Source organism: Euleptes europaea, chromosome 17 (assembly GCF_029931775.1).
Source record: "Euleptes europaea isolate rEulEur1 chromosome 17, rEulEur1.hap1, whole genome shotgun sequence".
Taxonomy (NCBI): Eukaryota; Metazoa; Chordata; class Lepidosauria; order Squamata; family Sphaerodactylidae; genus Euleptes; species Euleptes europaea.
The window spans coordinates 10,432,994-10,505,082 of NC_079328.1; the positions used below are offsets into that span (position 1 = coordinate 10,432,994).

At 45.6% G+C, this 72,089-nt stretch overlaps 1 protein-coding gene across 1 annotated transcript; it reads right to left on the reverse strand.

Annotated features, from left to right (window-relative positions):
• Positions 1-687: 687 nt before the first annotated feature.
• SEC23B (SEC23 homolog B, COPII coat complex component) lies at positions 688-38,106 on the reverse strand. The gene is made up of 20 exons (XM_056862227.1): positions 38,077-38,106; positions 33,166-33,401; positions 28,800-28,857; positions 27,915-28,001; positions 26,600-26,836; positions 26,376-26,461; positions 25,424-25,568; positions 24,302-24,460; positions 22,346-22,461; positions 19,740-19,863; positions 19,240-19,320; positions 17,689-17,778; positions 11,369-11,475; positions 11,045-11,198; positions 6,684-6,761; positions 5,878-6,039; positions 4,785-4,871; positions 3,111-3,266; positions 1,593-1,658; positions 688-889 (listed from the first exon to the last, which is right to left on the reverse strand). Exons 2-20 carry the CDS (start codon positions 33,384-33,386, stop codon positions 800-802), a joined length of 2,304 nt encoding a protein of 767 aa, XP_056718205.1. The 5' UTR covers positions 33,387-33,401; positions 38,077-38,106; the 3' UTR covers positions 688-799.
• Between the last annotated feature and the right edge of the window lie 33,983 nt (positions 38,107-72,089).

Sequence of the window (72,089 nt, forward strand, 5' to 3'; positions counted from 1 at the left end):
GGAACCAGAGCCTTACACCAGAATGGCAGCTCCTTAGATTCTTAGCAGAGAGAAAGACCAGACAGGCCCAACACCTCTCCTCTCATAAAGTTATAATCTGCTTTCAGTTCCTATTTATGTTTGGCCATTATGTTGTTGCGATTACAAGAAGCGTTTAACAGATTCTCAAAGCACATCAAGAACATTCTCATTTTTCTGAAAAGCAGTCTCCCATCCAATATTCAGATTTATGTGCATTGCTCTAAACTTGACAGCTACACTGGACAGCTCGTAGAAATAATACATCTCGAACAATGCATTGGAAAAGTTGGGGACCACATCCCTTAATAACGTTTAAAACTTCTGCCCAGTTTGCTTTAATGTACTCGAGCTTGTAATTTCATTGTATCTATCCAAAGCAGACAATCAAGGCGGGTGACCCAAAAGCAGACCTCACATGTGTGCCCACTCAGTCATGCTGCTGATATCATTAAACATTAACACCACCTTCAATTTATTTTTCTTAAGTACAAATACAGAAGGACAAATTATTACACAGGGCAGTTTAAGTGAGATAAATCATGGTCCTGAATAATTATGCGAATGGAAAAAATAGAACTGGCAGAATACTGGCAACAGGTACATCAATAAGTTAAATCCAGAATACAAAATTCCCCTTATATCTTTGTTGTAAGTAATCATTAAAAACTTGATTTAAAAGAAGGGAAGGAATGTTATCTGCTTCATGGCAGAGTATGATTGGTGAAAAGCATGACTGAATTAGTGCGTTGATTTTAGAGGCTTCCTTGGCAAATCAAAATTAGGATGAGCTTGACACAGCCAGCTTCTTTAGGTGGTCCATGAATACCTGCAGGCTAACATCATCCGTTAGAATTGGGGCACCAGATTCCTGGAATGAGAAATTGCAGTTTAAACACCAAAACCCATACAAAAAGTGCTAGTAAGAAAAACTGGAGCCCATACTGGAGCAGGGGCTAGAAGAAAAGTTGTTTTTTATATGCCCGCTTTCTTGACCGCTTAAGGAAGAATCAAACCAGCTTGCAATCACCTTCCGTTCCCCTCCCCACAACAGACACCCTGTGAGGTAGGTGGGGCAGAGAGCTCTAAGAGAACTGTAACTAGCCCAAGGTCCCCCAGTAGGCTTCATGTGTAGGAGTGGGGAAACCAACACAGTTCACCAGACTAGCGTCTGCTGCTCATGTGGAGGAGTGGGGAATCAAACCCGGTTTCTCCAGATCAGAGCCCACGGCTCCAAACCACCGCTCTTAACCACTATACCACGCTGGCTGACACTAACAACTCTTACATAACTCTGACATAACTATTGCCACAATTTTCATTCACACTCCATATAACGCAGTGGCTGTGCTGACACCACTGGAAGACTTAGAGAAAGCTTCCTAGTAAGAGAAACCCAAACCTCCTCCTGAATGGCAAGGAGCAATGACAAGTTATCACCTGTGCTTCCTCGCTTAAGGTCACCAATTAATTCATTTTCCACGTGCACAGTGAAAGAATACAATCCTTCATCCGAGAGCCAGTGTGAAGTAAATGAGTTCATTAACTAATTAATCATAATAGAAGCCACTTACTTGTCCCCATGCATAGAGGTTGTTATGAGTCTGAGAAGGGTTCACTTTAGACAAGAGAAACCGTGCCTGTAAAAACAAAAAACGAGAAAGCATTTTAGACAGAACAGGCACTGACAAGCTTATTTTAGATGTACGTGGGATCTGCCAAGTCATGAGTAAGTATCTTTTAACACTGTTTAACCTGAACTAAAAAGGGTCCACTCAAAAAGAAATCAGGGCCTCTTTGACATGGTTGGAGGGTGGGGGGGGATGAATCTGGAAGGATGAGTTCTGTTATTCCTCTCCCAAGATGACAAACTAGCATTTATTATTTCAAGCAATGCCGAGGTCCTGTTCACCTAAGTGACCAGTCATGGGACAGGCATCCACCGCAGGAGTGAAGCATATTGTTTGATTTAATTGAAGACAGGAAATAGATGCCCTGGCAACCTCCAGGCCGGACCACCCTAAAGCAGCAGCAGACCACCTACAGGGGCTGATGAGTGAGCCAATGGGAGGATGTAGAATCTGCTAAGAGATTGGCACAGGCTCCCCATTTGTTCAAGCACAAGCCAAAGTGCCGGAGCTCATCTTTGAAAACCCTAAATGTCTTGGATGCAGCTTAATTTACAGAATGCCTCCTCCCAAGTGGCATCCCCCCGCCCAAGAGACACTAAGTTAAACTGGGAGTCCTGCTGAGAGCCCCTTTATTCCTGGAAGCTAGATGGATGCACCAAAGAGCAGAACGTTTTTGTAGTAACACATGAAGCTGCCTTATACTGAACCAGACCACTGGTCCACTAAGATCGGTATCATCTACTTAGACTGGCAGCAGCTCTCCAGGGTCTCAGACCAAGATCTCTCACATCAGCTACTACCTGGAGATGTTGGGGACTGCGCCTGGGACTTTATGCCAAGCAGATACTCTACCCCTTAGCCATACACCCCATTATGATTGCAAAAGGGTAGCCATGTTAGTCTGTCGTAGCAAAATAAAAGTCCAGCAGCACCTTAAAAACACTAACAACATTTATTTCAATGCAGGTGTTTGCGAGTTAAAGGCCACTTCATCAGTCAGATATATGATGGAAAACTGTACTGGAAAATTTTATGGGGAAGGCTGGTGAAGGAGGGGAGAGTCAAGGCTTGGCATGAATTATTATTTAATTCTCTCCCCCAAAAGGCCTGCAAACCAGACTGCTTTGCTCATTTAGCAGGCTGGCGCAAACTTTCCTGTTCTCATGCCTGGAACGGAGAGTCTTCTGGATCTGGACATGCCCAACAGAGGGAGTTCCTTGTCTGCTAGAAAGCTTTGGAAATCTTTTGCATGGCTGGCCTGCCCACACACACATTCCCCAATGTATGCCTTTACAGAAAACCACTCGATGAGCAACAGTTACAAGAAAGCGCAACCCTGTTTTAGCCACAGTGTGAGACAGGATGCTGGTCTTCTAGATGGACCACTGGCCTGATCTAGCACTGCTGCTCTTATATGGTGATGTTCCCTTAGACAAGTTCCCGTGCAAAGCGATCACTTACCTGACTTCCCCCGTGCTCCGTGTTAATGTAACGTGGCATGGGGAACCTTGTCTGCAGGATTTCCTGGGCATCATCCAGAGGAGCCTGCAGTAAGTGCTTGAAGTTTTCATATTCAGGCATCTCTTGATAGCCAGCTTTACGCCACTGGGCAATGGTCTTATTGAAAGTGGGGGGGAACAATCAATACTCAGCAGATTTTAAACTCATGAACACAGTTAGTAGAAGGTAGCTTAAACACTCAGGCCATATAACATACAAGAGGCTGGGGGGAGGGGGCAGATGTCCATGGCAAATATCCTCTGGGAGGAACCTTTCAAACTGAAAGCACAAAACTTAAAGCTTTCCATTCTTGCATACCTATGAACACCTGAAGATCACAGTGTATTTTTCATCTCTGTGTGAACTTAAATACATAGAAAGGCCACCCCTTAAAACCTTTTGGAATGGGCATGGAGCCGGGCTTTTCTGAAACTGGACGAGGGAGTAAAGATCACCTGTTTCACCTACAAACATCATAAAGACAATAAAATCAAGAGTCCTGCTAACCCAGATGTGGGAATAATAATAATAGTTGGTTTTTATGTGCCAATTTTCACTACCTTTTAAGGAGAATCAAACCAACTTACAATCACCTTCCCTTCCTGTCGCCCCAACAGACACCTTGTGAGATAGGTGAGGCTGAGAGAGCTCTAAGAGAGCTGTGACTAGGCCAAAGTCACCCAGCTGGCTTCATGTGTAGGAGTGGAGAAACCAACCCAGATTAGAGTCCGTTGCTCATGTGGAGGAGTGGGGAAATCAAACCCGGTTCTCTAGATCAGAGTCCACTGCTCTTAAACCACTACACCACACTGGCTCTCAGTTTGTGCAGAGGAAACCTAAGGGGGAGGGTACTTCTGGGGCAGCCAGGGATGACACAGCCACACTGCTTCTTGAGCGGTTTGCTGTGCCAAGCACAGCAAGCTGAAAATGAAAGTCCCCCCCCCAAGCCCCGTGAAATTGCTCTATGCTGTTTCATCGGGCTACAACACCATTTCTGCAGGCGCAAGTTCGTGCCGACAAAAATGGATGTTCCCAGGGCGAAATGGCTTAGGGAGCTGACTAAAGCTTCTTTGGCGCTGGTGTGAGCCTTTGCACTGGAAAAGATGCTGCCACCAAGGCTGCGTCGGCACTCGTGCCTCATGCTGCCACGCGGCTCCCCAACACCGGTGTGAGTGGCCCTGCGGCAGTGTAAGTACCCATTTAGATGGCGCAAGTGGCCGCCGCCAGGGTCACGCCGCCTCCAAACCCCTTTCGGCCCCCCCTTCAGGATTGCACTGTTAGATGTTTATACTTAAATATCAAATGTTAGCCTATTCTTCTAGATCAGAGATGAATGAGGGAGGGAGGGTCTTCCAGCCTGTAGCTCTCCTCACAGATCTTTCCTATGCGAAGGGCCTTTTCTCCTAGCTTATAAGCTTGTAAAATACAGACAACAACAATCCTCAGAGTAAGGGGGCAGCGACTGATAGGATTGAGTATCATTATTAATATCTCTTTCCCCTTCCAGGCCTTATACTTAGGTGCTGGGGGAGTCAGTTTAAAATAAACAGGACAGGAAAGTTTTCAAGGAGCTCCTTGCATGCTCACACAACACAGGCAGAACTCCGCCCATAGAGAAAGCCATTTGCACGTTACCTCGCCAAGGTAAATGACGAGCTGGAAGAAGGTATCCATCAGCAATATCCTGTCAGCAAGAATGCTGCTGCTATCCAAGAGGACAGGCTGGGAAAGCAGAAGGGGAGGCGTTAATGCCTAGCACAGCGGACTGCCCTGTCTAGCAAAAGGGTACACCACAGAGCAGCTCTCCTCATTCTCTGAAATAACTGCAAAACTGTGTGGAAAATTAGGCTGTTATAATCTCCCCAAAGCAACTGCTCCCTGGTTCCAAATGAGGCCCTAGCCAAGGGGAAGTAATGACCCAAAATATTTATTTTTAATGCTGCTTTGAGCAGTTATATATTCATAGCAGTTTTAGTATGCTGGATGTTCCTCTCAAGCAAAAGCAAAATGTGACATACTTATCAATTGTCTACATAAAGAGGTGCAAACCCCAGAATTTGAGGACAGGCAGCAATATCCCCCCCCCCCATTATTAAACAGACTATTTCAAGAGGCCCCCAATCTTTCTGAACCTGTGGGCACATTTGGAATTCTGACACGGCATGGTGGCCGCAGCGACAAAATGGCTGCTGCAGGAGATGGAGCCAGTCACAAAATGACTGCCACAGCTTAACTTCAGTAACAGAGTAGATGCTTGTGCTGTGGTGGCAGCTGCTACCAAACCAACATTTTAAAAAATCTGCACAGCCAATCAGATCTCCAATAGTCAATCAGAAGCCTTGCCGGACAAAAGCCCTACCTGGCCTCACCCACTTCCTAAAAACACTTGGTGAGTGCCAGAAAAGGTGTAGGCAGGTGCCATGGCACCCACAGGCACCATATTGGGGACCCCTGGACTATTTGTTAAACATCTACATCTGAATTTTTTTAATTATTGAAACAATTGAGGGTATTTATTGCTGCCCCCCATCACATTTCAGGAAACTATTGTTCAGCAAAGTTTCACCAAAATGCAGATTTGTGTGTGTGTCCCGATACCACTGACTAAGAGTCTAACACAAGACTTTAGATTTCTAGAATTTGGGTTGGCTACTCTCTATCCCAACGCCATTCCAAAGCATTCTGCAAGATTCTGCAAAACTGCACCTCTGAAAGAGAAAGGGCTCACCTCAGGAGGTCCATAGAATGAATAGGAATAGAGGATCGGCTGGATCATGATGAGGGACTGGGTCAGGTCCTGCCTGGCAAAGTTGTGGCGATAATAGGAAGACTCATCTGGGCTGTTATTGAACACTTGCAGGAACGGAGAACGTCGCAAGTGGAACATGAACTACGCACGAGACAAAACAAAGAGCAGAGAAGTCTTGCTGTAACTCCAGTCACCAACACGCCAACCAAAGCTGCCGTACCTGCCTCACATTTCCTCCTCTTCCCACGTGGGCATTTCTACTGCCCTGACTGGACAAGCACAATATAAAGATACCAACACACATCAAGCAACAACACAGAGAAGAGGAGTTGGTTATATGCTGTTATTGAACACTTGCAGGAACGGGCTTGATTCTCCATTCCTCCACATGAAGAAGAGTTGGTTTTTATATGCCAACTTTCTCTACCTTTTAAGGAGAATCAAACCGGCTTACAATCTCCTTTCCTTCCTCTCCCCACAACAGACACCCTCTGAGGCAGGTGAGGCTGAGAGTTTGGAGAGAGCTGTGACTAGCCCAAGGTCACCCAGCTGGCTTCATGTTTAGGAGTGGGGAAACAAACCCAGTTCACCAGATTAGCCTCCGCCACTCATGTGGAGGAGTGGGGAATCAAACTCAATTCTCCAGATCAGCGCCCACCGCTCCAAACCACTGCTCTTAACCACTACACCACGCCATTTGCTGTCACGAGCATCTGTCCAGGAATCACACAAGCATCTCCACTACTGGCCGCTTTCCAAAAGTTTCTGAAAAACCACTGCCTTACCTGAGGATACAGAGAGAAAGAATCAGATAGTCGGAAGGAATTTGGGTCGTCCTTGTTGTACTGTCCAAACTTCTGACACTGTTGGAGCAATGTGTAAATCTCAGTGATTCCTTATTTATAAAATACCTTTTAAAATAACAAGGCAGATAATTCAATCACATGTAGTAAAAAAAAGGTATTTATTGTAGAAGGGAAGAGAATTAAATTTGTCATACAAATAGACAAACATAATAAAGGCTTAATTTCAAAATTACTAAGGGGAAAATTGCTTCCAAGACTCCCAGAACGTTTATCACAATCGGCTGCATTACATTTGGGCCACATCATGATTTTCTGGGTAGGCTTGCAAAACACTCAGTTAGGAAAAGAACACTCAGTTCAGGTCTCAGACCACAATGCTGTTAAGAATAAGAGGAAGAGTTGGTTTTTATGCCCCACTTTTGTCTACCAAAAGGAGTCTCAAAATGGCTTACAATGCCCTTCCCTTCCTCTCCCTACAACAGACACCTTGTGAGGTAGTTGTGGCTGAGAGAGTTCAGAGAGAACTGTGACTAGCCCAAGGTCACCCAGCAAGCTTCATGTGGAGGAGTGGGGAATCAAACTTCGTTCTCCAGATTAGAGTCCGGTGCTCTTAACCACTATACCACGCTGGCACTAATGTGTTGTCTGAAATGACAACCCTTGGTTTGCAATGAGAATTAGAAACCACGGGTTTGACATGGGTTTGCAAACTTTCTCTACTCTATCAAGGACATCATTAGATGCCACATACAAATACTGATCTATTGATTCTGATTTGGCTTCCTGCCTAATATCTTCTATGTAGATTAAAGACTTCAAGAAGCCTTCAGAGTTCTTGCATGGAAATGCAGAATTCAAAATCCCTCTAATTTCCAGTCTGACTGCAAGTCTGCAACATTTGTTTTTCATGAGGAGACTCCTATGAAATATGAGATATTTGCAGGTCTATTGATTCACAGGACATGCCTAATGTCATTTGTACGTAATCAGAAATTTTAGCTTGAGATAAGTTGTGACTTGTAACGTGTAGTACATTCACACCACTGAAGATGGCAAAAGCTGAAAAACGTTTGGTGTTTTGCATTAACTGTGGATGTGACAAACACATTTTGGTTGTTCTTGATGAATCAGTTAAGTGATAATTACTTGCCATATTGCTTGATCCATATACAATTATTGCGTGTATTGGTTTGTTGGCTATTTAGTATTGGAGAAACCATTTTTATTGTGTTGCTTATTGTTGAATATATTTCATTGATATTATTAAAGTGTAATTAACTTTGGAACATCTCTCTCTCTTTATGTGTGTGTGTGTGTGTGTGTGTGTGTGTGTGTGTATGCTTGATCACCCAACCATTTTTGGTTACCAGGTGGAAAACAAAGTCAGGCAAGCAGCAGTTAACCATGGCTTGCCTGCAAATCATAATTTAGGTTCTAATCTGTGGTTAACATCAAATATTATTTGACAGCTGGAATCATTCCAAGAGCTCCCCCTTCCCTTTGGTTCTCAATCATCATAATTTGCAGGGAAGATCAAATTAGCAAACTAACTGGCACTAAAAAACAGTTTGCAAAGCCACTGAAAAGCATTATTTCAAATCATAGTTCAGAGGTCTTAACCAACCGCACAGAAAAACTATGGCTAGAAAAAAACAGGAAGTGGATGAGGGAATGAGTATGTAAGCCCTATCAACCACCAAACAATCTATTTTACAAGAAACTCGCTTTGTGGTTTAAGATATTAAGTTTTTGCGCCAACAGCCTGTAGGGAGAAGATTGTCTTCCCCTATACACTTGAAAATTATACTTTGGGATTCGTACAGCTGCATAATTATGTAACTTAATTAGATCTTAATGTTTTGTTTTTCTCCAAATTGTTCAGGTTTAGTCCACTGAGATGACCTGGGCTGTTCAAATCATGTTCTGAATTTCACTCAGATTGAATAAGAAAACCCAACAGCTTAACATTCTTGAACAAGTTAGGATAGGTTCTTTAGGTGTAGAATATACAGGGGGTAGACAATTGGGTGTCTGATCAGCTTCAAACATGCCTGAGGCAATAACAATACAAATATGGTGGTGGTGTCGCCGGCAATGGCATATAAGGTTAGATCATTGTCCCTATGAAATCCATAGCAGCAGCAACAGGTCACAAGGAGAACCCAAGGATTCTACAAGGTTTAATACAATCTGTCCCTTAAAGACATAGCCTGTGCTTCAAAGTTACTGCCTGGCACTTAGAAGGATGTCACAGTGACACAGTGCAACTCAAAAGAGATAAGATATCTACAGATATCTGATAGGTCCAGCTGGGATAAAGGACAGACAAATGAATGACTTTCAGCTGGAAGAAGGGAGATGCAACTGACTTTCAGTTCATATTGCTTTGACTTTTAGCTTTTACTTGTATAGCAATGATCTAATGACATTGAAGTAAAGTAACACTTGTATTTGTATAGTTAAGGAAGTCTTATAATGGCATGAAATATGTTGCATTACCAGTTTTCTTAGAACAATGTTAATACTGTTTAAAGTTATATTATAAGACTCATCATACTGTCATAAAATAGACTATTAAGTTGGAGACCTTCATAGGTCCTTCATGAGTTCTTCATACCTATTGAAGGCAAGTACCTCATGAGGTGATGACTGCTGGCAGCTCAAGGGTAAAGGTATAACCTTAAGTAACAGATCCTTCCAGAGGACAAGGACAGAGGTCCTTGAACAGTATTGAAGGAACAGCAACCCAACCAGCAGGCAGAGAACCTGACAGGTCACTGCATATTGGCCTACACAAGTATCTCTCCATCCCCTCCCCGGGATGTAAAAGGCAATCCTTGCATGGATTGATATTCTCATGATGACAAACACATATTGCTTTTGCAATTCTTCCTATGACTGGAGACTGGAGAATTCCCCTAAGGGGATTCATTACCAGACAGCCAGCCCTAGCAAGGACTGGATGTGTGGAGTGAATGTCTGAATGCTACTCCATCTTGAGGGATGGAGACCCTTAGAAACCATCCATCTTAGCATGGGTTCTAAGAGTATAGATCTGACCATATTTGAATATGGTAACACTGAGATCTCATTGATGCTATTAGCTAACTATGAGTTCTCACCAAATCTAACTAGCCTTATCCCAGTCTTGACAGACATGGAGATTTTAAAACCTAACAGCTCCCTTTACAGGTCTTCCTTAAAGAAGCTGGGAGCTCACTCACAGAGCATGCATCAGAGACTCTCTAACAGAGGTGACTCTGAACATTCTCTACACTTAGTTCTCATACAGAACTCTACATATAATACATGGATTAAGATCCATGGAGCTTTAAGCTCCTACAGTGAACTATAGATTCACTCACAGAACTCTGAGATTGGCACACAGAGAGAACACACAGCTCTAAGCTTACACATAGCTTACAACTGACTGACTACAGTAATGCATAACATCACATTATGCTTACACATAGATTTTCCTGATTCTAACATAGATCAGAAGCCTTCACATAAGCTAACATGATAACATATAACTTCATGATTCTATGGTTTCATGACTTCAGTCCTGATAGACTGCATTAAGAGCTTCAGACTCTAGCTCTAACATGGATACATGAAACCAGAGAGATCTGTTACTTTAGCATACAACACAGAAACAACATAATAACAATAACAATCAATGACTGCAACATTGATGCAAAGGTGGGAATATCAACATTGATGGTTCAACAGGCATTGGAAACTTGACAGACCATACCAATCCGTGAAGGGGAGGTTTGAAATGACATGACTGGGTAAAGTATGTTTAAGATTATAAGTATTCTGAAATAAGGTACTTAGAGTATTATATATGTGATCCAATGCACTAACTAACTTTTACATGATTTCTGTAACTGTATACTTTCTTAAATGAAATAATATTACTCTTATATAGAGGCATAGAGATTGTTAAATGACTGCTTGCAAACATGAATGAGTTCAAGACTTATAATGTCAGAACTAATGTAACATTTAAACCATTTACATGCATATATATATTATATACAATAAACATTATATACTTTTATGCTTCATCTTACAAATTTATTGACGCATCTTACAAGAAAGCTTACTCCGGTAAGAAGTAGTGTTTCCTGCGTAGTATGTGCCTTGCTGAATAAGATAACATATCTCTTCTGAGGAAGGGGTCCATTCTAAGAGCGTAGGTACTGAAACGCACTGAACTGCGACAGTGGAAAGTGCCGTCAAGTCACAGCTGACTTATGGCGACCCCGTAGGATTTTCAGGGGAAGAGACATTGGGTGGTGGTTTGCCATTGCCTGCCTCCACATCGTACTCACCAGTCTGATGAGCTGCCTGTCCAGCCAGCGCAAAACATCCGGCCCCTCCTCCGATTCAGCTCTGTAGACACCCAGGCGGGCCATCAAGACTGCAGCTGCTTCCTGGTCAAAGGCGGCTTCGATGTGCTGCAGCTGGCTCTGTGCATCTGCCCAGCTAATAAGAAAGGGAAAGAATTCGTATGGAAAATGGACAGCTACTTAAAAAGAGGCATAAAAAAAGCCTCTGCCCACGGCTGCACTCACACCAAGAAGTAGTAACACAAGCAATTACAGCAAAGCATGAAGCCCCCAGGGCACTGCCTAATTTTCAGAGTTTGTTCTCACTTTCTAGCAACTGTAGTCACACGGATGCGCCTCTGGGTGCTGGAATGCTGGTAGTGTGTGACAAACTGAACAGCTCCTCTACCGCCCTGAGGAATTGGAGCATTGTGCTGAAAAGACAGACAGAAGGTTCCTTGAGGACTGACATCACATCTTCAAAGGTTAAAATGATAATGCAAAGTTACGTAGTAAAATAAAGCAAAAGCAATGCATTATACTGGAGGTCAACAGTTCACAAACCAACTTCTTGGAGCAACTGAAAGACAAATACTGTTGTGCACGGCTGGAATTACCAAAACTATTTTGAACCAGGTTAGCATGTGTGTTCTTGTTCCACCAACTCACAGCTAACTTACGGCAACCCCAGAAAGAGGCTTTCAAAGCAAGTGAGAAGCAGAGGCAGTTTGCCTTTGCCTTTCTCTGCAGAGTCTTCCTTGGAGGTCTCCCTTTCAAGTACTGACCCTGCTTAGCTTCCAAGATCTGATGAGATCAGGCTAGACCATGCTGCCTTCCCGTCTCCCTACAAATTAATGGTCTCCAAAACATACTATCATTAACATCCTTGGTCAGGTCCTGCAAACTGAAGTACTTTATGAAAAATAGCCTTGGTTACTCACCGTGAAGGCTTCTTCTGCTCTGGGATACGGAGGCCATCTTAATGGTGTTTCCTCTTCCTCTTGTTCAGGAAGGCAGGACCTAAAATTTTAACTGCCTATCCCTGGAGGGAACGCCCCCGCCCTTTTCAGTCAAAGACTTTCCGAGCAAGGAGTGTTACCATTATACAGGGAGAAAGAAGGTAAAAGCACAGTAGAAAAAACCTGGCAAGAGATGCTTGAGGTAAGTTTTAACTTGTAATTCATCTGTAACAACTTCAATAAAGAACTGTATGTAAACCCAACCTGAAAACATTGTGTTGTAGAAAAGTATTGTAAGGAACCAAATTGCGCGGCATCCTCCTGAATTACTTTAGACGTCTGGGTGGGCAAGATGGCCTGCGTATCCCAGAGCAGAAGAAGCCTTCATGGTGAGTAACCAAGACTATTTCTCGCTCTGGGAGAGGAGGCCATCTTAAGAGTGGGACTTAAAAGAGCTGTCCCTGCCCGGGTGGGATCAGACGTCGTGGAGAATGCTCTGGAGAACACGCCTGCCAAAGGAGGCGTCAGTTGAGGCATAAAGATTAAGTTTATAATGCCTCACAAATGTAGAAATTGAAGACCACGTCGCGGCCTTGCAAATCTCCTCTATGGGAGCTCTGCGGTCAAAGGCTGCTGATGTGGCCGCACTCCTGACAGAGTGTGCTGTCAGTCCCAAAGGAACTGTAATTTTGGCTGCTTTGTAAGCCTGAGTGATGCAATTGGTAATTGTGCGGCTGATGGATGCACAGGACATGGGTTTGCCCTTGGTTGGAGCTGCAATATTGATAAAGAGAGCACCTGACAATCTTAGGTGTTTTGTACGGTCAATGTACGTATGAAGGGCCCTTCTGAGATCTAAGGTATGGCAGATTTTCTCCTTTGGGGTTTTAGGATTTGGGCAGAATGAGGGTAATATGATGTCCTGATCCCTATGAAAACAGGAGTTAACTTTAGGTATAAAGGAAGGGTCAGGAGCAAGGACTACCTTGTCCTTGTGAAAAGTGCAAAGACCTGACCTAATGGATAGGGCTCCTAGTTCAGAGACTCTCCTAGCTGATGTCACAGCTGTTAAAAACAGAGTTTTCATTCTCAACCAACTTAATGTGACTTTTTTAAAGGTTCGAATGGATGTTGAGTAAGGGCTGTTAGGACCGTATGCAGGCTCCAGGTAGGGAACCTGTGTTTAATTGGAGGTGTTTAATTAAGGTAAGTCCCCTTAGAAAGGCTTTAATGGGATGACTAATCAGTGGATAGCCTGATACTTTTGGGACAATGGTAGCAATGGCCGCTAACTGTCGACGCAGGGTTGCTGGAGATAGATTCTGTCGTCGTCCATCTGTAAAAAAGACAGGATGTTGGAGATAGTAGGTTTGATGGGGTTAAGTTGTTTTCTTTGGCACCATCTCACAAAGGCCTTCCATGTGGTGTTGTATATACGTTTTGTAGAAGGTCTTCGGGCAGCTAGAACGGTTTCTGCTATCTCTGGGTCGTAACCTAGCTTCAACAGGCGCCTCCTTTCAATACCCAGGCAGTCAGCCTGTACCAGCCTGGATCTGGGTGAAGGATCGGCCCTTGGAGTAGGAGATCTGGTCAAAGTGGAAGCGTCCACGGTTTGGCGATGGACATCTCTATTAGAGTGGGGAACCACGGGTGACGTGGCCAGTAAGGAGCCATAAGAATGACTGTGGCTTGAAGGAGATTGATTCGCCTGAGGACTCTGGGAAGGAGCGGAAATGGAGGGAAGGCATATAGAAGGCCCGATGGCCATGGCGCTGTGAGTGCATCTGTCTGTTCTGTTCCCGCTTGGATGTATCTGGTGTAGAACCTTGGGAGTTGATGGTTTTTGTTTGACATGAAGAGATCCACTAGGGGCATGCCACATTGGGTTGTCGGTAGATGGAAAACATCCCGATTCAGCACCCTCTCCGCCTCGTTGAGGCTCTGTCTGCTGAGCCAATCTGCGTTGACGGTGAGAACTCCCTGAATATGTTCTGCTGTGATGGAGTATAGATTGCTCTCTGCCCAGGATAGGATCTTTAGTGCCTCTTTGTGTAGAGCAGAAGACCGGGAGCCCCCCTGCTTGTTCAGGTGAGCTTTGGCTGCCACATTGTCCGTTCTCACCAGCAGGTCTGTCCCGGTCAGATGATGTCTGAAGTGCAAGAGGGCATAATAAATCGCACAGATCTCTAGAACATTGATGTTCATTCGCTTTTCTTGAGTTGACCATGTGCCCTGTGCTGGATGACCCTGCAGGGTGGCTCCCCAGCCTGTAAGAGATGCATCTGTGAATAACTGCACCGGCGTTTGTCATATGTAGTGGACCCCTTTCTGGAGATTTCCTGGAATGGTCCACCACTTGAGACTGTGTCTTGTCATGGCAGAGAGAAGTAGAGACTTGTTTCTCTTTATCAGGATATCCTTTGGGTAAATCTTTAAAAACCACTGAAGGGGCCTGCAGTGTAGTCGTGCCCACTGCACCGCCGGAATACAGGAAATCATTAGACCCTGTAATTTCATCAGGGTCATGAGGCGGACTGTGGTTGCTCGCATAGTTGACCTCGCGAGAGTGCAGATCTTTTGAATTTTGTCGTGTGGAAGGTCAAGAGAGTTGGCGACGGTGTCGATGTACACCCCTAGATGGCGCAGATGTTGAGTGTGGGTGAGGTGGCTTTTCGTTTGGTTGACTAGAAAGCTGTGGCTGTCCAATAACTTGAGCATGATGTTTGTGTGTTGGATGCTTTGCGCTCTTGACGATGAGCAGATTAGAATGTTGTCGAGGTAAGGGTGGATTCTTACGCCCTCCTGACGCGCTAGGACTACCAGGGTCACCAGGACCTTGGTGAAGACTCGTGGGGCTGACCCTAGTCCAAAGGGAAGTGCCTTGAACTGAAAGTGATAGCCGTTGTGAAGAAACCTCAGGAAGTGTCGGTGGTCTGGATGAATGGATATGTGTAGATAGGCTTCGGTTAAGTCCACGGAGGTTAAATAGTCTCCTGGTCTTAAGGCTTCTGCTATGAAGCGTAGAGTCTCCATCCTGACGCGTCGGTATGTTACATGTTTGTTCAGGTATTTCAGGTCGAGGATGGCCCACCATCCTCCATCTCTTTTTGGCACTGTAAAGAACACAGAATATATGCCCGACGATTGTTCCGAGGGGACCACATATTCTATGGCCTTGATCTCCAACAGGTGTTGGATGGCTGCTAAGGTTCTTAGTCTTTTGTCTGATTGACGAGACACTAGGGACACCACTAGACGGTCTCTGGGTATTTTACAGAACTGTATTTGATAGCCGTGAGTGACAATCTGCAATACCCAATGGTCTGGATGGGAAGTAGACCATTGGTTGTGAAAAAGGCTGAGTCTGCCCCCCACTGGTTGTTGTCTGGCGTCACTGCCTTGGTTGACGAAAGGACTTGTCACCTCTGTCACTTTGAAAATTCTGGGTCCTGGAGGAATTTCTAGAGAAGCGCCCTCCCCTACGAAAGGATCCCCTGCCGTAACTCCATTGACCTCTCCTCTGTTCTGGTCTGTATCGCGAATATGGATGGTAGGGACGAAAGGAAGTAGGGTTAGAGAACCCCTTTGACTCTTTACGAAGGCTTCTGGGTAGGAACTTCTTTTTATCTTTTGATTCCACTAATATTTCTTCCAATTTTTCCCCAAACAATTTCTTTCCTTCATAAGGATAACCCATTAGTACTGCTTTAGACCTGTGTTCAGTTTGCCACAGGCGTAACCATAGAGCCCGCCTAGCAGCTGTTGCGGTGGCTAAGGCCCTTGCTGAGAAACACATGGTATCCAGCGTAGAATCGCCAGAAAGGAGACTGCCTTTAGGATTCTAGATATTCCTTCCATAGCGCTTCTATCCTCCTCTGGGATCAGCTTGGCTAACTTCCTAGTCCAGACTATAGCTGCCCTGGACACTAAGGCAGATGTAATTGAGGAGCTAATGGTTAATGCTGAGGCTTCGTGGGCTTTCTTACAGGCCAGTTCAGTCTTTCTGTCAGGAGGATCTTTTATAGAAACCAACCCTTCCTCTGTGACTGCGTCAGAGGAATGCAATGCAGTAATGGGGCTTTCCATCAGAGGGATCTTTAATAAATCAAAAGCACTACTGGCTACGTTATACAGTCTTCTAGTAGTCTGAGGGAACGGTTTTCCCGCCATGGGTTTAGCCCATTCCCCTTTTAGCAGAGGCAAAAAAATAATCAGGTACAGGTACCACCTTATCAGTGACATTATATATGAATGAAAGAACTCCTTTGCCCCTTTCTTTTTCTCTTGAGAAGGGGTAGAATCATCAGCAAGATCCAGTGCAGCCAGGGCTTTTATTAAAAATGGCTGAAAATCCTCAGCCTCAAAGAGCCTGGTTTGTTTGGTTGGCTGGGGTAAAGGGTCCTCTCCTACTGAGGAGAACTCGCCCTCCTCTCTGTCTGAATCATCGTTATCAGAGGAGAAAGGTGACGGATCTTGCCCAGATTGCTGGGGTTGGGAGGATGAAGCCGCCTTTAGGGCTGCTTTTGTGGGCCAACCGCCGCCCCCCTGTGATGTATGCGGACCGGTCTGTTCCCCGCCGCCCGCCTGGCTGTTTCCCCGAAGACCGTGAAGGTTTTGTTCTTGAGTCAGAGCTTGCATGCCGGCTTACATGCCACTAAGAGAAGGGGCCAGGGAAGGAAGCTGAGCTGCTCTCAGTCCCTCAGTAAAAGCGTCTTTAATTAGGGACGCGAGCTCCGCTCATAACAGCGCGATTTCTCCTGCGGCCGAAGCGGCCAGTTGCGGGGGAAGGGGGGGAGGGAGATTACATTACCGGCTTCATGGACACTCCGCCCGGGATCTTCTTGAGGCGAGACGCCTATGGCCTGAACCACGGGGTTAACGACCGAAGTTGCTGTTTTTCCCCAGCCGTTCCCGGTACCAGAGGATCGATCTTTGTTCCTAGGGGGTTTAGCCGCAGCCGCAGCTGACGAGCGGGCACGAGCGGCTGTGAGGAGGCGTTTGGTGCCATGATGGGATGAGCCGCCTCTCTTGCGCTTGTTCCCCACTTTTTTAGTTTTGCCTTTCAAATCACTGGGGTGAATGTCAGAAGGCAGATCCTGGGTGAGAGGCGTAGCCTGTAATAAACCCGGATCCAAATCTCCCTCAGAAATAAAATTATCAGAACGTTTGGTCGCCATTTTGTTTTGGCAGGAGAATTACTACTCTGCCCTGCCTCAGAAGACAGAGAAGACAGATAAGAGATAGAGTAAAGAATAAAGGGGTTTTTTTTTGTTTTGTTTTTTGAATAGTTAAGATAGAATAGAATTGGATAAGAATAAGAATAGAATAGGTTGTTCTATAGCTCAAGGAAGAGAGCTGTGAGTACACTGCTCTCCCGGACGAGGCAGGAACAAGACTGAAAAGGGCGGGGGCGTTCCCTCCAGGGATAGGCAGTTAAAATTTTAGGTCCTGCCTCCCGGAACAAGAGGAAGAGGGAACACCCTTAAGATGGCCTCCTCTCCCAGAGCGAGAAACAGTAAGAACAGCACGGGGGGCGGAGTACATGCTAAAGAACATTATGATGCAGCTAGGAACAGTACCGTTTGAATTGTCTGCTTTACAAAGCAGCTATAATCTTTTGATGAGCAATCTGCGTGGCTAAGTAGAATGTTTAACAAACATTACAGGTGTATAAAGGAGGAGGCTCACCTGATTGACTACTTCAAAATAAATGGCAAGAGTCATGGTAGGATCGAGGCTGCAAATTTTCCATTGGCACGTTCCACCAATCCCAAGTTCCTATGACAAAGTCCAAAGACGTTCAGGTTTTACTCCAAAGGTTTAGTTAAATCTATTTGCATTATGGTTACAAGATACCATCCACATCTCAACTTTTGTTCTTGCAAACACAAATGCCAGTTAAAGACTGAACAGTTAAGGAACAGAAGCAAAGACTGTAACCAGCAGCCTGTAACCGTGTGGGCAGCTCAGGATGAAGTGGAAGTACAATCGGGCCTGCCCACATGGCCCTAGTTTCAACTGCTACTCTGCCTGCCATCCACACTATGGACATGACTAACTCTAATCGCATACATGGTAGAGGATATCCAAACTGACAGCTATTACAGGAAGGAGCCTGGCTCTTTGGACACCTAATTGCAAAACTAGCATTTTTCTATACACTTAAGTGTTGCACACTTGAGAAACCAAATCCTCCTTACTACCCTGTTATTCCATCACTTCAAACTCCCGTGAATTCTTATTGGAGCTCAAAGCACAAAGGACATCATTCACAAACTGCTTAGCATGCGACATGTACCGTATTGTCCGGCGTATAAGACGACTGGGCGTATAAGACGACCCCAAACTTTTCCAGTTAAAATATAGAGTTTGGGATATACTCCTCCGCCCGCCCCTTGCGCGCTCCCCTGCCGCCCCCTTCGCTCGCATTTTGCCGAGCCGGGGGGAGGCGGCGCCTGTTCCTGGAAGAGCCCCGCCTGGGGAGTTGGTCACATTCTTGGCCGCGCTGCAAGAGCGGAGCCAGACGCACCAACGCGCAGGCGGGGAGGGAGGCAGGCAGGGGGGGCCGAGGAGGAGGAGGAGTGCGCAGCCCGCCCGCATTCGCTCAGCCATGAACCACCCTCAGTCTGGGATGGAGCGCGGCGCGGCTGAGGCCGCGACGCCGGAGCGGGAGGGCAGGAGCCAGGAGGCAGAGAAGGACGCGGGGAGAGCGTCCGCCCCAGCCCCGGCCAGCCGGCCGCCTGCCTGCCTTGCGCCGCCGCCGGAGCGCGGCCGAGCGCTTCCCTCCGTGTGCCCCGGCGCGCCTGGCTCCAACTCCCAGCCGGGCAGTGAGCGCCCTCGCCGGGCTCGCCTCCCCTCCCTCCTCCGGTGGACATGGACAGAGCGGAGGCGGCTCCCCAGGCAGATTCTCCAGTCCGGCTCGGAGGTTTCAGCACCCGCCCTATAAGACGACACCCGGCGTATAAGACGACCCCCGACTTTTGAGAAGATTTTCCTGGGTTAAAAAGTCATCTTATACGCCGGACAATACGGTACACATGAAGACATTCCAGGAGTACAGGCTTCATGCCTAGGATTCCTTACTTTACTAGTGAACCTGCACATGCTCTCCCAATGGAGAATGAGCAGTTGAATTCTGAGGCTCACCAATTTTGTGTTCTTGTCCTACTGGTGGCAGGATCGAATCCATAAATCTCAACTTGCTGTACTTACAAACAAAACAAAACAAAAAACCCTTACGTTTTCCGAAACACACGGCCCTTTGGCATTCAGGGATATGCACGGTCCAATGGCTCCAGCAATCTTTAGTTCTCTAGAGGTCTAACACAAAGAAAAGTTTCTGTCAATCAGAAAACAAAAAGGCATTTTTTTACTGGATCTCTTCATGTGCTTAGCAGTAACCCTGACCACAGCTGGACAGAAATCATTCCAACACAAGATTATCTTCATTTTGGGACTGTGAACTCCCAAGATTAAATCCAGTCTATGTAAACTTGAAATAAATGAACAAAGCATAAATCTCGCTCAAAATGGAGTACTCCCAAGGAGCACTTCTTGGGTGGGTAAGGTCTAATCGATGCCATTATGAGAAAGGAAGGAAGGGATCTTGATTTAATAGCAAACTCTTCGATGTTAGCAGCTACAAACACTGGGATATCTTATTAATTTGCTTCAGGGTAAGAGGATACAGTCGTGGGTACATGACTTCTCTGAACACAGTGGACGCCCAGGATACTCACCTTCACTTCTAAAGTGGCCCCAAAAGCCATCCTGAATTCCCCACTGAGATCTTTACTAAACACTCTCTGGAATGTCTGCTTGAAGAGAGAGGTGTTGAAGGAGTCCCCCATCACCATGTGACCACTGAGAAAAAGAAGTGAAAGAGAAATGAGTTACAACATGCAAGGGACCTGTGTCCCAATTTTGTTATATGCGAACGACATGGTCCTAATTTCTTTGACCAAGATAGGTCTGAGGAGGCTATTGCACCAATTAGGTCTATTCTGCAAGGAAGAGGCTCTTAATATCAATTATGAAAAAAACAAAAATAATAGTTTTTAGGAAAAGGGCAAAAATATCTCCCTGGGTACCTCAATTAAACAATGCAACTCATTCAAATATCTTGGAGTGACATTTAGAAAGGCCTTAAACTGGAACGAGTATCTGGTTATGGTCAAATCTTCTGTGTTAAGGATAGTGGGGTCTATCCACAGTTTTTACTATACAAAAGAAGGACATTTAATTGATTCAAACTAAAACGGTTTAAAAAAGTAAGGTTATCCCTCATCTCTTATATGGAGTTGAAGTGAGGGGTTGGAATGAGGACATTCTATCTAGTTTGGAAGTAATCCAGAATCAACTCCTCAGGCGTATTTTAGCTCTTCCTAAGGGGTCTCCAGCTGCCCTGATGAGAGCAGAAACAGGTCTTCCTTCTCTCAGGGCCTGGGCACACTTTGTGGTTTAAAAATACTGGAAGAGAAACAAAGTCTTTAGATTTAATTTCCTTAACTACCAATCTTTTAATTTTTTGTTATCTAAAGACCCAAAGCGCCTTGGGTTTCTTAACAGCATTCTTTCACGTTATTCCATCCCTGATGATCTTCTAGGAATTTCAGCTGATAACCACCAGCTTAGAGACTGGGTACCGTATTTTTCACTCCATAAGACACACTTTTTTCCTCCTCAAAAGTGAGGGGAAATGTCTGTGCGTCTTATGGAGTGAATGCCGGCTGGGCGCGTGCAGTTCTGTGTGGCCCCGCCCACCTCCCAGCTGGCCGTCGCGGCTGGGAACGCCGGCTCATGCACGCGCGGCTCTGTGCGGCCCCGCCCGCCTCCCAGCTGGCCATCGGGGGCGGGGAACACCGGCTCGCGCCGTCCTGATGCGCACGCGCGGCTCTGTGCGGCCCCGCCTCCCAGTTGGCCACCGGGGCAGGGAACGTGGCTCACGCCATCCCGACGTGCATGCGCCCAGCCGGCATTCACTCCATAAGACAAGTTTTTAGAGGAGGAAAACAAGATTTTTTCTTGTTTTCCTCCTCTAAAAACTAGGTGCGTCTTATGGTCAGGTGCATCCTATGGAGCGAAAAATACGGTATTTAAAACTGATGCACTGATCGACCGATCATTAATTTTAAAATCAAAAGAAGCACCATGGTACAAATCAATTAAAAATGACCACTTTAGAACTTTAGCCAACATTGCAAATTACAATCTTAGAGCATCCTTCACATCATTACGCTTCCAATCTATGCCAACAAATATGTTGGCGGGGCGTTACTCTCACACACCAAGGGATCAACATGTTTGTATTTGTGGCTCCTCAACTCTGGAGGACTTGACTCATTACATATTATTTTGCCCATTGTATGCAGGCCCCAGGGCTAAATATTTGGCAGGAATATTATCCGGTATTAATACACATTCGGATCCAGAGGAAATTATATTTCTGTTATCAGATATTGATGCGTATGCCTCATATAGATTCTCTTTGATCTTGCAGCAAAGAAAATAAGGTCTAACGTGGTATCAGAATAAGCAGCTACTTTTCTTTTAAATTGAAATGTTTTAGTATATCTCATTATTTAATATTTTACTTGCTAATCTATTGTATTTGTATTTTACTTATTTGTTTTAGCAAATTGTGATGGCCAATGGCTATATACAATAAAATTTTCATTCACATGAAAGGGACCTGTGTATTGGGTGACAGACATTTGATCATGACCTGGGTTTGGGGTGTTTTTTTTTAATACACTACTTCCAGTTTTTGCTTCTTCCTCCCAGAAGACCAAGCGTGCAACCTGATATCACTAGCATTTTAAATTTGCATACCAGTTCAGTTTTCCCACACAGGATGTGTACCAGATGAAGACTTCAGTATTGTGGCCTTTTACTTCTCCTACTGTTTTTAACCTCCAGCCTAAGAGCTCTGGGACATGTGAAAGCTGCATAATGTACCTTTGCTCCGTCCTAATGAAATGTACTAACACAGCTTTCTTTTGGGCATTTTGCTTTGGACCAACACAGCTACCTGCAAGTTGGCAACGGACCACCTTTTCTCACTCCCCTTTTGTGGGAAGCATTAAAGAGTCTGAAAAACCTCACTGTTAAGCAGTGAATTCATGAGGCCAGCTCCTCAGAAGGGGAGAGTCTGGTGAACTTGAACATACCTTGCACTATCCCATATCAAGTGCAGGGCTTTCTTTCAAGCGGTCTTCCCCTGCACTGTTAACACTTTACTTCCTCCCATACAAGTCCTTCCTGTGCTGCACTTTAGTCAGTCAACCAACCCTTCTCTACCAAGAAAATCACAGAGGAACCATTCAGTTGAGGATGGGGGACATACCCAGTTAGATTGGCACAACATTTCATCTCCAGAAGGCCTGTCTGATCAAGAGCACAGGCATAAATATCAATGCAATGTCCATTGGCAGCTGTCCGGTTAGCCAACATTTCGTAATGCTGTAGAAACACAGGAAGAAGAAATAATCCTGAAAAATCCACAGATTGGCTACCTGAGAGCCTCCCTGTATTCAGTCAATGAGCTACGCTGCTACAAAAAATCCACAAACATTCCAGTCCTTCAGTCCTAATGTTTCTGACTCGGTATGGGCAGAGTGTAATTTCTGTGAGGAATGTAAAGATTAGTTTGCATGTCAGAATACTAAGTGGAATGCAGGGGAGCTGTGCCAGGAAAACTGGAATGGGGGGGAATTAAGGAGTTTATCAGCACTGGTACTAACCGTGGTTAAGGCAAACTAGGGTTCCTCTGAAACTTCCAGCCGCCAGGGAAGGAATATGTGCTCCTGAGTGTGGCTCTGGATTTTTCTTTAACCAAAATTAACAGAGCACCAGCATTCTGTCTACACATGCTCTTTTCAATCATTTGAGTTCAGAATGTCGACTCCTTTCATAGAATCATAGACTTGGAAGGGTCATCTAGTCCAACCCCCTGCACAATGAAGGAAATTCACAACTACCTCCCCCCCACGCCCCCAGTGACCCCTACTCCATGCCCAGAAGATGGCCAAGATGTCCTCATCATCTACTTAAGGTCATACAATCAGTATTGCTGACAGATGGCCATCTAGCCTCTGCTTAAAAACCTCCAGGGAAGGCGAGCTTACCACCTCCCGAGGAAGCCAATTCCACTGAGGAACCACTCCAACAGTTAGAAAATTCTTCCTGATGTTTAGATGGAAACTCTTGATTTAATTTCAACCCATTGGTTATGGTCCGACCTTCTGGGGCAACAGATAACAATAGAATAGCACCATCCTCTATATGACAGCCCTTCAAGTACTACTATTCACAGATCCACCTTCAATCTATCCAGCAGCCCTCTAAAGACTGAACAGGTCAAGGTCCGTGACATGATCTTCCCAAAACAGCATCTTTCACGCTGGTCCATTTCATCATTTCTGGTAGAAATGGCCAGATGATTTATTAAACCAAGAACAAAAGCCCACATGGATATAGCTTAGGGGCTTAAGACCCTGCCAAGCCAGACGACCCACATCTGCCTGGCGCACAGACTCTGATCTCCTTCACAGAAATCAGATTAGGCTGGACTCGTCTCCTCTGGTTTCTCAATGCATCAGGGGAACAAAGCAGACATGACGGCGGCAGACTGGGCCATCACCGAATCCCCACAAAGTGGGGGTGGGAGGACAAAATGAAGGGCAGCTGAGCCCCTCTCGGCCACAGTTTGCCTCCTGAAACTACTTTTTCTTAGCCGGTTTTCTCTGGGCAGGGCTTATCTGCTCTTGGAAGCCTTGCCGGAAGAAAGATTGCATTTTTAAAAAGGAACTGCTTTTTTAAAGAGCCATTTTTAAAATGACTATTCAAGGTCCGATGCAAGAGGAGAAAGTCAAACAAATTACACCCCCACACACACTCGCCTGCTCCTTCATTCCTTTGTTTGCATAGCCATTAGCAGCTGGGATTCTGCATGCTTCCTTCAGTGAATGCTTTGATGTGGGGGCAGAGCAAATACAAAAGGTCGCATTAAAGGGGCTCTTAATAAATGCGAAGCAGGCTTCGCAGTGACGTCTGGAATGACGGTTCAGTGTGAACAAATAAAAAAAAATATGCAGGGCTCTTCAGCCTGGAACGTGCTGCTAATTATCAAGCATAAGTGGCCTATGTGAATCCAAGGCCAAACGTTTCCCATCTTTAATCAGCTTTGGAAGAGTTCGGCTTACTTTTCTGCAGGAAAGTCAAATGTTCAGCGGACTGCCTAAGAGAAGCTGCTGACCTTAGCCCACAGGAGCTGACACATGGGAGACCAGAGAGCCCCTACCTTCATTGCCTTCTTCATAAACCGCGCATTGTCTTTCTCTATGTCATGCCATGAACGGATGGGAGTTTTCAGCTCGTCTCCTACCACCATGCCTGGCCCTTGAGTTGGTGGACCACCCGTAAACAACATGATTCTGGCCCCGGTATTTGGAAATGTTCCCTGATGCAGAGGAAAAGAGAAGAGGAGAAGAGAAAAAGACAAAAAGTGGAGGCATTCTGTTAAGCACTGAGGCAGATGAACATCACATCTGTGGACAAACTATCCCTGGTTTTGTACTTCATTAGGAAAAGAGGGTCTAATATCCCTCAGTCCAGTTAGGTATGTGCGCGCACACACAGTACATCTCTCACAGAAGGATGATTAAAATTGCAATCCTAAGGAGAGTTACTCCAGTCTAATCCCTGCTATCTTCCCAACACTTGCCCACCAAACCTTAGTCTATAATGGTGGGGAAAGCGTGATAAGTGGGAAAAAAGGTTTTGGAATATAACAATTGCTTTACAAGTAGTACTAAAACATCTCATCTCCCAATACCTTTACTGTACAATATTTATACACAAGATACGTTTTGATCGGTCCTGTATATTGTAGCACCTCTCTCTTTCAGCTATCGAGTACATTAGCCAAAGTAGTTAATTGCCACCACAATTCAATATTGGCTACATGCAAACATCATGACAAACAGAGGTTTGTCCCTGATAGACTTGAACCGCTTGTTGGCATGTTCACACACCCTCTCCTTTTCTCCTCCTCTCTTTCCTTGTGCACAGAGAGCAACTGAAGGGCTTTGGGCCTGGGAAGCCTTGGATTGCTCCAGTTTATCATACAAAAATACAGATGCCTGGGTGAATGGGAAGTGTTGCCCCCAAACCCCATAAATTCGGACTTCGAACAGTTTAGATCCTCAGTTGGGGAGGGGGACCCAGCTCCAATTAGCCCAGGCACCGGCTTTCAGACGCCACAGCAAATCAGCATTTGATTCAGGGCTACTCAGAAGAGGAGGCTTTCAACAGACCCTCACATGCAAGAGAAGGGAAGAGGCTTCACAAGAACAGCCATACAAGGGGTTTACGTCTGTTTGTGGTGATGTCTGAACACGGCCATGATCAGTAACAAAGTTACCTCCAATAACCCCACAGCAATCGACAAAGCCGCTCCAGTGGATCGCAGGGGTCTCTTTCCCTGAGTGACCGGCCATGGGTCCCTTTGCAGTTCTCCTAGGAGATCGGTCAGATTCATGTCAATCTTCTGAATGGGCTGAAGAAATCTACAGGAATTCAAAAGAATACAGTTTAACCTCTTTAAGGTTTAGAGAATCAGCTCGATGCATAAAATTCTCAGGTTGCTTTTCTTGCTGTCTACACACACCCACACACCTAGATAATGGACAGTTTCACTGCTCAAAGGTTCTCATATGAACACATGAAGCTGCCTTATACTGAATCAGACCCTCGGTCCATCAAAGTCAGTATTGTCTACTCAGACCAGCAGTGGCTCTCCAGGGTCTCAGGCAGGGGTCTTTCACATCACCTACTTCACATTAATAAGCAGAAGTAAAAGCAAAGAAACCTGGACAATGCAAAATACAAAGAGCATGCACCACCCAGAGACACACTGCACATTGGCTGAAGAAGGCTTTAGCCTATAGCTCATACTACAATCAGTTAGTTACTGGAAGACCCCAAGAGGATTCTATTGTTTCAGTACATACCATGAGAACACAGCACATAATTGTGGGTAGGAAGAGATGAACGAGGTTGTTAAAATTCACACATTATATAAATTTGCAGCAAATTCACAACTGTTCAATTCTTACTTCTGCCTTAATAACATTACAGCCTGCTAGACGTCTACTATTCTGAACTGACAAACTAGAGAACTCATGGGAAAGCTATTTTGATCACAAATGTAACTCCTAAATATATATCATAGAATCATAGAGTTGGAAGGGGCCGTTCAGGCCATCTAAAAAAACAAATTAAAATTTCCCTTTTGTGAAATCCATACAGCAACTTGGAGGTTCAGACGTGGCATGCAAGCCGGGCAATGGTGGCCTCGCAGGCACAGCACGTACCTGCTGGAGACAACCGGCTGCTCGTGAGGCTGAAAAGGTCTTCCTTGCTGAGCAGGTGCAGTGGGCCTCGTAAGACCCAGCATATCCTGAAAATCAAGGCAGACATCCATGTTGAAAAAGCCCAGAAAAAGACCCTTTTAAAATAATTCTGGAGGGGGGAGCGAGACAGCTGGAAGGGCCAGGCTAGCTCTTTACAAAAGGCCATGCAAAGAGAGAGAAAATACCTGTATTTGCTTTGCCGTGAGATCCTTCGTGCCTCTGAACACGTAGCTTTTGGAGATGCCTTCACAGCTCAGTTCATGAACCTGGACCATCCGGCCAAATGTGATCAATCCTACCAGGGCATCTGGAGGCAGCAGACTCAAGGACATCTGCAATGACTCCTTCAAGGCTTGCAAGTCCTCCTCTTCCAAACACGTGTCCACAACATAAAGAAAGATCAGTGGGGTCTGAGGTCCGCGCTTGGAAGGAGAGGAAAAAAATATTTACCATATGACAGAAAGTACAATAAAACCCTCACCTTCCCTACAGCTTGGACTGCTGGACTTGATGGGCCTCAGTCTGATCCAGCAGGGCTTGTCTTATGTTCTTATGTTTGTTTGTGGCAACTATGAATACAGCTCGTTCTGCTCACTTGCTCCCTGTCTCTCCCCACCTCCTCAATGCACAAAGCACATCTTGAAGGCCTCCTGATTCGGGAAGCCTTGATTCAAATTCCAAATCGCTACATCGGCATGGAAGCATCTGGACAAGTTGGGGGTTGTTTCCTCCAGACAAACAGGAATGACAAAGGAATGAAATGACTGCTTAAGGAAGGTGGGGAGATGGCAGAGAAACTGAATGGATTATTTGTGTATTCACTGGGGAAAATGTGTGGCACACATAATTAAATTGTAGAATCCACTGCCAGTGGGCACAGCCATGGCTATAAGCATAGATAGCTTTAAAAGGGGATCTGACAAATTCAAGGAGGGCAGGTCCATCAATGGCAACTAGCCATGGTGACTAAAGGGAGACTCCATGGTCAGAGGCAGCAAACCTCTGAATAAGAGTACTAGGCAAAAAAAAAATTGGGGAAAGCTTTGGCCTCTATGATCTGTTTGTTGACCCTCCAGGGCAGCTGATTGTGAAACAGGATGCTGGACTAGTTGAACTACTGGCCTCATCCAGCAACTTCTTCTTATGTTCTTATCCTAAACTGAAATTCTGAGGTTTAAAATCCTGGCTTGTGGGAAGGAAACAAACTCCCAACTTGCCCAGACAGCACTCAGATGTCATAGTGAACTGGAGTTTGATTCAGCGCTTCACAAACTAGGAAGCATTTTAGACATGAGGGGAGGAGAAAGGGGGAGAGAAGAGGCAGGAAAGAGGTACATTAATATGACAACAAGCTATGTTCATGCCTCTGAAGAACTGAGATTCTTTGTGATACCTGACTTTGATCTAGATCATCAAGAAAATCATGTTAAGAACCATAGCACAGGGATTCTACATTTTTTTATCTATAGTGAATTTCATATATGGTATAGAAAAGCTTACCTGGACTATGTACTCGATTGTGGAAAACTGTGGCATAAGTTCTGCTGGTTGATTTGTTTCAGATATGCCGGCATATGCTGGAGGAAACTGTAGAAACATATCAAGGATTAGGACACACAGGATGAAAAAAATGTCAATGGCTCTCTATAAATACAATGTTGGCAAATGGCGCTATTTTAATAAAATGTAGGAATAACTTTCACTCCATTAAAATGGTGCGTAGCTACAATTGAACAAATGTATATATTTTTGATTGAAATGGGAGTCATAACATGGGGTCTGTGAGCCCACATCTCAGGTGTTGCATCCTGTCACATGTGGGCACAGTTTGGACAGTACAGGAACCCATGAATAAGGAAACTCCACTCTGGTCCAGCACAATGAATGAATGATGGTCAACTAGCAAACCAGACTTACAAAGCATGGTTTGAAGCAGGCTTGAGTAGTTCATGCCAACTCCAGTTTGGCATATCTGAATTGACACAACACAGTTGCTACTATTACCCTGCATCCAGAGGCCGCAGAGTTTAAAGCACTAAGCAGATGGAAAACAAAAACCCACTAGCAACTTTGAACTACTGTTTGCTTGTTGTGCATTTGGAAGCTGATGCTACAGGCAACCCATAGTGTGGCATGAGGCTTGACCTGAGCCACTGCGTTCTGAGCAGGAAGGCTGGCATTTAATGACATACCGGCTCCATAATGACAATGAAGGCATGGCAAATGCCAATGGAAACTCAAACACCTTTGTATTACCAGATGTCAAGCAAATTTATGGCACGGCAGACAGTGGCAGCACATCAAAGGGCACCAGCACAATCATTTCAGCACCAAAAAAGAAAAAAACAAAGGTAGTTTTACATTGCAAATGTTTTTCACACCCACCTGGTTTCTCTGAAAGCAGAAGTTACAGGCCCAAAGCTTGGCTCGATAATCAACTTGACTGTAAGAAAGGGATATAGATAAAAGCAGCTAAGATCAAATTTGGAAATGTCAAAGCCTGCATTTTTAAGAAAGAAGTCATAGTGCTCCGTTATCCTCCCAAAATAATTAGCATTAAAGGTTAGAGAGAGAGTTTCAAGGGAATTTTATGGCATGAACAGGCTGCTTAACATTATAACAGAAACTTACCACTCCTGCTATTGCTTCAGAAAGTCCCACTTTAATTGTTTTAATAGCAGCAAGACACAATTGCTCCTGGTTCGGCTAGGGCAGTGGTCTTTCAAACCACGGGCTGTGGAAGCCCAGCTGTTAGGTCGCGCAAGCCCCTGTACAGATGCTGTATTTTCCCCCTGCTTGTTGGAAGGCCCTGCTGCTGGTGTACATGTGCAGAGTGCAAGATTGCTCCACTTCCCACCTTTCTTTGCCTGCACACTAAGAGATACAGCGGCGAGATCACTCAACGGTGCAAAGGGTTTCTTTTCCTTGCACAGGCAGGTGCAGAGACCTCCCTGCAAAAGATTTCCCTCACCCTGTCTCTTCCTCCATCACTCTCAATCCAGCCGGCTGGTTCTCCTGTGTTCTACATGCAGATGCAGTACAGAGAGCCCCTGCCCTACACCTCTGGCTCCTCTTCTTGATACTCCACTCTGATGTTACACCACTTTCTGTCACATGTTTGCAGCTGAAAGGATCTTATATTACTGACTGACGCCAGAATAAGAAGAATTGGTTTTTATATGCCAACTTTCTCTACCACTTAAGGAAGAATCAGACTGGCTTACAATTACCTTCCTTTCCCTCCCCACAACAGACACCCTGTGAGGTAGTGGGGCTGAGAAAACTGTGACTAACCCAAGGTCACCCAGCTGGCTTCGTGTGTAGGAGTGGGGAAACAAATCCAGTTCACCAGATTAGCCTCCGCCGCTCAAGTGGAGGAGTGGGGAATCAAACCCAGTTCTCCAGAACAGAATCCACCACTCCAAACCACTGCTCTTAACCACTACACCACAATGGCTCTCCAGTACTTTACCAGTCCTTTTATGCTGTTACTAACCTAAACTGGGGACCCTGGCAGTTTCTCCAGGCCCACCGTGGCCCTGTCCTTTAAAGAAGGGCGCTACTCGCTTAGTGGTATAAATCTGATCAATAACTGGAAACTGGTTTTTAAATGTTTAAGGCTTATTTATTGTATACTATGGTTTTATTATATTGTTTTAATGATGTTAGCTGCCCTGAGCCCAGCCTTGGTCAGGAAAGAGGGCAGGTTACAAATCGAAATAGATAATAATAAACGTGGGTCACAGATTTAGGCAGGATGAAAACCCCTGGGGTTGGGCACATTTCTTGCCCAAGTGGTATGTCAACAAGGACTGCCATTTTTATTGGATTCTGGGAAATCAAAGAAGAAGGCTTCCCTGGGATCAGGTACTCTTTTCGGCTCTGCTTCCTGCATTTTCTTACATCTCCTGGCCCATAGGCAACACTAGCTAATGCCCAGGTGAGTTCACTTATAGGTGTTTCACCTTAAGAGACAAACAGTATTTCTGTGACCCTGAGAGCAATCCTAAGCAGTTCTACTCAGGTCTATTTAATGGGGCTTGCTCCCAGGAAAGTGTTCATAGCATTGCACTGTCAAAGACTCAGTGCAGATACACAATACCTGGAAATGGACCACATATAAGACATCTTCCCCTCTCATGCATGAATTCTCTCCCAGCCTCCTATATGACGGGATCAAAATGTGTTTAAGAGAGGCCTGGGTTGCTTACAAGTAATGCCAAAAAACTGAGTTGGCGGAGTGGGTGCCAACACTTGCTTGCGCACACACAACGGAAAGGCAAGGAGAGGAGACAGGCGGTCTTGCAGCATGATGGATTCTTATATCCAATTAATTAGACTTGTATACTAGACCAAGGAGACCCAAGAAAAATGTGAAGTTCTGACCTCGCCTATTTGGATTAAGGCAAAGCCTTTCATACAATTACCAACTAATGCAGTTACCACATAAACTGAAAAATACAGGGTACAGGAACTGCATGATAAATAACAAATTAGCGACAATCATACTAAAAAGTCGATCACTCTCCTAGTCTTCAAGGGTTACTAATCCCCATATGCACAGCCATCTGCTTTCGACCTTAAAAACTACAAGCCCTCTGGGAGGAGGGCCTTTTGAACACAACCCGACATGGTGGGCTCGATTTAAAGGTAAAGTTTATGAGCTTGGTGTCCTTCTCAGAGCATAACTCCAATCTGTCATAACATCCGAAGTGTCTTTTTCTTGTGGTTAAGAATCCCAGTTACTAGAAACAAATCTCAGTTTGTTATGGTGCTCATGTCTAAAAAAGGAAAAGGTAGTTCCCTGTGCAAGCACCAGGTCATTACTGACCCATGGGGTGACGTCACTTCACAATGTTTACTAAGCAGACTATGTTTACTGGGTGGTTTGCCATTGCCTTCCCCAGTCCATCTACGCTTTACCCCCAGCAAGCTGGGTCCTCATTATACCGACCTCGGAAGGATGGAAGGCTGGGTCAACCTTGAGCCGGCTACCTAAACCCGACTTCCATCAGGATCGAACTCCGTTCGTGAGCAGAGCTTTGACTGCAGTACTGCAGTTTACCACTCTGTACCACAAGGCCTAAATGCCATTTATTTATTTATTCATTTATTTATATATTTGTGCTCTGCTTTTTTCTCCAGTGCGGACCCAAAGCAGCAAACTCAATCCCCCCTCTTACATGTTATCCTCACAACAACCTTGTGAGGTAGGTTCGGATGAAAGAGTGACAGTGACCAGCCCAAGGTCACCAGCAAGCTTCCATGACAGACTGGGGATTCGAAACCAGATCTCCCTGATCCTGGCCCCACCCTAACCACTACACCACTCTGCTTCATGACAAACTGGAGTTAGACTGAAGGTAATCTTGGGTGCACCACATGCGAGGGCGCCAAGGGAGCCTGTGAGCCCAACTATAAACTAGATTTGTAACCACCACAAAGAAACCCCAACACTGGTTCTTGAAGGTTATCCGTGCTGTGTAACCGTGGTCTTGGTATTTACTTTCCTGACGTTTCGCCAGCAGCTGTGGCAGGCATCTTCAGAGGAGTAACACTGAAGGACGGTTACACAGCCCGGATAACCTACAAGAACCAATGAACTCTGACCGTGAAAGCCTTAAACCCTAACACGTTTGTGACATTTGAATGCAGGCAGCAACAGCACAGCAACCTCTGCCACCATTTCTCTTTGGCTTTTCAGTCAACCAGAGCACTTTTCCCAAGATTCATAAAGCCAAATACTTGATGCTAATAAGAGTTCATTTGGAATATTGTATTTAGTTCTAGACCAAGAGCCCAAAGGAACCCCTGCATATCTGAAAGTCACGAAAAGTGGCAAGACACCCACCCTCCCTATTGCCCTGATGTTATATTTTCAAAGTTACCTTTGCAGCAATTAAGACTGGAGTTCTCCAAAATTTAGTAAGAGCCTTGAAAGCCACAAAATCAAATTTCCCACATGCCTGATCCAACCCCTCATCTATAATTTCTATATTACTTCCAGCATACAAAATGCTTTTTAATTCTGATCTCATTTATCCTCTGTGTGATATTGTGAATTGTCCAACACCAACCACTCCATTACATGGCTCAGCTCACTTTGCAATGTGGAGTGTCAAGTGTAACACAACTGCATAACTAATGTTAAAAACAGATAGTCTCGTTTTTAGATTTTGGCCCATTGCATGCCTTACTGGCTTGAACTAAACAAGAGTCTAATGGCACCTTAATGACTAACAATATTTTACTCCAGTTTACTTCATGAACTAGAGCTCCCTTCTTCAGATGGGCCCTAGTCCACAAATGTTAATGCTGGAATAGAACTGTATTCGTCCTTAAGGTGCCACTGCACCACTGCTCAGTTTGTTGCAAGAGACTAACTCATCCATTCCTCTGGAACTGCAACAACATCCCCAAACGTTTCCTCGCCCTCTAGCTTTGGTCACTGTAGCTTTACAAGCAGGGCATTTTTCATCATCCACATAGTATAGGCCTATCCTGGAATACTTGAGCAATTTATTTCATTTACAACATTTATATCCCACCTTCATGCCCAATTGGGGCACAGAGGATGAGGATATATGTTTTAATCAGCAAAGCCTAATTGAGGATCTTCTTTGTCTGCCAATAAATTCTGCAGAGCTCAAGACCATACCATGGTCACCAACAAAACGAACCCCAGCTAAAAATAAACCCTGCATAGCTCTCCCTTCTCTTCTACAAAACAGGAAATTAAGGAGACTCATACCAAAGTGGATTAAGCACAGTTTTGCAAGTGGGCCTGCTGCAGAGGACCGGCTCATACTGGACGGGCGGCAGGTCTAGGCGTTCCTTCAAAGGAGTCAGCAGACAGGCCAACGGGACAACCATTCTTGTGGCTTCCAGTCTGCTGGAGGGCCAGACGTTCCAGCTGAAACGCACTCCGTCCCGCTCTTCATTTTGCTGAATGAACTCCAGGTAAGTCGCCATAGAAGCTCAAAGTTTCTACAGGAGAAGACGACAAATGTGCTGGTGAGCAGGAATATTGAGAGCATCAAGACACAGACCCACAACAGCCACTCTAGTTCATTTCCCACCTGTTGCATTGGGAACCAGCTAATGCACAGAATTCATGCAGAGGCATCCGGAGGCTTTGACATAAAATGGTTCCAGATAACGATCTATACAGTTCACCTGTAAGCTAAGAGGGTCTGCCCCAAACACCACCACGATAGAAGCCACCTACAAACCACATGTAAGCTACTCCGGATGTTCTCAAATGCAGTAAAAATGAGAACAGGTTTTTCTAAATGCTAAATAGCAGGTTTACACCACATAAAAATAAGCACAGTGATGAAGGGAAGGGAATAAAAAATGGAAATCAAAGGAAGACTGGCAAGCTCTGAGCTAATGCTTGACAGGTTAACAGAATAGGAAGGTTAACTCAGTGTAGAGTATTATCTGATTTAGAAGTCCTCTATAGGGGCAACAGGATACGATAGCCTTTATTTACAACGACAATTCCCGTAGGCAGCTTATTCTGCAAATATATCCCACAAAGAAGAAGAGTTGGTTTTTATATGCCGACTTTCTCTTCCGAAGAATCAAACCGGCTTATAATCACCTTCCCTTCTCCTCCCCTCAACAGACACCCTGTGAGGTAGGTGAGGCAGAGAGAGCGTGACTTGCCCAAGGTCACACAGCTGGCTTTGTGTGTATGAGTGGGGAAACAAATCCAGTTCACCAGATTAGCCTCCGCTGCTCATGTGAAGGAGTGGGGAATCAAACCTGGTTCTATAGATCAGACTCCACTGCTCAAAACCACTGCTCTTAACTACACAACACTGGCTCTCAGCCAAAAAAACAGTCCTTCCAAGGAGGGTGCTCAAGTGAATAATCTTTCTTTATTTTTAAAGGGTATTGGACCCCATTGCTCCTGAAAATTATTTTCAACCAAAAAACATTGGGAATGTAATAGTTTTTATTCTGATAAAATAAACTTTTCAAACACACGCCAGTTTGAGGCTGTCCTCTCTTTTTTTCAGTTTCTAAAAGCAAACCTAAGATGACCAACTCCATTTTAGCATCTCCCTTGCAGTACCTCATTTTCAAAATTCCGGAGGGAAAAGGAGCAAGAGTCCATGCAGGGACTTGCCCTGTTTTTAGCAACAGGAAGTTTCAAGTCACAATTTAAAATATACACCAGCTAGCACAGTCACATACCTCTTTTCCTTTTCAATAAGCAGACAGATTAAAATTACAGAATCAGTGGGAACTTTAATGTTAACCTAGAGCATACGGAGCCAAATCCAGACTACAAGTGAACTGAATCTCACCTCTGCCAGCGTGCCAGCCCTATCAAATTTTGACTGAAATGACATAAATATTTTGTCCAAGACTTCCTTTGTAAGGAAAATAATTGTGTAGGGATCTATAACTGTAAATAAAACATATTTTCCTATTGCACTTTGCCCCCTTTCTGTACACTGTATTGGTGTGGCCTAGGGATGCCAGCCTCCAGGTGGGGCCTGGAGGTCTTCTGGAATTACAAGTGATCACCAGACCACTGCGATCAGTGCCCCTGGAAGAAATGGCTGCTTTGGAGGGTGGACTCTATGGCATGAAGTCCCTCCCCAGACCACACCCTCTCCAGAATCCCCCTGCTCCAATCTCCAGGTATTTCCCCACCCGGACCTGACACCCTATGCAGCCCTCTTTTTTCTACTTGCTTGCTTCCTTCTGCTTCTTTTTAAAGTTGTGGGCAAGACAGATTTCTTTATGCTTGCTCGTCTGAACGCCGCACCTTCAGCAGTGCTAAATGGAAGATATGGCAATTTACCCTACTTCGAAAGACTTCATGTAACACGAAGAAAATCGATACACTATCTCATATGATGCTGGAGTGTCCCCATTTCAAATTCCGGTATGATCAATTGATCACTCCTATTTGAATGAAACTACCTGCCACTGTCATAGAATAGCTCCCTTTTTGCTGGTGGATAGCGATCCAAGTATAACACTGGTGGTGGCCAAGTATCTCTCCACCATATTTTCCTTTAATAAATAATAAAAAAACTCACTATTAACTGCTCAGGACCTGTGGGTCATGGGAGTTTGAAAAGGAAAGGAAGCAAGACAGATGTTTCAGACTTTAATGTTGTGTTTCTGGCTGTGTTCACACAATGTTTTGCTCTGATTTGACATCCTTATAATAGTGCTATTGGGGGGGGGGTCACATTACCAATCTTTCCCTAACCTGATTTAATATGATCTTTTTGGAAAGACCACAGTTCAAAGCACCCTTGGATGCCTCATTGATGGGGTGGGGTGAATTTTTGTAGGTCCCACTCAGGTTAGCCCCATTTTCCTTGCCTCAGCTTCCTCTGCTGCCATTCCTCTCTCTCTCACACACACCAGAGAGCTTTAAAAAAAAAAAAAAACACCAGGAACTGCTAGATCACTGTAATGTTACAATGGTCTATTGTACCAATGTTCTGATTCCCAGCTTTTTTAAAAAAAGTCTCCAGCCCTTTTCACTGCAGAGTTAGCAAAGATCAGATTGGACAATGTACAGAGAGACTTGGGTTAACATTATAACTACTCTTCTGAATCAGACCAAAGATTACCCTGTTTTCAACAGCAGTCAGCCAGATGCCCCAAAGAATCTTACAAGCAGGGCAAGAAGGCAATCTGCCTTTCCCTGTTGTCTGTCCTCAACATCTGGTATTACAGGTACACTGCCACCAAACAAAGAGGTTCCCTGTCTTTCTTATATTTATATACCATTCACAAACCTTCTCCTCTATCAATCGGACCAATCCTTTTTGTAAAAAGTCATGATCTATGCTAGCAATGTGCCAGTCAGCACATCTTGTGGCAGTGAATCCCAACAGCTATTTAAGTGTTTTGTGGTAAAAAAAGGATTTAACATAAGATCTTAAGAAAACCCATGCTGGATCAGACCAAGTCCCATCAAGTCCAACAGCCTGTTCACACAGTGGGCAAACAGCTGCCTCTAGGAAGCCCACAAACAAGACGACTGCAGCAGCACCATCCTGCCTGTGTTCCACAGCACCCAAGATAATAGGCATGCTCCTCTGATCCTGGAGAGAACAGGTATGCATCATGACTAGTATCCATCTTGACTAGTAGCCATGAATAGCCCTCTCCTCCATGAACATGTCCGCTCCCTTGTTAAAGCCTTCCAAGTTGGCAGTCATCACCACATCCTGGGGCAGGGATTTCTCTGAGTCTGTCCTGAACCTGCAACAGACCAATCTCACTGGATGACCAAGTTCTACTATTATGAAAGAGGGACGGCGAGGGGGAAGGGAGATTAATCACAGTATCACCCACAAAGCCTCGTTTATTTATTGGCAAGCTTTTAGGAAGTTACCTTTCCAGCACGCTGTATATTTTACCATATGCTGTCGGATCAGTGCAGCGAAAGTAGCTGAGCTAAGTCTTTCCCATCTCTTTATATTACCTGGCCCATTTGCTGTTGTAGCTTCACAACAACCCTGTGAAGATAATTCACAGTGGGTAGCCGTGTTAGTCTGTCTGCAGTAGTAGAAAAGGGCAAGAGTCCAGGAGCACCTTAAAGACTAACAAAAATATTTTCTGGTAGGGTATGAAATTCATACTGATAGGGTATGAAAAATATTTTCTGATAGGGTATGAAATTCATACTGATAGGGTATGAAAAATATTTTCTGGTAGGGTATGAAATTCATACTGATAGGGTATGAAATTCATACTGATAGGGTATGAAATTCATACTGATAGGGTATGAAATTCATACTGATAGGGTATGAAATTCATACTGATAGGGTATGAAATTCATACTGATAGGGTATGAAAAATATTTTCTGATAGGGTATGAAATTCATACTGATAGGGTATGAAATTCATACTGATAGGGTATGAAATTCATACTGATAGGGTATGAAATTCATACTGATAGGGTATGAAATTCATACTGATAGGGTATGAAATTCATACTGATAGGGTATGAAAAATATTTTCTGATAGGGTATGAGCTTTCGTGAGCCACAGTGAGCCACAGTGTCCCCATTTCAAATTCCGGTATGATCAATGGATCACTCCTGTGGCTCACGAAAGCTCATACCCTACCAGAAAATATTTTCGTTAGTCTTTAAGGTGCTACTGGACTCTTGCCCTTTTCTACTACAACAACCCTGCGAGGTAGGCTCAACCAAGAGAGAACGAATGGCAAGCCGCCCAAGGAGGTTTCGTGGCAGACAAGGATTTGCATCGACAGGTTCCCAACCATTGCACCACACCAGTTCTCATGGAGGAGAGGTTAACCTCTCTGGGGCGGTAGTCTTTCAGAGGGCAGCTGTGGAGAAGGGGTCATGTGAATGGCGGGGAAATATCCCCCTGAACGTAGAAATCTAACAGGTCAGAGCGAAGAGCCCTATCCTGGCCTGCCCCCCGACATGCTAGCTTTCTACGGGCAGAGACGGCGGCGAAGATTCCCTCGTCAACCACCCCCGCGAGCAGCAGGCCCCAAAAGCCGGTCCTCCTCACCCCCTTCGACGTGGCCCCCTCTTCTTCGCCTCGGGCGAGGCTTTCCCCACACACACAATTACCGACCGAAGGACAGCCCGACTTCTCCTCTCTTCTCCCCCGCACCGGCCCCTTTCAAACGTCTTTTTACCTGAGAGACCCTCTTCCCTCCGCAGCCTCCGGCCCTTCTCTCGAAGCCACGCCCGCCCCAGCAAGGACAGCTCAGCGGCTGGCTGCCCGGAGCTAAGATGGCGCCGCCACCGTCGCCGCCAAGAGCGTTTCCAGGCGAGGGGGAAAGGGGGCGGAAGTAGACGTCGCCCGCCATCTTGGAGAAGGGCAGCTGGGCGCGCCTGGCGGCTTCGCAGGGAGGGGAAGTGCCCGCTCCCAAAACGGAAGGCGGCGGTTACCAAGGTTACCGTCGCTTTGAGCGTTGCAGGCGCTCTCGAGGGCGGGGGTTAGGGTTGCCAGGCCCCTCTTCGCCACCGGCGGGAGGTTTTGGGGGCGGAGCCTGAAGAGGGCGGGGTTTGGGGAGGGGAGGGACTTCAATGCCATAGAGTCCAAAAGCCAAAGCGGCCATTTTTTCCAGGGGAACTGATCACTACTGGCTGGAGATCAGTTGTAATAGCTGGGAGATCTTCAGCTACTACTGAAGTGCCCTGGCTGTCTTATTGCAGTGGTTCCCAACAGGGGGTCTGCGAGAACTAAATTAAGGTCCGCAAAACAAAGTTATAAATCCATAATAAGTTAATATTTTCAATTAAAAGTTCTCTATTATAAAAATATATATATTCAAATATTATTCTAAGTTTAATGTTTAACTAACAGTTATGATTAAAGTTTATTTTCAAATTCTCTGAATTTTAATTTTGAACCTTGGGGTCCCTGCACCGAACAAAAAAGTCCTAGTGGTCCCTGGTCAAAAAAAGGTTGGGAACCACTGTCTTATAGAGTCCAATGAAGACAACTAGGAGGAGGTTAAAAAGAGCAACAGTTCTTTATTTAGCTAAACACAGACGCGGGGGGAAAATAACCCACAAATAAGATGCGGAGTTACCCGAGAAACAAAGGAAAGTCAGTATCATATATGCATTCGCATGGGGCAGGCCCATGGCTGCTGACAAGCAGATTGGTACACAAAAGCACCAATGCACATTAGGTGTCTACTTCACTCTAATTAGCATAACCAAAGATGTTGGCCGACGGCTGTCTCTAAGCCAGTTCTAGGTCTTGTGATCTTAGTAACTAGAAAACACATTCGTAAGGATGAAGGTAATTCAGAGCTCTCTACTGGTGAAAGGCCGTACCAAGCACAGAGAGCACAATTTGTTGGTTCATGGCTCCCGGATGCCAACTTCCCAAAGCGTCCATGTGCGTGCATATGAATACATAGTGTTCTAAACCAGCCCTTATATCTGGGCATTACCCTACCTGGAGGTTGGCAACCCTAGTGGGGTTGGCTCAATGCGGGCCCAAGACTGTCCATCACATGATGGCTGATTGTTTCTCCTAGGGACGCCCCCCTCCAGGTGGGACTGGGGGATCCTCTGGATTTACAGCTCATCTCCAGACTACAGAGATCAGTTCCCATGGAGAAATTTGATGCTTTGGAGGATTGACTCTATGGCATTGTATCCCACTGAGGTCTCTATCCTCCCCACGCTCCATCCCCAAATCTCCAGGAGTTTCCCGAACTGGATCTGGCAACCCGAGATACAAAACAAGTCCCTGCGCATTTCACACTGGCACGTTAAGGACAAAGTTAGACTAGAACGCTTCTCGTTGACATGCATTTTTATTTGCAGGGATTTATTCTCACTGCTTGGTCCCAAGGATGTTATCCCAGGCCAATAATTGCAAAGAGGGTATCCTTGTTAGTCTGTTGTAGCAAAATAAAAGTCTACGGGTGCCTTGAAGACTTTATTTTAATAGCTTTCCTGAGCCCAAGCTCATTTCTTCAGAATTTTGGGAATACTTAAAGGGAAACTACAGAGGCGGAGGAGGAGTTGAGGCAGAGAGGGTGTGAATCTCATAAGGATTCTCATGCTTATTTCTGTTCAAGTGTATCTATTGGTTTTGTTTCTCTGAACAGTTCAAACTGTCCCCGCTCCTTTCCTCCCCCCCCCCCCCCGCTCTGACCTTGAGTCTCTAGCAGGCAGCTTCAGTATTATGGCTTGCTCACTCCCTGCTTCCTACCAGGCACCATTATCCTAATTCCCAGGCCGCTTGGTTTTGCACCTGGGATGACTCTGGGCTTAAAGGTATGCTTTGTAGTTTGGTGTGTCATTAGCAGCTTTGAACCTGTGGATTGCTTATGCTGTATCCTGCGGCTCCTGAATAAACGTTTACCTGCTTTAGACCTGCCTGTCTGAGCGAGTGACTTTTTGGGATTGCCGAGGTTGGCTGGAGAACCTCACAGTTTTCAAGCGTCATTCTCTGTATTAGGGATTGAACTGGAAGTAGTCATTATACATAAGGGTTGATGAGAGATGCTCCAGCCTCTCTTCGGGTACAAATAAACAAAATAATGAGGTAGGCAAATACAACTGATCAAGAAGAAGGTTTTACCAAAAATAACTGATATTGGTACAATATTATAGTATGAAACAAGTTAGGAACAACCCGTTACATTTTCTAAAAAGTGGGTCCTGTAGCACTATTAGAAATTGTAGTGAATAAGGAAACCAAGTCTCTATTTAAGCTAGGATGACTAGAGTTGCCAGCTCTGGGTTGGGAAATACCTGGAGATTTTGGGGGTGGAGCCTGAGGACGGCAGGGTTTGGGGGAGAGGGACTTCAATGGGGTATAATGCCACAGAGTCCAACTTCCAAAGTGGTCATTTTCTCCAGGGGAACTGATCTCTATCACCTGGAAATCAGTTGCAATCCCAGGAGATCTCCAGCCAGCACCTGGCAGTTGGCAGCCAAGTAGTGTTTAATGGACAGTCAGCCTACAGTGACAAAGGGCCTGTGGCTTGAGGCACATTAAAACTGAGAAATCACAAGACCAACAGTAGTGGAGAGGAGGCCACTGTTCCAGAGAATAGCAGCCGTTTTGAATGCTGTGTTGCTTTCACAAAGATTCATTTATCTAGGACAGGGGTCCTCAAACTACGGCCCGCGGGCCGGATCCGGCCCGTCAGGGTCCTGAACCCGGCCCCTTTAAAAAATTGCAGCCGCAAGGTAATTCTGGGAGGAAGTCAGTTTAAAAACTCGGGGTGGGGGTGAGGGGGAGAGACACACATTCTCTCTCTCTCTTTCTCTCTCGCACAGATTGTGTGCGCGTGCCCGTGCGTGACCATGAAGGAAAAACAAACACAGCGCGTGAGGCGTTTCACTGCCGATTAATATTAATGGGGGGGGTTAGTTTCCCCTGTTCTTCTGAGTGGGCGTGGCTTTTCCTCAAGCTTACATACAAAGGCGAGAGGGTCCACAGCCAGTGCGCGCCTGGAGCTCATGACTCTGGATTGGGTGGGCGGGGCCGAGGGGCGGGGTCTTTGGGCCACGCGAAGATGGCGGCGGCAGCCACAGCCTTGGTGACGTTGGGCGCCCAGGCATCCGGGGCAGCTGTAAGGAGAGGCAGGAGGAGGCGGCGGAGGCTGACGGGCCCAGGTGCTGCTGCCCGGCCGACGCCAGCAGCAACAGCAGCCACTGCCGCTCCGGCCTTCCTAGGGAGGGGGGCTGCCGACGCCCGCCCAAAGCGCCCGATGTGCTGCGCTGCATGAGTGGGGAGTGCACGCATAATGTGTGGATGCGTGAGCGGGGGCCCTGCCTGCGTGTCTCTCTGCATGCCCCTGTTGCTGGGGCAGAGCTTGGAGATGGGCAAGGCGAGTGTTGGGCAAGTGGGTGGGATGGGGCAAGTGTGGAAGGGGCTGACGCATGTCCTGTGGTGGGGGCGGAGCTTAGAGCTCAGCAGGGCGAGTGTTGGGTAGGGACCAAGCCGTGGAGGAGGGGGTGCACGTGTGGAAGCGTCTGACGCGTGTCTTGTGGCGGTGTCTGCTGGGGTTTTTTTCATGTGTGGCAAGGGGGCGGGCTCTTCCTGGGTTGCGTTCACACATGCACTCTCAGTCCACTGCCGATGCATTTTGCAGCTGAGTTTTACTGTGTGAAACTGCAAAATCCACTTGCAAACGATTGTTAAAGTGCATTGGATGTGGATTGAAAGTGTGTTATTCAGTAAGTATAAAATTGCCCTCTGTGTGCATGTGACTGTGTGCATGGAGTAGGGGTCCCTGTGGGTGTGTGTGGGGGGAGGGAGCTGTGGATTTCCTGCATTGTGCAGGGGGTTGGGCTAGATGACCCTGGTGGTCCCTTCCAACTCCAAGATTCTATGTTGTTGGCAGGATTTGAACCCAAGTCCTTGCTCATTCTAGTCTGATACTGTCACCTTCTCCACACTGCTCATACAACCTATAACCACTTTCTAAAAACACTTGGTGGGTGCCATGGCACCCAGGGGCACTGCATTGGGGACCCCTGGTTTATTGGATATCCAATTTGGTTGATTGTGTTGACTCACTTTACGTAATCCTCCTTGAGTCCCTGTGAGAAAGACGGAAAGTTGCATTCCCAAACAAAACATGTGTGGATTTACTAGAAATGTTACAAAAGGAGTTTCAAATTAGATTTAAAGAGCTTCATATCCATGAACAGGACATACAGCTTTTCCGGAACCCATTTTCTGTTGACATTGAAAATGTCAATCCGATTTACCAAATGGAACTGGCCGAACTACAGAATTGTGACTCTCTGAAAAAAGCATTCAAATCAAGCAGCCTTACTAATTTCTATGCATCTCTCCCCTCTGAGACATATCTTAATCTCAGGAACCATGCACTCAAAATTGCAACCATCTTTGGCAGCACCTATATCTGTTAACAGACTTTTCCCCGAATGAAACATCTCAAATCTCCAACCAGATCCAGACTAACTGATGAACACTTGCATCACTTGCTATCGTTCTTCATTTTAAATATTGCATTGTTTTCTCTTATTTTTTGTGTACTACAAATAAAATATGTGCAGTGTGAACAGGAATTTGTTCATATTTTTTTCAAACTATAGTCCGGCCCCCAACAGTGTTTAGGGACAGTGAACTGGCCCCCTGTTTAAAAAGTTTGAGGACCCCTGATCTAGGAGCTCCTCATTTACTAGAGTGCTCCCATTTATTGAAAGTATTTGCATACCAGGGGCTTCTTTATCCCCCCCCCATCCTTTGTGGGGTTATCTGCTCCTGTTGCGATCTTGGGGGTGAGGTAGGGTGAAGTGTGGGAGGTGGTAGAGAGGAAAGAGTTTCATCAGACAACCCATGCATATTTTTCTTTGTCAACCACAGTTTCTCCAGAGAATAAGAATTTCGCTGCTGGAATCTCTTTAATGAGACCACTGGTGAGATGACTAATACAACAGAGTCCAAAGGAGGCCTTCAGAACTAGTTCCTGTTCAAATGAAAAATCTGATTCACCTGCAACCAATGGGAATACAAAGGGTTTAAAAACATTTATTTATTTAATATTGAAGCTATAAAGAAAGTACCCGTTTCAATTGCTAGGTTGATTGTTACAGATTTATAAGTAAGCACTGCCAAGCTGCTGAATAAAGGAAGAATGATTCCATTATCAAAAAGCTACCGGGGGCGGGGGGGTTAGACACCCTTTCCCTGAGGTTAAAAATAGCATTCTGCAATAACAAGTGCACCTTACAGCCAATCTAAGACATTTATGATCTAGGGTTGCTGACTCCAAGTTGGGAAATTCCTGGAGGTTGGAGGCTGGAGCCTGGGGAAGGTGGGGTTTAGGGAGGGGAGCGACCACAGCAGGGTATAACTCAATAGAATCTAGGAGAACTGATATCTAGTAGTATAGTGATCAGCTGTGATTCTGGGTGATATCCAGGCACCACCTGGGGGTTGGCAACCCTATCTGGCAAAAAATTCAGACAGCACTCATCACACATACTCACACATATTTATGCCTTTCAACCAATTAAAGAACCTTCAGTTGATAAAGATTGCCAATTCTTGCTAGGCAATTACATTTGAGTAAATATGCATATTTACAAAAGCTCAGTACATCTGTTAGGTTTGAGATGTTGAATCTGCCTATTTCTTTGAAAGGGCAACTGATAGGTGGCCAAGTAATTTTTTAAAAAAGTATTAATGTTCCTTAATTGCCTAGAATTTCTCTCTAGCCCTTGAAAGGCAACACCGCCTAATGCAGGGGTGGGGAACGTCAGGCCCGGGGGCCGTTTAAGGCCCGCGAAACCATTTGGTCTGGCCCTTCGTGGGTCTTGGCAGATCTCTAGCTCAGAAGGATCTAAGACTGGTGATCTACCCCTGCCAGGACAGGAATAGCCTCTATTCAAGGCAGATGTGAGTTTGTTTTGCCGAGAAAAGGAACCTTTTTTCCCCCTTGCAGAAGAGTCATTAGCTATGGAGCTGCTAGGACCGCCCAAGTTGCCACTGGTTGGATGCCTGCCTACTTGCCCGCACTGGGGGGGGGGTGTCCTCTGGGGCAGCTGCCTGCTTGGGGTTTGGTCGACCAATTTTTAAGTTGATAATTCTGTATGGCCCGCGAATGATGTTATGAATATCTAAATGGCCCTTGGTGGAAAAAAGGTTCCCCACCCCTGGCCTAATGCGAGGAGCAGATAAATAGTTTGGAGCCAGTTTTGCAGTTTCAGTTCAGAGAAACAGACTGCTTTTTGCTAGAATGAGATAAAACCGGAGTGCAGTTATACAAGCAGGAGTCTGAAATAGCAGCTGTCTTGGAATCTGATGCAGGACCAACTTAGGGTTGCCAACTCTGGGTTGGAAAATTCCTGGAGATTTGGGGGTGGAGCCTGGGGAGGGCAAGGTTTGGTGAGAAGAAGGTCCTTCAGGTTGGAGGATGGACTGTCCACCCTCCAACCTGAAGGTGGCAGCCTTAGTTTTGATCATCGCCCCCCTGGGGAACCTAATAGAAATGTTTTAAACAAATAAAACTTTAAAAGGTAAAGGTGGTCCCCTGTGCAAGCACCGGGTCATTCCTGACCCATGGGGTGACGTCACATCCCGACGTTTCCTAGGCAGACTTTGTTTACGGGGTGGTTTGCCAGTGCCTTCCCCAGTCATCTTCCCTTTACCCCCAGCAAGCTGGGTCCTCATTTTAATGACCTCGGAAGGATGGAAGGCTGAGTCAACCTTGAGCCGGCTACCTGAAACCAACTTCCATATGAATAAACCTTACTAGATATATAATAAACTAAATAACTGGCAGCGGTTCTTCAGTGATGCTGAAAGTTCTGCTTTTAACTGCCTCACTCGGACTGCTGGGAGGACCAGCCCTTCTTTTTAGGACTATAAAGCCATGAAGTTAAAGGTTAGACCAGTAACAGTCCTTTTTTTACAGCTTGTGTGAAGCTTCTGACATGATTGACTGACTGAACTTGGGGCAGCCTGGAAGGTTCATGAACATCCCAACCCCCTCAGGATTAAAGCTTTCAGCAACAAAAAATTCACAGTTCTGATGCTAAGAAAAGGGATGGTTCGTTTGGCTGGGATGAAAACCACATACAGGTTGTACATTCAAATAATATCAGTGGAGCAGGCTAAGAATGGGAAATCTGACTGGCAGGAGCCCCCATAGGGTTAGGAACGTAAGAAACTCAACCCCCAGAGGCAGCTGAAGGCAAGCTGTGAACAATCTACAGACATCTGAGAAGGGGGGAATTAAACGGGAAAGAAAAGAGGTCGGATAAAACATTTTTGGGCAATGGGCTAAGAAGCCAAGCGGTGCATTCGGCTGCCACCTCTAGACCCAGAGATTACAGTGCAAGTAATGTATAGTGGTTAATAGAATCTGGGAGACCCAGGTTCAAATCCTCAATCTGATATTAGGGTTGCCAGGTCCCTCTTTGCCACCGGCGGGAGGTTTTTGGGGCGGAGGGACTTCAATGCCATAGAGTCCAATTGCCAAAGCGGCCATTTTCTCCAGGTGAACTGATCCCTATCGGCTGGAGTTCAGGTGTAATAACAGCAGATCTCCAGCTAGTACCTAGAGGTTGACAACCCTATCTGATATGGAAACTCACTTGGTGACCTTGGGCCAATTTAGGGTAGCCAGGTTCTCCCCTGCCACCGTTTGGGGATGGGGGGTAGGGTTGCCAGATCCAGGCTAGGAAATTCCTGGAGATTTGGGGGTGGAGCTGGGGAGGACAGGGACCACAGTGGGGTACAATGCCACTTAGTCCACCCTCCAAAGCATCCATTTTCTCCAGGGGACCTGATCTCTTTAGCCGGGGGATGAGCTGTAATTCTGGGGGATCCCCAGATCCCACCTGGAGGCTGGCACCTGGAGGCTGGCATACTTTCAGCCTAAACTTACACGTGAGTATAAAATGGAGAAGAGGAGGAGGATGTAAGCTCCTTTGGGTCCCCACTGGAGAAAAGGCAGGGTATTATTAAAGTAAATAAATTCTATGTCAGAGGGGTACTTCTGTTGCTTCTGTGATCACTGTAGCATTTAACTTGGCAAATCTGTAGGGGTCAAGTAAAGGTAAATGGAAATGAGGTACTGAATTCCATAGGATTTGAAGTAACCAGACGATTCTTTGGTTGTCGCTGTCCGAGTATCTGTATTGCTTATTATTACTGTTTAAGTTTCCATCTCGGCGTCAGCTCCTGCTCCCTTCCTTTCTCCATTGACTTCCTCTTAAAGGGCAAACAGACGGACCATGAAATAGGCTTTCTGATAATAATAATCTCTTTCCTGAAGCGCCTTTGTCAAACTCGTTAAGTGTCGATGCTCAGAAACGGCATGCTGGTTTTGTGTGAGGAAGCTTATGGTAATAGCAAAAAATGGAATGCCATCAGCAGATACCTGGGGTTGTCTGAATACTAAGGAGCATTTCTTGTTTGTATTCAAGGGTAAAATGATTTCAAGTGGTTTTCAGAACAAGGGTAATGGCAAGGTTTTAACTCTGTCTACTGGTGAGTCACGACCGAAAACTGGGTCATAATCTGATTGAAGGTAGGTTGCATGAGCGATACAGTACTGTAATTTATTCCTTTCTTTGGGGAGAGGCAGGAGCCCTTCATCCCACGCATACTATGGTCCCTAGCAGGACTGGCCTCTGTGGCGCTTAGAAAAGTGCCACATGGACTCAGGGACATGATTTTATTTAGTTTTATCTAGATTTTATCTAGTAATTTTATCTAGTTTTTTCCTAGATTTTACCTTCTCCAGTTAAACAGACTAGGCAAGTAAAGTAGTGTTAAAGACCCCTGCCGGAGACCCTGGAGAGCTGCTGCCTGTCTGAGTAGACAATACTGACTTTGATGGACCAAGGGTCTGATTCAGTATAAGGCAGCTTCATGTGTTCAAGTGTTCATATGGTGTAGTGGTTAAGAGAGGCAGACTCTAATCTGGACAACCGAATTTGATTCTCCTCTCCTCCACAAGAAGCCTGCTGGGTGTCCTTGCCCAGTCACAGTTCTCTCCAAACTCTCTCAGCCCCACCTACCTCACACGGTGTCTGTTGTGGGGAGGGGAGGGCTATTGTAAGCCAGTTTGAGACTCCTTTCAGTAGAGAAAATCAGGGTATAAAAACCAACTCTTCTTCTTCTAGTTTGGCCCTAAGGGCAAAGAGAAAGTGGGTATTACCCATGCCTAGTTCCCGGCTGTACCTAAGAACTATACCATGAACAATTTTCTTTCCATATTGCTATGTAGCTGACATTCTCAGACCTGGACAGAAAGCTCCTGGTCAGGTTTGCTCTCTGAAGATCAGGTGTAGAGAGCCTTCAGCCTTATGGGGTCTTTCCACCCAGGGGCCGGCTGTGATTTGCCATTGTAACTGCTCAAGCAGGTTTTTGAAACTTCACAAAGCCTGTTTTTAAGCCTGTGATAATCGGATGAGAGCGTCCGTTTTGAGCAACAATACCTGCAGATGATATCCTGAAAAGCTCTTGCCAGTCTCCAGCCAAAGGAACAGAGAAAGAGAGAGAGATGTGCTATAATAATAATAATTTGGGACCCCTGCTGTTGGTCGGGGTTAAATAGGGATTGCAGTTCTGGAAAATGCTGCTGTAGACCACACACCGTTTGAATTAAGAGCGGGGACGAGCAACGTATAGTTCTGGGTTGTTTTGATGAAGATTGGAAGGGTGAATTTAAGATCTCTTTGAAATATCCGGCAACAAAGATATCCAGGAGTGAGTGGTGATGCAGCAATTCTATCCAGGGCTGCTTCCCCACGGGGTTTTTTCCCTTCACAGAAAGCAGGAAGGCAAGCCACCACGATTCCTGGCGTTTTTTAGTATGATTCGTGGCATTCCTGGGGCTTTCCCCCTTTAATCTGGGGGAAAAAACACTGTATTTTCTCTGGATTAAAGGGGAATTGTGCGAGTGGCTAAAGAGGAATGTCTGTGTAGATGCTCCCTCTGTTGCCCCTGTGGGTTGAGGGGGCAGAGCTCAGCTCCACTTTCAAAAGGGCGCCTGGCCCCTTGCTAATGCCTGCCAATCCCCACACTGAAACTTTTAAAGGGCTTTCCTCTTCCCCAGTTTCACTACCAAGCTGCACTGTAGCATTAGACTGTGGCTCAGTAGGAAATGTGAGGGTAGAGAGGCAGGGTTGCCAACCTCCAGGTACTAGCTCCTGCTATTACAACTGATCTCCAGCTGATACCGATCAGTTCACCTGGAGAAAATGGCCGCTTTGGCAATTGGACTCTATGGCATTGAAGCCCCTCCCCAAACCCCGCCTTCCTCAGGCTCTGCCCCAATCACCTCCTGCCGGTGGTGAAGAGGGACCTGGCAACCCTACTTCTCTCCTTCCCATCCACCTACCAACCTACCTTTTACCTGTCTCCCATTTTCGGCTATATTTATATATTTACTTCATTTATATCCCATTTTTTTCCTTAGTGGAGACCCAAAGCAGCTTACGCCATCCCCCTGTCCTCTGTTTTATCCTCTCAACAACCTGTGCAGCAGGTGAGGCTGAATGTGTGTGACTGGCCCAAATTCATCCTGTGATAGGATTGCAAACCTCCAGGTACTAGCTGGAGACCTCCTGCTATTACAACTGATCTCCAGCCGATAGAGATCAGTTCCCCTGGAGAAAATGGCCACTTTGGCCATTGGGCTCTATGGCATTGAAGTCCCTCCCCTCCCCAAACCCTGCCCTCCTCAGGCTCTGCCCCAAAAATCTCCAGGTATTTCTCACCCCGGAGCTGCAGCCCTTATAAAGAGGGGATTTTAGAGGTCGCAGTGCAAAGAAAGAAAAAGGGGAGGAGCGGGGGACAGCAGCCACCATGAGCACATTATAGAAGAAGAAGAGTTGGCTTTTATACTCTGATTTTCTCTACCTTTAAGGAGTCTCAAACCGGCTCACAATCACCTTCCCTTCTCCTCCAGGGTTGCCAACCTCCAGGTACTGAAGGAAAAAAGCAAGCACTGATGGCTCTTAAACATATCAAGTTACACTTTATGTATAGAAACAATATATTACAACTTGTCAGTTACATAAACCAAATTATTTTTCATAAGACAAAACACAAGTCCCGAAATATTTCTAAGACCTTCACCAGGTAGATTCTCCCAATATGTGTAAAGAAGGAGCGTCACTTGTAGGCAAGAAAAGCTGCGCGCCGATTCGAAATCCATTATGCTGTACATTGTTCTTTTATTCTGTAATTTGCCTTGAGTCTCAACAGTGAGAAAGTTGGGCTATAAATAGAAGAAGAGTTGGTTTTTATACCCCGCTTTTCTCTACTTTTTAAGGAGACTCAAAGCAGTTTACAATCTCCTTCCCTTCCACTCCCCACAACAGACACCTTGTGAGGTAGGTGGGGCTGAGAGAGTTTTGAGAGAACTGTGACTGGCCCAAGGTCACCCGACTGGCTTAATGTAGAGGAGTAGGGAAACAAATCCAGTTCACCCGATTAGAGTCTGACGCTCTTAACCACTACACCAAGCTGAATGAATAAATGGCATGCGCTGCTGACCTGTTTCCCCTTCCTGAAACCACTGCAGTGGGCCAGGTCTGAGTTGAGTGTCCCCCTGCAGAGCTGGCCAAGCTCCAGGGCTTTGGCTCTGTCCTCCTGGCTGCTGGCTCTCCAGGGCACAGACCCACCAGGAACATTTCCTTCAAGTTAAATGGCTGATCCATCCCTGATTGGTGGTATACCTATGGGCAGTGGCAGATCTACTATGAAACTAATGAAATTTAAGCTTCAGGGCCCCTAATCCCAGAGGAGCCCTGAAGCAACTTTATTTAAAATAAGTGATGGCGTTTTTTTAAGTATTTGTTATTAAAATAAGACTATTTTAGTGATAGAACCATAAGCCAATGGGTTGAAGTACTTAATATTGACCTTAGAATATGCTCTAATACCCATTTCATATGGCCTCATAATGTAATTGGTCAAATTTTAAAGTTTTCTCAGCGGCTTGCAGCGCCCGAACCCCCCCAGCTGCATGGGCTCACTGAGCTCACCAGAATCTATTCATAGCCTATATTTTGGCAGCTGGATCCTCAAATCCTTTGTTGGTACATGGCTTAATAGTTCTATAGCTCAGCCCTTGGAACCAATTGGAACCGTAAAAAGACATCTGAATTCCCAATTCAGCCTGCACTCTTCTCGCTTGTGCATTTTAACACCAAAAATCAGATTTTCACCTCTTTATACTAACAATCCCCCTCTGATGACCTCCTACCTCTCTATTAGAGAATGAACCAATACATCTGCCATAGAACAACCCCATCGAAGAAGATTACAGGGTTACCCAGATCTCGTTGCTGGTGGGGGCTCACTATATGGCCCATTTTCAAGGACTCCACCTTACCACCCTGTTCTCTGCCATTTAGGCCTCAAGGTCCTTGCAAGGGTAGCAAGGCCCTTTGGACCTTGTTGGATGTTGCCCTATTGTTGCTGGTTGGAAAGGGGCCCCCATAACAGTTCAAGCTTCGGGGCCTCAAAAATGTAGGTCCGCAACTGCCTATGGGGCTGAGAGGAGGAACAGGGAGAGAACATGCTGGGGCTCTGTAGACCCCTGGAGGTAGCCAGCCATATGATGTGCGTATGAGCAAGCCCAAGAGTCTTTCCACATTGACTTCCTACGCAGAGAAAGTGACTCTCCCATAATACTAGAACATGGGGTCATCTGCTAAAGCTGGAGGGCGAGAGATTCAAAACAGATAAAAGGAAGTATTTTTTCACACAACGCATAGTTAAATTGTGGAACTCCCTGCCCCATGATGTGGTGATGGCTGCCAACTTGGAAGGCTTTAAGAGGGGAGTGGACATATTCATGGAGGAGAGGGGTATTCATGGCTATTAGTTAGAATGGATGCTTGTCATGCTGCATACCTATTCTCTCTAGTATCAGAGGAGCATGCCTATTATATTGGGTGCTGTGGAACACAGGCAGGATGGTGCTGCTGCAGTCATCTTGTTTGTGGCTTCCTAGAGGCACCTAGTTGGCCACTGTGTGAACAGACTGCTGGACTTGATGGGCCTTGGTCTGATCCAGCAGGGCCTTTCTTATGTCTCCTGATTAACCCCTAAATCCAGGGAAAGGAAGGGGTGCTTAGCGGAGGCACTTAATTGTGCTGTTTAATTGATTGAGGCTCAGATGTCCATGGGTCCAGGCAGTGGAAGTGCTGGGTGATCGATTTTTAAGTAACTCCCACGTAGCTTCTGGTTGAGCGCACTCCTAGGCTGTGGTGCTGACAATGAAAAATCTTTTTCTCGGCTGGAGGAACTGAGCTTTGGGTATCTTATCAGGCACCGATATGCACATATATCAGCTTGGAGGCTTGTCCTCAGGCACCTGCCGCAAGAGATAATTGCCTGGTTTCTGTCTTTGTGCTTTGTCAGGATCCCTTTGAAGCAGAAGTCATGATTAATGAGGAAGCCAAGACGCACCAACTCTGACCGTGCGTGTGTCTGTTGGCAGGTATTCCAACTGCTTGGCAAGAGCTCAGTGACTTCTTTTCATCTCTCCTTTCCACAGCAGACGGTTTTCGAGTAGATCTGTTGCTGGTCAGAGCACCCTGCTTGGAACTTGGTCTTTGTCCAATTTAAACAGAAGGAGCAGCGTGCGGGCTTGAAGGGGGCTCCTGGTTGATCAATAAGAAAGGAAAATCAGAATGCTGAAAATCTGGCAGCCAAGCAGGAAGAGAGCCATTGGCCAGTGCTTTCCTTTGATTTACTGAGAAGCAGAAAGAAAGAATTATATGCACTGGGTTTCTTGGCAGTAGGGCTGCTAAGTTCCGGGTGGCGTCTGGAGATCTCCTGAGAAGACAACTGATCTCCAGGCAATAGAGATCCATTCACCTGCAGAAAATGGCCACTTTGGAAGGTGGACTGTATGGCATTATACCCTGTTGAAGTCCCTCCCCAAACCCCACCCTCCCCAGGCACCACCCCCAAAATCTCCAGGTATTTCCCAACCCAGAGCTGGCAACCCTACCTAGCAGGGATGGGGTCAGCAGTGCCATATGTTTTGCACAGCTTATAAGTGGCACTTCAATAGTTAAACATATCCAGCTAAGTTTAGCTGAGTGCTGTTCTTATGTGTTCCTGCTTGGCATCTAGAAATATACCACCCCCTTCCCCACCTTAGCTGGTTAGTTCTAATCAATATGCAATTCAATATCCCATTAATTGTTTGCCCTTGCTGCCCCCTTACCATTGCTAGGTCAAACGCTGCAATCACACTAGAAGCAACAATGAATACCTGGCTCTCTCCAGTACAGTTCTTTAAGGCACAAGAGATCTGCCTGGATCTAAGACCTGCTGAGTCTATCCAGCTAAGGATGCCAGCAGGCCTGGAGAAAATCATCCTTAATAGAGGCTTAATATGTGGAAATGGGCAGGTGAAGTTTTTCATGGCACTAAGGTCACAGACATCACATCAATAACATCCTATTAAGCCTCTATTAAAAGGAGAGGGTATTTTTTTTCTCCTGGCAGTTGGCAACCCCTATGGGGGGGGGGAGATTACACCTATCTTTTCCACTAGGGAGGAAGAAGCAATTGGAATAGGTACGTAGGTTATTCAGTAAGAAAAATTACCCAGGTGACAACGATTTAAGCAGCTACCTTGCGGTCCCTCTACCAAATTCACAGCTTCCACCAGTTGCTTTTCATTTATAAAGGAAAAAAGCCAACATACATTTTTGCCATGTTTGACACATATCCCTTTACCAGGTGTTGGCCACATTTTTGTGCATCACGCTGCTGCTAAAGGCCTGGAAGCAGAACAAGCAAATAAAGGAGATGATGCTGTGGAGGGCACCCAGACTATTTAAATATCTCTTTAATTCCAAGACTATTAAAATATCTCTTTAATTCCAGTTAATATGCAGTTCCCCCCGATTACACAACATTTAAATTCTGGCCTATGCACACAGTAGGAATCTTTGTCGCTTCACAAGTCAGGATAATTGTGCTTTGAAAAGGGATTTTGATAGAACATCACTTTTGATTTTTCTGCAGAGAATGATCTTCCTGCAGAACATAAGCTCATGATTAAATTATCTTCTAGTAACGTATTTTGGGCTCCTTGTTACAATTAATATTTAAGTATTAAGAATAATCTTTGTCAGTGAATGCTTGTGACATTATCCCAGAAATTCACAATACCGATTAAATAGCTCAAGCTCCTTGCTGCAATAATAGTTTAAAAAAAAAAAATTTATTAGCTCATACCTGAATATTTTGCCACCAACCATTGAATTGCCTACAGATTCACAAATTTAATGTGGGTAAAATCTGCCAACTGTACTGTCAGTCAACCCTGGAATTCCTGATTTGAACATGTGTGCTGTAGTTCAGAAGTGGAAATAAAAGATAATAGGATAGTGGGCTATAGCTAGAAGACTGGTGTGCAAGAGGGCAGAGACAGAGGAGACGACACTACTTGTCTGCAAAGGTTCTGCTACTTAGCTTGGAATTGGAAATTATCCAGCTGGGTGGGGGTGTAGCTGGCTGGAAGGGACTAGAAAAGCAAGGCAGAAGTCACACGTTACAGCTTGGCAGGTTACCCTTCATCCTGGAAGGAAGCCGCATCTCAGAACTAGAGCTGGGATCTTGTAGTGCCACCACCACCCAGTCCACCCAGCCAGATGGCAGATTTTCCAGATGGTCTGCTTGCCTCTTTAGACAGTGTACCATATAGCCTGAAACATGCTTGTGTTGGTTATGGGGGTATGTCACCCATAATTTAAAAATATTGTGGTGTTTATGCTGATTTACACTTTTTAATTTCTTCTTTTTAATTGTAATAATCATGTAATGGGCTTTATGAGCAAAACTGTGTCCATTTTGGCTGCAGATTTGCTGCCCAGCTTGAATTTTACCCTCTTGCTCAGTTGCCAGAATGGGAAGAGCCAGTTTTGTTTCAGGGTGCATGTGTGAGCTGGCAAGAGCCCTAATGCTGGAGTGGTCTAGCTCCAATCATGTATTTTTTATTTATTTGTGTGTTTTAGTTATAGCCTGCCTTTTTCGGTGGGATTCAACAGGCTTAACACAGTGTAAGTCAATACAATCAATAGGGTGAGACATCTAATACATCTAATTACAGAAATCTGAAACAAAACATAAATATTAGACATGATGACTTAAACACTGCAGAAAACAGTATTACATAAATAGAAAACAGCGCAGCGAGATCAAGATAATACTGTATGCAGTAGTATACTAAGTTCAAGTGAATGTGAACCAAAGTATGGGTTGAAACCAGAGATATTATCAAGGAAGAATGCACAAAGACAGATGAAACTCTTAACATTGCTAAAAGAAGAAAAAGTAAAAGGTGACAGAAATAGAATCAGAAGTCTAAATGCAGCATTCCAGGGACTTACACTATCAAAATAACCAGTGTTAAAAAAACAGAAGAGAACAACAAAAAAGGAAGAACAAGAGATCTGTTCCACACAATCCAAGAAATCAAAGGGAAATTGAAAGCAAGTTTAGTAGTGTTGCCAACCTCCAGGTACTAGCTGGAGATCTCCTGCTATTACAACTGATCTCCAGTCGATAGAGATTAGTTCATTGGGAGAAAAAGGCCACTTTAGCAATTGGACTCTATGGCATTGAAGTCCCTCCCCTCCACAAACCCCGCCCTCCTCAGGCTCCGCCCCAAAAATCTCCCGCCGGTGGCAAAGAGAGACCTGGCAATGCTAAAGTTTAGGCATGCTAGAAGATCAACATTAGACTACATTAACTGAACAGAACGACAAGAAGAAGAAGAAGAAGATGGGAACAATACACTGAAAAACTATACAGAAGAAATGAAAGGCTGACAGATTCCTTCAAAGAAAAGATGTTTGAAGAAGAACCCACAGTTTTAGAAAATGAAGTGAAAGCTGCACTGAAAGCAACTGGCAGAAAAAACCCACCAGGATGGGATATCAATAGAGCTATTCCAAGCCACAGAAACAGTCCGTCAGAATCTTAACAGGAATACACCAACAAATATAGAATACAAAACAATGGTCCGCAGACAGGAAATGCTCAATCTACATTCCAGTTCAATCTATGAGAGCCTGTCATAGAGTCCAATGGCCAATGTGGCCATTTTCTCCAGGGGAACTGACCTCTACCGGCTGGAGATTAGTTGTAATAGCAGGAGATCTCCTGCTACTACCTGGAGGTTAAACCAAAAAATGGACAGGTATTAAATAGACAAGCTGTATGGAAAAATAATACCAAGCTCGGAATTTTTTCTATGAAAGCTTATATTCTTAATAGTGAATAAGTGCAATAGTGCTAAACAACATGAAAGTGACAAAAATGAAAGTGAAAGCTTTTTAAAGAAAACAACATACAAAATACAACAGGACGAGATGACACAAAGTAGCTGTACAAGACGCTACAAAATTCTACAAGGCAGCAATCCTTGCAAGGTAAGTATAAATTACAAAACTATCATAGTCAATGTCCATGACTTTCGTTTTCCTTTTTCTTTCACTTCAGGTTGAACAAGCATGTAAGAACAAGAAGAAGGTCGGAACGCTGTCCGGATGTCCCAAGCGTTTTCACTGCCTACCAGGGCAGCTTCATCAGCTGTTTGTTCACGCAAAGAGACAAAGCTCCTAAAAACAATAATAAACATTCTGTTTTCCAAAACATGTGTCTCATTCCAAAAGTAATAATAATAACATTTAACTATGAGAATAAGACAAGAAAACATACCTAAAGGTGGAAAAATCATTATTTAAAGTTCCATCTTACTCTGCGCCAGCAAGGCTGTTCCACTGACAAATGCTTGGATCTAAGCTAACAGGTGCAGATAATTTATGTGGTTTAGTTGGAATGTCAAGCTGGTTTGGGTGATCAATAGTCGACAGCTGTTTAATTCTTAAAGAGCAGATTCAGAGAATTATAAGAAGGATTATAAAAAAGGATTATAAAAAACAGGATAGATCTATTTCATTATTTAAACCAAATGGAAAATAAGATTTGAAAAGGTAGACAAAGCGCATTTCTTGCCTAAGTAAGATTTTTTGCACATTATCAAGATCAAAAGAATTACCCCTGTACACCCATATTACAAAAAAAACATAAATCATTTTCACTATATTTGTTGTTAATAAAATGAGAAGTTAACAGTGCGTCAAGCACTTTCGCCCTAATCCTTGACTTATGTTCCCCTATGCGCAATTTTACTGGTCTAAGCATGCTACCCACATAAAGTTTTGAGCATTTGCATGTGATGCCATAAACGACCTGGCTCATGGAGCAGTTGGAAAAATGATTAAGCTTGAACCTAAAATTAGACGTAGTGGAACTGAATTCCTTCAGGGGAAGAGAGCAAAAAGAACAGGAACCGCATAACCTTCAGCTCTACAGCCAATTTCAGCTTGCTGTACAAAGAGGGGACAGTGCAAGAGCTCCTGGCACCTGCACGAGGGGAGGAAAACGACAACTCCTGCATGTAGCAAAAAGGTGCCTGAGTGTCACAGGAGCTTAAGGTTGTCAACCTCCAGGTACTAGCTGGAGATCTGCTATTACAAGTGATCTCCAGTCGATAGAGATCAGTTCACCTGGAGAAAATGGCCACTTTGGCAATTGGACTCTATGGCATTGAAGTCGCTCCCCTCTCCAAACCCTGCCCTCCTCAGGCTCCATCCCAAAAACCTCCCACCGGTTGCGAAGAGGGACCTGGCAACCCTACAGGAACTATAAAGTGTGTTGGTCTGTAAGCACACTTTATCTGGAAAACCAAGGTTCCTTTGGTCACCCTGCCCTTGTTCACAGGGTTGTCTGCACACAGCCTGGCTCCCTGACGCCCTGAAACTCAGAGCCAAACTAGACATGACGGCATCCTTATGGCTGCCATGAGGACAATCAAGATAATACTGTATGCAGTAGTATACTAAGTTCATTTTAAAGTTATTTTAAAATATCGTAAGGGATCAAACTGGATTGGGCCCACCAAACTATTATCTTCCCCCACCGTGTCTTTTCAAGTGCTGAAATAGCTCTGGGGCGGGGGGGGGGGAGAGGTGCACGGTCTTTCAGCACTTGATAAGGCACCAATGGGCGGGGGGGACAAGAGCGCTTCAGCTGCTACACTCTGGGCCTGATCAGGATCGGGTAGGGTTGCCAGGTCCTCCCTCTCCTCCCTCTGGCGGGAGGTTTTTGGAGCAGAGCTGAGGCAGGGATTGCAGGCGAGCAGCTGCACCAACACAATCGCGTCACTTCCAGTTACACCTGGAAGCGCCGCATCGCAAGGGGCCTTTTACCACTCAAACTGGGAGTCTGAGTGGTAAAAGGCCTGTTGTGGTGCAACACTTCTGGGTGTAAACCGGAAGTGATGTGGCGTGCAGGTGCGTGTCGGCGGGTTTTGCCCGCCACCACTGGGCACTTGTCAACCCTAGGATCAGGCTCTAACAGCATTTTCAAATGACTTTCCAGTGGCAGTGGCATCCTTATGGCAACTATGAAGATGCCATCACATCTGGTCTGGGCTTCAGAGGCAGAGTTTGAGAGAGCTAAGGCCTGGTGGTTTTTCCTAGCTCAGGGAAAGTGGCCCAGTGGGGTTGAACTTTGTAGATAGGGCCGCCAGGTCCCCCCTCCCAATTAGCGGAAGGTTTTAGGGGGCGGTTTTAGGGATCAGTTCACCTGGAGAAAATGGCCACTTTGGCTATAGGACTCTATGGCATTTAAGTCCCTCCCCTTCCCAAATCCTGCTCTCCCAGAAACCTCCTGCCAGTGGTGAAGAGGGACCTGGCAACCCTAGCTGTGACTAGCCCAAGGTCACCCAGCTGACTTCATGTGGAGGAGTGGGGAAACCAACCTGGATCACCCAATTAGTGTCCGCCGCTCTTGTGGAGGAGTGGGGAATCAAACCTGGTTGTCCAGATTAGAGTCCACGGCTCCAAACCACCTCTCTTAACCACTACACCATGCTGGCTCTGAGACCTGGCAGCCCTCCTACTTGTGCTCAGCTTTATAAAAAATCAGGGAATGGGTTGTTGGCCATTCCTTTAACAATTTGCCTTTAGGTGGCATCTGCCCTGAATAGAAGTCCTCAAATCCTATTATGAATACAAGGGGAACATTCCCTCGGTAGGTAGTCATAGTAACATTCCAGGTGATTATTATGTGGCATTGTTCAAAACTATAACAAGGAGGTAATGTGCTTTTGGTTTTAGTAATTAAGTATTAGTAGCAAAAGGCAAAGGGCTGTCCAACGTGCCCCTTTCAGTGGGTGAGAGTCTCGGTTGAGGGTCTTTACCTGGGGCAAGCTTCATGAAGCCAGAGAAGGAGTGAGCAGGATGAGAAAGAGGTGACTGCCCAAAGGTTACTTTTTTGGATAGACTCTGCTCAGGCCTAAGGAAATTTTTGTTTGCCAGGACCCTGCTTCTGAGGCTCCTGCTTCCAGAGGAGAAGTCTGGGAACTAAGAGGTGGTGCCTCAAAGTTAAAGGGGTGTTGCCTGGTCCCATAGGGTGGAGCCTAGTTATGCCTAGAGGTGGGGGCATACCTGTTGGGCCAAAGGTAGGGTTGTCAGCTCCAGGTTGGAAAAGGAGTGCTTTTTTTTTTTTTTGAGGGGGGGGGGGAGGAAAAGTGCCAGTACTCATATAAGATAGCACCCATTTCCACCAATTCCTCTCTCAGGACATGAGAGTCCCCCAAAACGTGCTGGTACTCAGTACTGGTAAGTACCATCACAGAAAAAGCCTTGGACATAATAATGGCCTTTTATGCATGGCTGTTTCCCTCGCCGTCACCCCTCCGATGACTTCAGGTCTTTGTGTTGATTATGTATGTCTTTTCTGACCATCAGATGTTGCCTTGCTCTCCCCCTGCGTTTCCCTGTGTTTTGCCTGCATTTTCAAAGACCTGTTTTATTTCGAATTTGAAAATGCAGACAAAACACGGAGAAACGCAGGGGGAGAGCGAGGCAACTTCTGACAGTTAGAAAATGCATGCATAATCAAAGCAAAGACCTGAAGTAGTCGGCTGGGTGACTGCAAGGGAAACAGCTATGCATAAAAGGCCAATGTTAAAACTTTCCCCAGATCAGATACCTTTTTCATCCTCTGGATTCCCCCTGATGGCTATGCATCGTGTAAGAGACAAATTGCTTGGCTAGAAGTACTCCAGAGGAGTTTTTGGTCTCTCCCAGCTTCTAAAAGAAACGCCAGACTATACAAGGACGTTTTCTTTTCTGCTTCCAGATGACTCTGGGCCAGCTGACAATGGCAAGTGACTTTCTGGCCCACCTAGCATGCCCCTATTGATTCAAAACAAGTATTTGTCATGCAGACTAGCATGCACCTTAAAAACAGGATTGCAAGAGATTTGTCCTGTATGTTTAAGATTGCTGATAAACTGGGGGTTCTCCCCCTGGCCACTGCATGTTGGGAAAACAGTGTAGAGGGAAAGCTGAAGCCCCATACTCCACATGCAAAGGAATGATGGATAACCTGGAAGTCACATGTGACAGTTACAAAGGAGACAGGGTGGGGACCCCAGACCCAATCTGTGTACTCTGTAATGTGTGAAGAAAAGGAATTCCTGCTTGCCGAAGGACATGGGCAGCAGAAGAGTACAGAGAAGTTACAGCTGCCAAGTCTCCTGCTTTGTAGGGGATTTTAAATATACATTGTGAATCTCTAGATGGCAACCCTACTCATGTGTCAAGTGACTTTGACTCACTGGCTAGCCTCTGCTCCTGGCAAAGCCCTTTGGGACTGTACTACTTCAGACTTACGTGGTGCTTTAATGCCAGATAGTTTCTCCAGACTGCTAACACCTTTTATCTCAGTGACTGATGATTTTATGTAACCGCTCCGACATTCTAAGGTAGAGATGAGTAATGTTCCAATCGTATTGTTCAGAAGGCTCTATAATTAGCATCTGCCAAATGCATCGCAGCAGCATTTAACAAAGGCTTGGGCTTTGTAATCCTGCACAGGAGCTAAGAAAGAAGAGCAGCCAGAAAGTTTTCTTTAGCATGGTCTGAGTCAGCAACACAAGGAATATCCTTTAGGTTTAACTTAAACCAGGCCTGCTCCATAGTTGACAATCCATGGGGCGAGGATAGGCTCACCAGTGTCTCTTCAACATGTGACCACTTCTGTCACAAAACTGGAAGTGACATCATCGCGTTGGGGTGATACTCTAGGATTCACCCAAATGTTTCTGGTTTCATACTGGAAGTGACGGTTAGGGTTGCAGCTTTGGGTTGGGAAACACCTAGAGATTTTGGGGGTGGACCCTGAGGAGGGTGGGGTTTGGGGAGGGACTTCAATGCCATTGAGTACAATTGCCAAAGCGGCCATTTTCTCCAAGCGAATTGATCTCTATTGGCTGGATATCAGTTGTAATAGCGGATCTCCAGTTAATACCTGGAGGTTGGCAACCCTAGTGATGGTACAGGCCGGTGTGACTGTAGGTCTTTGTGTTGATTATGCATGCCATTTCTGACCATCAGAGGTTGCCTCGCTCTCCCCCTGTGTTTCCCCGCATTTTTAAATTCAAGATAAAAGAGGTCTCTGAAAATGTGGGCAAAATGCGGGGAAAGGTAGGGGGAGAGCGAGGCGACCTCTGATGGTCAGAAATGGCATGCATAATCAACACAAAGACCTAAAGTCGTCAGAGGGGTGATGGCGGGGGAAACATGCTCCACCCCCAAAATCTCCAGGTATTTCCCAACTCGGAGCTGGCAACCCTACTCTAAGCGCTTCCACTCACACCCCACCAGTGCCTTAAAAAGCCCCCAAGTACCTAACACCAGAGGAACACAATCTGTAGCAGAAGACCTAAGGAAAAGCAAACCTTAGGATCCAAGGCCTTGAAGCTCAACACAGCAGGAATTCCCTGCCTTCAAGTGGCTTTTGGAAGCAAATGGTTCTCCATATGTAGTAGCGTCTGCAGCTGGTAGACTGAGCACAGTCAAGAGAGGGCTGGGAAAGAGCATCTTTTGGTCAGGAGGCTTCTGAGTCTGTCCTTGATTAAATAATGTGGGAGACATATGTGCTGAGGCACAGATTTTCCCCGTGGTGTCGTCCAAGAGAAATGGCAGTTCCACAACTTGCGAGATACCAGATTCTCACATGAATTGGAGACCTTGGAAATCAGATGGGTGCAGAAAGCTTTGTTTCAGACAGTTCTCAGCAGCTGGGCTTGCCAACCTCCAGGTACTAGCTGGAGATCTCTAACTATTACAACTGATCTCCAGCCGATAGAGATCAGTTACCCTGGAGAAAATGGCCACTTTGGCAATTGGACTATGGCATTGGTCCCTCCCCTCCCCAAACCCTGCCCATCTCAGGCTCCGCCCCCAAAACCTCCCGCCGATGGCAAAGAGGGACCTGGCAACCCTATCAGCAGCGGAGGACATTTCTCTCCTGGCTTCTTCCTGGCCAGTGCAGTGGCCCATTAGTAGGGTTGCCAGCTCTGGCTTGGGAAATACCTGGAGATTTTAGGATCGGAGCCCGAGGAGGGCAGGGTTTGGAGATGGGAGGGACTTCAATGCCATAGAGTCCAATTGCCAAAGCGGCCATTTTCTCCAGGTAAATTGATCTATATTGGCTGGAGATCAGTTGTACTAGCAGGAGATCTCCAGTCATCACCTGGAGGTTGGCAACCCTAGGTATAATGCCATACACTCCACCTTCCAAAGCAGCCTTTTTCTCCAGGTGAACTGATCTCTGTCACTTGGAGATCAGATTTAACAGCGGGAGATCTCCAGCCACAACCTGGAGGTTGGCAAGCCTACCCATTAGGTACTTCCTCAAATAGGTAAAGGGCTAGTCTGCCCCAGCTGCAAGAGATCTTTTATTCTACTTCTAGTGAGAGGCAGGAGACCTCCCTGCCAATGAGTAAGCCATTCTGGGGGTGGGGGTGCTTTTTGCAAAATCACACCCAGTAGTTCCCTAAATTTATTGAAATCAGCTTTCCTAAAGTCTAGAATACATGTCTGACTATTTCTTGCTTCTCCTTTCTGCTGTATAACAAACTCCAGGAGAACATGGTCACTCCCACCTAAAGATCCCACTCCTTCTACCCCATAAACCAAGTCATCATAATTGGTTAAGATCAGATCCAAAATGGCTGTTCCCCTTGTCGCTTCTTCCACTTTTTGGACTATGAAGTTGTCTGCAAGGGAAGTGAGGAATTTGTCGGACCTAGTCATTTTGGCAGAGTTAGCCTTCCAGCAGATGTCAGGATAACTGAAATCTCCCATTACTACTACATCTCTTTTTGAATGTTTGGACATCTGTTCCAGGAAAGCATCATCTAACTCCTCAGTCTGGCTTGGGGGTCTATAATATACCCCCACAATGACATCACTATTTTTCTCCCCCTTAATTTTTACCCAGATGGTTTCAAGCAGGGTTCCAGTGTCTAAGACCTGGATCTCCTCACAGGTGTAATCATCCCTAACAAATAATGCTACTCCTCCCCCCTTCCGATTTGGTCTATTTCTCCGAAATAGGTTATACCCTTCAATTAATACATTCCAATCATGAGACTCGTCCGATCAGGTTTCTGTAATGCCTATTATATCATATTTGCTTTGTACTATTGTTCTAGTTCATCCTGCTTATTTCCCATGTGCATTAGTGTAGAGGCACCTTAGACCACAAGTCCTTCCTCTTGGCAGCTTATTTAAGATTGTTTCCCTCCCATTGTTAAGTTTTTGAACTGTCTTTCCTTGCTTCTGTGCTACCCTTTGCAATTCGTTCCTATCTATATTTGCAGTTATTGTCCTCACTTGAGGCTTTAAATTAACATCTGACTCCCCCAGAAGATTTAGTTTAAAGCCCTCCTTATCAGGCTTGCAAGGCTGCGGCCAAACACATTTTTACCCACCTTCGTGAGGTGCAAGCCATCTCCCGATAGAAGAGCATTATCCAGGTAGCGTAAGCCATGGTCCAAAAAACCAAACCTTTCCTGGCGACACCGTCGACGCAGCCACTCATTTATTTCCAGATTTTTTGTTCTCTTCCCAATCCGCAGCCTACTACAGGAAGAACCGACGAAAACACAACCTGTGCTCCCAGTTCCTTCACCTTTCCCCCCAAAGCAGTATAGTCCCTTTTAATATTTTCTGGGCTATGCCTGGCAGTATCATTTGTTCCCACATGAATAAGAAAGGGATAATGATCCGTGGGTCTAACGAGTCTATCCAGATTTTCCGTCACATCCCGGATGCTCGCCTCCGGCAGACAACACACCTCTCGAGACAACAGGTCCGGTCGACACATTTTACCCTTTACTCTCTCAGTAGGGAATCCCCAATAACCAACAGCCACCTATTCCTACATTGGGGAGCAGAAGTTTGAGTCCTGTCATCCACAGGAACCTGAGAGACCAGAGAGGACTGGGCGCTGAACCTTTGTTCCAATGATCCAGGCTCAGCATCTATAGGGAGGTTTTGAAACCGATTGCTAAGCAGCAGAGGAACTGAATGTCTCCTGACTTTCCTATTTCTGCGGGTAACATTCTTCCACATATTCTCCTCCTGAGATGGGTCCCCCTCCCTACACTGAATTATTTGGCCCTCTTCCTCTTGTCCTCCCAAGAGGTTTTCAAGAGTTTGGTCCATGTACTCCTCCCCCTCTTTTATACTCTGCAGTGTAGGCAAGCATTCCTCAAGTCCCCTTACTTTCTCCTCCAGTAGAACCACCAACTTACACTTACTACATGTGTATTGCAGTTACCCTCAGGTAGGAAAACAAACATTCCACAAACCTTACTCGTCACTGCCTCCATTCTCTCACCAGCCGTTCCGTTTTGATTCATTGCAGACATGGTATGGTTCCTTGCACACTCCCTCAATGGCAACCCTACTAAAAGCTTCACGATACTCCCGGTTTCAGAGTAAACTACAAATACAAACTTTGTTTCAAGACCCCCAGACACGACCCCCAGCGCGCCAAAGGCTCGTGCCTGTGGCGAGTGCAGGCTTCTAAATGAACAACTCTCAGTCCCACCCCTCAATGCCAACAGCAGAGGGCGGGGCCAGCAATTACCCCCAGCAATTACACTGCCCTCTTCACTCTGGAAACCACACTCTTTAGCACAGGGGTGGGGAACGTCAGGCCCGGGGGCCGTATAAGGCCCGCGAAAGCATTTGGTCTGGCCCTTCGTGGGTCCTGGCAGATCTCTAGCTCAGAAGGATCTAAGACTGGTGATCTGCCCCCTCCCGCAGACAGCAATAGCCTTTATTCAAGGCGGATGTGAGTTTGTTTTGCCAAGAAAAGGAACCTTTTTTCTGCCTTGAAGAAGAGTCATTACCTATGGAGCTGCTAGGAGTGCCCAAGAATGCTAATTTTAAGTTGATAATTCTGTATGGCCCGCAAATGATATTATAAATATCTAAATGGCCCTTGGCAGAAAAAAGGTTCCCCACCCCTGCTTTAGCAGCTCTGAGTCCTGCAGAATCGCAACACAACTGCCTGTGGCATTGAAGTCCCTCCCCTCCCCTCCCCAAACCCCACCCTACTCAGGCTCCCCCTCAAAAACCTCCCGCTGGTGGCAAAGAGGGACCTGGCAACCCTAAGTTGGGTGCATCTTTGGAAATCTTATATGCTGGAATGCTCTGTGCGGAGCAATTAAGAGCAGTGCTAATTTACGAATGGGGGTGCTTGGCGAGCTTTTGTTCTGAGGGTACGGTGGGCAGCAGACATAGAGAAAAATGCCCTGTCCTTTCAAAGAGACTTGTTGTGTAGAAATGGGCAGCTTAAGCTTTTGATGGCATGGAAGTAAATAGCATCACCTGGTAAATAACATCCTGGTAAGCCAGGGACAAAATAAAAGCTCGGCAAGAGCACCCCCAACCTCCAGGTGGTGGCTGGAGATCTCCCGCTATTACAACTGATCTTCAGGTGATAGAGATCAGTTCACCTGGAGAAAATAGCCGCTTTTGTAGGTGGACTGTGTGGCATCATACCCCATTGTAGTCCCTCCCTCCCCAAACCCCGCCCTCCTTAGGCTCCTCCCCCCAAATCTCAAGGTATTCCCCAACCCGGAGCTGGCAATCCTACAGGTAGGGTTGCCAGGTCCCTGTTCACCACCAGGGTGACCTTGGGCCAGTCACAGTTCTCTCTGAACTCTCTCAGCCCAGGCAGGCAATGGCAAACCACTTCCGTATGTCTCTTGCTTTATAACCCTATGGGGTCACCATAAGTCAGCTGTGACTTGATCACAGAATGTGATCAAAGCAATATAGCCTCAGTTTAGTCATTTTAGCTTCTAGGGAGAGTTCAGGCTTATCTTGATCTAGAACCCACTTATTTGACTTTTGGGCAGTCCATGGTATCCAGAAAACTCTCCTCCACGCCACATTTCAGAGGAATCAACTTTCTTCCTGTCAGTTTTCTTCATTGTCCAACATTTACACCCACACATAGTAATGGGGACTACTATGGTATAAATTAACTTGATCTTGGTTCCCAGTGACACATCCTTACACTAAAGGATCTTTTCTAGCTCCTTCATGGCTGCCCTTCCCAGCCCCAATCTCCTTCTGATTTCTTGGTTGCAGTCTCCCTTTTGGCTATTGATGGAGCCAAGAAACAGGAAACCTTTAACAATTTTAGTTTCTTCATTGTCAACCTTAAAGCTGTATCATTCTGCAGGAGTCATTACTTTTGTCTTCTTGATGTTCAGCTGTGATCCTGCTTTGGCACTTTCTGCTTTAACCATCAGAAGTCGTTTCGAGTCTTCATTGCCTTCTGCCAGCAGGAGGATTTTGGGGCAGAGCCTGAGGAGGGCAGGGTTTGGGGAGGAGAGGCACTTCATGCCATAGAAGTCCAATGGGGAAAGCGGCTATTTTCTCCAGGTGAACTGATCTCTATTGGCTGGAGATCAGTTGTAATAGCAGATCTCCAGCTATTACCTGGAGGTTGGCAACCCTTACCTACAGGAACAGGACACCTTTTCTCCAGGCAGTTAGCAAATGGACAGTCCTCTTTCTTCCAACTCACTTATTTTCAGCCACTTTATAGACTCATACCCATCCAGCCTCCCTCCCCTCCGTTCTCAACCTGAACTGTGCACGTCACACATGATCTAGAAGCAAACCTCGGGTTACCAGGGTGTACAGAAACTGCAGGTCGTCACAGCTGTCATTCAGGGGCTATGATATGATGTACTTATAGTACTTTCAAACATAGCTGCACATCATCCTTAGGTGTGCCTATCAAAATGTAATGCGTGAAGCAGAGTTATTTTATCTGGAGGCACCTTGTCAACATAACGGCTCAGATTTTGTTGCCGTTGTGGCTGAAATCCTGTTCTTGTCCAATGTCAGACAGTAGGTGGCAATAACAATACACTGCATCTGCACAGACTTTTACTCAGCCTGATTTGATAAAAGTAAGATTTTAAAATAAAACAGAAGTCCAGTGGCCCATTGAAGACTACTGCATTTACTTTAAAGGAAAACGACCAGTGAACGTAAGACAGCCCTACTAAAAACGTTCTAAAAAAAATAAAATTGGGCATAATTATAATGTATTCAAATTTAAGATACACCCCCCCCCTTTGTGATGGCATATCTGGGGGGGGGATTTGAGTAAATACTGTAACATTTATTCCAGCTGGAGCTTTTGAGAGTCAGAGCTCCCTTCCTCAGATGCATCTGCGGAAGTAAAGCTCTGATTCACAACAGCTCCTAAAGGTAAAGATCCCCTGTGCAAGAACGGGGTCATTCCTGACCCATGGGGTGACGTCACATCCCGACGTTTACTAGGCAGACTTTGTTTACGGGGTGGTTTGCCAGTGCCTTCCCCAGTCATCTTCCCTTTACCCCCAGCAAGCTGGGTACTCATTTAACCGACCTCAGAAGGATGGAAGGCTGAGTCAACTTTGAGCTGGCTACCTGAAACCAACTTTGTTGGGATTGAACTCAGGTCATGAGCAGAGCTTGGACTGCAGTACTGCAGCTTACCACTCTGCGCCACGGGGCTCTTACAACAGCTCCTACCTAGTGGAATAAAATTGTTATTCATTGAGCTGCTGTGGTTTGCCTGTTGTATTTTGCTACAATAAGCTAACATGGCTACCAGTCTGGAAGAATGATTTTACTACATGTTATTTGGAAAAGTCAGCAAGGAGTGGGGTTGTTGGTTTTTTTGCTATTTAACACTAGATTCTTTCCTTTGAACAGTAACCCATCATATGTAAAGTTGCCAACCAGCCAGGAGAAAAATGCTCCATCCTTATTAATAACATCCTTAATGGGATGTTATTTACTGGGCATGAAAAGTTTCAGCTGCCCATTTCAACATTAAGCCTTTATTAAAGGGACAGGGCATTTTTCTCCAGGCCTGTTCGCAACCCTAACAGTGCATTAAAAATGAACCGATTCTTGGGGCGCCTTAAAGATAAGCAGGACTGCATTTCAGCATTGGCTTTTGTGGACTAGAGCCAAGATTGTTAGATGCATGTTGTGGGCCCTTACTAGACATTTATAATAGGACTCACTAATTGCATCTTATGAAGGGGACTCTAGCCCAGAAAACCTCTGATGGAATACAGGTTCTTTCAGGTGCTAGAAGTCCTCTCTTTTTGCTACCAGCACAGATTAGCATGGCTGCCCCTCAGAATTAACACCATGTTTGTAGCCCAGTCCTGAGCATATGTGTGTGTGTTTCAAGTGCCGTCAAGTCGCTTCTGACTGAATGCAACCCCATGAATTAATTACCTCCAAAATGTTCTATCATTAACAGCCTTACTCAGGTCTTGCAAACTAAGGCTACCTTGATTGAGTCAATCCATCTCATGTTGGGTCTTCCTCTTTTCTGGCTGCCTTCAACTTTTCCTGGCATTATTTTCTTTTCCAATGAGTCTTGCCCTCTCATTATGTGACCAAATAGGGCCAGTGTGGTGTAGTGGTAAGAGCAGTGGACTCTAATCTGGAGAACCAGGTTCGATTCCCCACTCTTCCACATGAAGCCTGCTGGGTGACCTTGGGCCAGTCACAGTTCTCTCCGAACTCTCTCAGCCCACACAGAGGCAGGCAATGGCAAACCACTTTCGTATGTCTCTTGCTTTATAACCCTATGGGGTCACCATAAGTCAGCTGTGACTTGATCACAGAATGTGATCAAAGCAATATAGCCTCAGTTTAGTCATTTTAGCTTCTAGGGAGAGTTCAGGCTTATCTTGATCTAGAACCCACTTATTTGACTTTTTGGCAGTCCATGGTATCCAGAAAACTCTCCTCTACACCACATTTCAGAGGAATCAACTTTCTTCCTATCAGTTTTCTTCATTGTCCAACATTTACACCCACACATAGTAATGGGGACTACTATGGTATAAATTAACTTGATCTTGGTTCCCAGTGACACATCCTTACACTAAAGGATCTTTTCTAGCTCCTTCATGGCTGCCCTTCCCAGCCCCAATCTCCTTCTGATTTCTTGGTTGCAGTCTCCCTTTTGGCTACTGATGGAGCCAAGAAACAGAAAACCTTTAACAATTTCAATTTCTTCATTGTCAACCTTAAAGCTGTATCATTCTGCAGGAGTCATTACTTTTGTCTTCTTGATGTTCAGCTGTGATCCTGCTTTGGCACTTTCTGCTTTAACCATCAGAAGTCGTTTCGAGTCTTCATTGCCTTCTGCCAGCGATGTGCATATCTCAATTTGTTAATGTTCATTCCACTAATTTTCACTCCACCTTTATATAATCTAATCCAGCTGCCATTATGATACATTCTGCATATAGATTGAAGAGATAACGAGATAAAATATATTATTGGAAACCATTCAGTTTCTCCATATTCTGCCCTAACAGTAGCCTTTTGTCCGGGTTATAGGTTGTGTATCAAAACAAATCAGATATTGTGGCACGCCTTTAAAACCAGCCATAGCTTTTCATGATCTACACGGTGAAAATCTTTGCTGTAATTTATGACACACAAACTGATTTTCTTCTGAATATATCTTGAATGTCTGGCCTTTTTTGGTCTTTATATGGTAGCAGTCTTTGTTGTAATATTTTGAACATGAATTTACTCATGTGAGAAATTAATTATTTTAATTAATTTAATTCACCTTTCTCCCCAGTGGAGACCCAAAGCAGCTTACATCTTTCTGCTCTCTTCCATTTTATCCTCACAACAACCCTGTGAGGTAGGTTAGGCTGAAAGAATGTGACTGGCCCAAGGTCACCCAGTGAGCTTCCACGGCAGAGTATCTGAATGCATCTTCTGAGTGTTTTTGACTGGAAAAAGCAACCCAGTGACCCCTATTCGATGCCCAAGATGCCCTCCCTCTCATGATCCGCCTAAGGTCATAGAATCAGTATTGCTGACAGATGGCCATCTAGCCTTTGCTTAAAAACCTCCAGGGAAGGAGAGCTCACCACCTCCTGAGGAAGCCTGTTCCACTGAGGAACCACTCTAACTGTTAGAAAATTCTTCCTAATGTCTAGACGGAAACTCTTTTGATGTAATTTCAACCTGTTGGTTCTGGTCCGACCTTCTGGGCAACAGAAAACAGCTCGGCGGCACCCTCCTCTCTATGACAGCCCTTCAAGTACTCGCAGATGGTTATCATATCCCTTCTCAGTCTTCTCCTCTTCAGGCTAAACATACCCAGCTCCTTCAACCTTTCCTCATAGGACTTGGTCTCCAGACCCCTCACCATCTTTGTTGCCCTCCTCTGGACGTTCCAGCTTGTCTACATCTTTCTTCAATTGCAGTGTCCAAAACTGAATTTCTCCCTAAGTAGCACGTGTGGGCCTGAGCTAAGGGTTAATGAAAATAATGAGAGCAACTTTCTGAAGTAGATGAAAGGAACTGTGGATTCACGGACCTCTGATGCGGTTGTAGGAGACAAGAGATAAGAAGGTATCCAGTTCCCCACCCCACCCCACCCCATGCTGATGAGGTAGTTGCTTCCGACAAGGCCAGAGTAAGAGGCGTTACTTCATTAGCACAGTAAATTGCCCATCCTAAAGGCAGAATCCTCCATTTTCTGATCATGGGTCATATGGAAAGATGTGATGTGGGCTTAACATGAACTTGTATGTCTGAGGTAGGGAGACTATGACGTAAAGAGGAGGAGAACATGACATTTGTAATAATTGACATCTTGGCAAGCATACAATCTTATGCTGGACTAAAAGTGGTTGCTTCTGCTTTGGAGCCTGTTTTTATTCAGCGGAATAATAAATCTTTAAACCTTCTCCTCCTAGGCATGCTTATTGGGCCGGGATACCGAGGGACAAATCTGTTGGTTGAACAACTGTCATCAGCCAACACACGCAGATGCTCTTTGGGGCTTAGAGGCCAGGAAAAGGACATGGGTGGGGGAAAGTGTTGACTCCCTTCCCCCATGCCACAGCCATGATTCACATCAGGACCCTATCCCCCGTCTCTGCCACTTACCAATAAATATGCTTGGGAGATCCCTTTGTGGGTTGCTCAGCATCTCATCTGCTTTGGCTTAGGAGATACAGATTCCAAGGTTTAGGGCTGGATGCCGTGCTGTTACCACAACTATTGGAAGGAGGGTTCCTCTTCTTTTTAGAAATATTCATGAAATGGGAGAGGAGTAATTGCCGGGCAAGAATCCCTATCACGGTTTAGCTTCCAGAAGGCCTTGCATCCCCACTTCCTCTCTCAGTCTTCAACTGAGTATAAAATTGCAGTGCTTGCAGTGCTTACATCGACACAAAGGGAATATTAATTCTGTTTATTATACCGTGAGTTCTCTTGCTTCAGACTAGTGGCCACTGAGCAATACAGGAACAATGAGTAAATTGAACTGAACGGTAGATATATGCTGGGCTTGTATGTGGACAGCTCCCGCTCTGACAGCTCCATTTTTCTGCCTGAGCGTGGGAGGCGTTGTGCTGGCGGTACGGAGTCTGAATACTGAGGAGCCTGCCCGTCCGCAACGGGGGCCTCTTGGAAAATTGCAGTGCAGGTTTTTCTTCACCCTCCACTTGGAAATTCTGGGCAGGGTGTGCAGGTGGAGCCGGCAAAGGAGGCTTCCATCATCTTCAGAAATCTGATTCAGGTTGGGAGGAATGGTGGGGTCCGATGTGGAGATGCAGACACGCCTGCTCTTGAAGGCACCAGGCCGCCCCGGCAAACACCCGTGAGGGAAGAGGCAGCTCTGCTCGGTTTTACAGCTGCTCGATGCAGCAAAATGCAGCCATTGAAGCTTATGCCTCCTCTTATCTCTATGCTAGATAAAGCTTCACCTGCTAACACTCTATGCCAGGCCAGAGCTGAGGGCAGATAAGCCTGCCAGAAACACTTTTGGCAACCCTAGAAAAAAGTAATTCCTTCAATTTCAAACTCATGAAAACAGCAACTAAGTAGCCTATTTACGTGGACTGAGCAAACGGGAAGGGCTTTTTGCTTCATCTAAGACAGGGGTGTCAAGCTCACTTGTTACGAGGGCCGGATATGATAGAAATGTCACTTGGGGCTAGGTGGTGGCTGGAGATCTCCTGCTATTACAACTGATCTCCAGGTGACAGAGGAGAAAATGGCCGCCTTGGCAATTGGACTCTATGGCATAGAAGTCCCTCCCCTCTCCAAACCCCACCCTCTCAACTCCGCCCCCAAAATCTTTGGATTTCCCAACCAACAGCTGGCGACCCTCGTGGGGCTGAGCCAAGCCTTTTGCCAGCACAGATAGAGAGTAGCGGGGGCTGCCGGCCTCAGCTGGCTTGCGGGCTGGATAAGAGCT

Bases quoted from the DNA above. Each gene is read 5' to 3' on its own strand.
- SEC23B (XM_056862227.1), bottom strand. From the start codon at position 33,386: ATGGCGACTTACCTGGAGTTCATTCAGCAAAATGAAGAGCGGGACGGA. The intron at 26,462-26,599 runs GTATTTTCTCTC...CTTGATTTTCAG, and splicing joins TCACGGCAAAGCAAATACAG to GATATGCTGGGTCTTACGAG. The intron at 4,872-5,877 runs GTGAGCCCTTTC...CTGCTTTCCCAG, and splicing joins CATTCTATGGACCTCCTGAG to CCTGTCCTCTTGGATAGCAG.